A 70,759-nucleotide genomic window follows, 5' to 3' on the forward strand; every position below is an offset into this window, starting at 1 on the left:
ACTGGGCATGTGGGAGCGACGCTCCCTCTCCATTGCGGGTAAGAACCTGGTCATCAGGTGTGAGGTACTCTCGCTGTTGCTGTACGTGGCGCAGGTCTGGCCCATTCCACACTCCTGCGCGATGGCGATCACTCGAGCCATCTTCCGCTTTATCTGGAGGTCGAAAATGGATCGTGTCCGCAGGGACGCGATGTACAAGCCTCTAGATAAAGGGGGAAAAAACGTGCCCAACATCGCCCTCATACTGATGGCCACCTTTGTGTGTGGCTGCATCAAGCGGTGCGTAGACCCTCAGTACGCAAACACCAAGTGTCACTACGTGCTGAGGTTCTACCTGTCCCCGGTGTTGCGAAGGATGGGTCTGGCCACGCTGCCGCGGAACGCTCCAAGTAGTTGGACCGTGCCGTACCACCTGTCCCTGGTGGAAAAATTTATGCAGAAAAACACCTTTGACCACAAGTCCATCAGGCAGTGCTCAGCACGTAACGTCCTAGAGGCCCTGAGGGATAAGGAGAGGGTGGACCCTGTGGGATGGTTCCCCGAGCAGACTGTCAAAGTCATTTGGCAGAATGCCTCATCGCCAGAACTTTCCAACAAGCACCAAGACGTAGCTTGGCTGGTGGTGAGAAAGGCCCTCCCCGTCAGATCCTTCCTACACGCCAGGAGTCTCACCCCCTCTGCACGATGCCCTCGAGGTGGCTGTGGTGGGGAAGAGACCGTTGTTCACCTCCTTGTGGATTGTGCCTTTGCAAAGAAAGTCTGGAGAGAGATGCAGTGGTTGCTGTCGAGGTTCATCCCGAGCAGTTCTGTGACACAGGACTCTGTGCTCTACGGCCTGTTCCCAGGGACACACACCGAGACAAACATCGACTGCAGCTGGAGGATCATCAACTCGGTGAAAGAGGCGCTTTGGTCTGCCCGAAACTTGTTGGTCTTCCAGCACAAAGAGTTGTCCCCGACCGATTGTTGCGGACTGGCACAATCCAAAGTCCAGGACTACGTGCTGAGGGACGCACTAAAGCTTGGGGCAGCTGCCGCAAAGGCGCAATGGGGAAGGGTCGCTGTCTGGGACCTTTCTACCACAGCGCACCGAGAGACTGGGAACTGTTTAGAGCCCCTCGGGCTGTACAGATCAAAATGAAAGGCTGTAAATGATTGTAATATTGTTTGTACTGATGCACCTGGTGATACATTTTGTAAAAGTTTAACCTGGATTGTACCCTTGTAATGTTGTTTTTGAAATGGTTTGGAATGTGATTGAAGATATTTTATGAATAAAGTATATTTTTACAAAAAAAAAAAAAAAAAATCTGTTCTTATTGTTTGTACTGATGCACCTGGTGATACATTTTGTAAAAGTTTAACCTGGATTGTACCCTTGTAATGTTGTTTTTGAAATGGTTTGGAATGTGATTGAAGATATTTTATGAATAAAGTATATTTTTACAAAAAAAAAAAAAATCTGTTCTTATCAGTTTAATATCTGATACGTCCCTTATCTGGGGACCATATATTAAATTGATTTTTGGAGCAGGGAGATGGAATAGGGGCTTGCTCCGTCCACTCCACGCATCGACCCGGTATTGCAGTATCGCTGGGAATGGTGCACCACCCCTTTCCAGGGGATTTTCAATGCTAAAAATAGTTTTCTTACAAACATCTGCTTTCTTTACTTTTCAACATGCACATCTTTCAAAACACAACTTTCTTTCTTTCTCATCGCTTCTCGGCCTTTTGGCTAACATCAAGTGTTGCAGGGGCGACACCATGGTCCTGCCAAGGCAAGGTCGGGATGGAAGGGCGATAACCAATCGCAATCCAAATCTATACCGTGGGTTACCTATCACCGTCCGAGTCACGGTGAACCACAGCGAAGGAGGATCCCCTATGGATCGGGGCTTCTTCACCAGGAGGATCCTGTTGAAGGCGTGCGGCTTCCAAGCTACGGAGATCTTCACCCTGCACGACTCCCGCAAAGGTGGTTATTTCGACGTGACGTTCAAGCAAGTGGCAGACTGCGTCCGGCTCCTGAGGGTGTTCGAGGAGAAGAGAGACCTGCCGGAGATGAAGATCCTGACGGCGGAGCCGCACTTCTCTCTGCCGTTGCAACGGGAACGTGAGGTGATGGTGCATGTGTACAACCCCTTCGTCCCTGTCGCCGACGTGGTCACCTTCCTCACCAGGTACTTCGATAAGGTGGGGAGCGGCACCGAGATTCGAGACGACTTGGGGATCTGGACAGGCAAACGCCTGTTTAAGGTCACGCTAAAGACCGATGGTAAGGGAGCCATTTTCCACCCTCCTTCCAGTTTCGCAATCGGGGGAAACCGGGGCTACCTGGTCTACGCTGGGCAACCCAAGCATTGTCGCTCATGCGGCAAGGCTGGCCATGTGGCGGCCAACTGCAGCGCCTCCCTCTGCAAGATCTGCAAACAGGAAGGGCACCAGACAAAAGACTGCAAACAGGCCAAGTGCTGCAACCTGTGTGGCGAGGCAAGTCACCTCTACAGGACCTGCCCCAAACGCTGCCGTACTTACGCACAGGCAGCCAAAGCCGACCAGGGGGAAGCAGAAGAAAGGTTCCGTGTCACTCCAACCACCAGGGCCCCCAGGGAGCTCAACGGGACAAAGGAGGACACAGAGAGAGACAAGGTGGAGAAAGAGATTGAGGCAACAGAGAGCCAATCAACAGCACTACCCCCTGAACCTTCCAGCCCTCAGGACAGCGAATCAATGGAGGAGGAGGCAGCAGTGAAAAAGCAGCAGGGGGAGTGGCGGACGGTGAAGAACAAGAAAAGTAAGAGGGAGCGAAGAAGAAGCAAAGGCGTTTCCCAGAGAAGCGGCAAGAGGCGTCTCCCATCCGACACGGATGACAAGGGCAGCAGCTCTTCGGATGATGAAGTGCCAGAGCGGCACCGACAGAAGAGGCGGCAAAGCTCCAGGGCGTTGGAGGACGAGACACCCGAGCTCCAGAATATTGGAGACAACAAGGAGCCCAGCGCACCCCAACTTAGCCTGCAACCTGAGGAGGCCAGTGCACCACAGCCCCTGGAATCTGGGAGCAGTGAGGCAATCATCGCACCCCAGCTCCAGGAAGCCGGGAACAGCAACCCCCCAGAGGGGGTGAGTTTTGGAGAAGCTTCTCCAGCAAAGGTCATCTCAAAACCCGCTCACCACGTGAACCTCCAGATGCCACTGGAGCAGAACACGGCCAAGGAGATCTACCTCAGCCCATCCAAAGTGAAGGAATTTGAGCTCACTACGGGTATGAAGGAGCAGACTAAAGGTCTGGGACTCTCAGAGACAGTGGGTTTGGTAGGAGAATAAATGCTTTAATATGGGTTAAAAGATTGTATCCATAAATGTGCGTAGCATTAAATCTACTACGCGATGTGTTGCGACCTTGGACTACCTAGCCAAGGTCAAAGCTGACCTGTTGTTTCTGCAGGAGTGTGCGATACCGCACCTCAGCTCCTACAGGCAATGGTCACGATGGTGGTCCCACGGGCCATCGATCTGGTCGGGCGGAAACGACTCTCGTTCCTCCGGCCTGGGTATTCTGCTGCGGGGAGGCAACTTCACCGTCTCCGAGGTCAAGGAGGTGGTGGGCGGGCGACTCCTGGTAGCAGACGTAATGTACAAGAACGCTCCACTCCGGTTAATTAACGTGTACGGCCCGGCACAAGGGGCTGAGCGGCTGGAGGTTTTTCAGCAGCTCCCACTGCTGCTGGCGACCTCCAGGCCGGTCATTCTGGGCGGGGACTTCAACTGCATCATCGATGCGGCTGGACGATCCGGCAGGGCCGGAAGCAGATTGGACGCTACGTCCAGATCCCTGATGGAAACAGTTAAGGATGCCAAGCTGCACGACGTCTTCAGCAACCCTGCAGACGGAGCGCAGCGTAGATACACCTGGTCGCGGCCAGACGGGTCCATTCGTTCCAGGATAGACTTCCTGTTTGTGTCCCGTGCATTCACAGTCAGATCCACCGAGGTCAAGCCGGTGTTCTTCTCTGACCACTGCCTCCTACTGGCGGACTGCCACTTGGAGGAAGACCTGAGGGTGGGCAGGGGGGCATGGAAGCTAAATGTGCAACTGCTGACCCCAGAGAACATTGAGGAGCTCAAGAGGGATTACAAAGGTTGGAGAACCGTGAAACCCCTCTTTGAGTCCCTGACACACTGGTGGGAAGTGATCAAGGGAAGCATCAAGAAGTTTTTCATCCGCAAAGGCACCCAGAAAGCTAGAAAGGAACAGAGGGAAATGTCCCGACTCCAGGAAAAGATGCAGAATCTGCTCCGGCTGCGGTCGATGGGGGTCGATGTCAAGGAGGAGCTCCAAGAGGTGAAGGGCCAGCAAGCCTCGCACTTTGCCTCGGAGGCCTCCAAGATCATCTTCCGTTCCAGAGTCCGCTCCGTGGAGCAGGATGAGACGTGCTCACGTTTCTTCTTCCAAAAGGTACACAGAGAGCGCTCTGTGATCAGCAGCCTGAAGGAAGAAGACGGCTCAGTAAAGTCATCACGGTCCGACATTCTGAGGATCAGCAAATCCTTTTATGCCGGTCTGTATGACGTGAAGCCCACGGACAGCACGGCCTCCCAGTCCTTCCTGTCCTCTATCACGGAGGTCTTAGACCACAGTACGCGGGAGAGCCTAGACAAACCGCTAACTCCTGACGAACTGACTAAGGCCCTCGAGTCCTTCGAGAAGAGTAAAACCCCCGGAAGCGACGGCCTGCCGGCGGAGTTGTATTCGGCTCTGTGGGACTTGATCGGCCCAGACCTGCTAGAAGTGTACGAGAGTATGCTCCTGGCCGGCAGCATGTCAGAATCCATGAGGAAAGGCATCATCACCCTCATCTACAAGCACAAGGGGGAAAGGGAGGAAATTAGAAATTGGCGACCCATTTCACTGTTGAATGTGGACTATAAGATTCTGTCCAAGGTCATCGCCAACCGGGTCAAATCCGCTCTGGAATTGGTGATTCACCCTGACCAGACCTGCTCTGTGCCAGGCAGGAAGATCTCTGACAGCCTGGCGCTGCTCAGGGATACGATTGCCTATGTACAGGACAGGGGTGTGGATACCTGCCTCATCAGCTTGGATCAGGAGAAGGCCTTTGACAGAATATCGCACACCTACATGGGGGATGTGCTCTCCAAAATGGGCTTTGGGGAGGGAATTCGAAATTGGATCCAACTGCTCTACACTAACATCAGTAGCGCAGTCTCAATCAATGGGTGGGAAACAGATAGCTTTCCGATTAAATCTGGAGTCAGGCAGGGCTGTCCTCTCTCGCCTGTCCTTTTCGTGTGCTGCATAGAACCCTTTGCCGAGTCCATCAGGAAGGATCCGGGCATAAGAGGAGTGACGATCCCAGGCAGTGGAGGCACTCAGGTAAAAGCCTCCCTGTACATGGACGACGTCGCCGTCTTCTGCTCGGATCCGCTGTCGGTGCGCAGACTGATGCACGTCTGCGACCAGTTCGAACTGGCCTCGGGAGCCAAGGTAAATCGTGGGAAGAGCGAGGCCATGTTCTTTGGGAACTGGGCTGACCGATCCTTTGTCCCCTTCACTGTCAGGGCTGACGGCCTGAAGGTGCTGGGGATATGGTTCGGAGGGACCGGGGCATGCGTTAGAAACTGGAAGGAGCGAGTGGCTATGGTGAAAAGGAAACTGGGCATGTGGGAGCGACGCTCCCTCTCCATTGCGGGTAAGAACCTGGTCATCAGGTGTGAGGTACTCTCGCTGTTGCTGTACGTGGCGCAGGTCTGGCCCATTCCACACTCCTGCGCGATGGCGATCACTCGAGCCATCTTCCGCTTTATCTGGAGGTCGAAAATGGATCGTGTCCGCAGGGACGCGATGTACAAGCCTCTAGATAAAGGGGGAAAAAACGTGCCCAACATCGCCCTCATACTGATGGCCACCTTTGTGTGTGGCTGCATCAAGCGGTGCGTAGACCCTCAGTACGCAAACACCAAGTGTCACTACGTGCTGAGGTTCTACCTGTCCCCGGTGTTGCGAAGGATGGGTCTGGCCACGCTGCCGCGGAACGCTCCAAGTAGTTGGACCGTGCCGTACCACCTGTCCCTGGTGGAAAAATTTATGCAGAAAAACACCTTTGACCACAAGTCCATCAGGCAGTGCTCAGCACGTAACGTCCTAGAGGCCCTGAGGGATAAGGAGAGGGTGGACCCTGTGGGATGGTTCCCCGAGCAGACTGTCAAAGTCATTTGGCAGAATGCCTCATCGCCAGAACTTTCCAACAAGCACCAAGACGTAGCTTGGCTGGTGGTGAGAAAGGCCCTCCCCGTCAGATCCTTCCTACACGCCAGGAGTCTCACCCCCTCTGCACGATGCCCTCGAGGTGGCTGTGGTGGGGAAGAGACCGTTGTTCACCTCCTTGTGGATTGTGCCTTTGCAAAGAAAGTCTGGAGAGAGATGCAGTGGTTGCTGTCGAGGTTCATCCCGAGCAGTTCTGTGACACAGGACTCTGTGCTCTACGGCCTGTTCCCAGGGACACACACCGAGACAAACATCGACTGCAGCTGGAGGATCATCAACTCGGTGAAAGAGGCGCTTTGGTCTGCCCGAAACTTGTTGGTCTTCCAGCACAAAGAGTTGTCCCCGACCGATTGTTGCGGACTGGCACAATCCAAAGTCCAGGACTACGTGCTGAGGGACGCACTAAAGCTTGGGGCAGCTGCCGCAAAGGCGCAATGGGGAAGGGTCGCTGTCTGGGACCTTTCTACCACAGCGCACCGAGAGACTGGGAACTGTTTAGAGCCCCTCGGGCTGTACAGATCAAAATGAAAGGCTGTAAATGATTGTAATATTGTTTGTACTGATGCACCTGGTGATACATTTTGTAAAAGTTTAACCTGGATTGTACCCTTGTAATGTTGTTTTTGAAATGGTTTGGAATGTGATTGAAGATATTTTATGAATAAAGTATATTTTTACAAAAAAAAAAAAAAAAAATCTGTTCTTATTGTTTGTACTGATGCACCTGGTGATACATTTTGTAAAAGTTTAACCTGGATTGTACCCTTGTAATGTTGTTTTTGAAATGGTTTGGAATGTGATTGAAGATATTTTATGAATAAAGTATATTTTTACAAAAAAAAAAAAAATCTGTTCTTATCAGTTTAATATCTGATACGTCCCTTATCTGGGGACCATATATTAAATTGATTTTTGGAGCAGGGAGATGGAATAGGGGCTTGCTCCGTCCACTCCACGCATCGACCCGGTATTGCAGTATCGCTGGGAATGGTGCACCACCCCTTTCCAGGGGATTTTCAATGCTAAAAATAGTTTTCTTACAAACATCTGCTTTCTTTACTTTTCAACATGCACATCTTTCAAAACACAACTTTCTTTCTTTCTCACTCACCCGCACCATCTACACACAAAAAACACGCACGCTCACCCAACGCTCACAGACACCACTCTCATCTCACAAACACTCTACCTCACTCATACAAAAACATCTTTCACTTGCAAATACACCTCTCAAACACTCTCTCAGCTGCACCTTTCGCCTCACAACATTTTCAACCAGCTCTCTGCTGCCGCTCCCGCCCGCTGCTGCTGCTGCTGCTGATACAGCAACAGTCAAAACTCACACCTCAAAGCTCACACACTTTACACAGCTACTCGGAAACGTCTACATCCACGTTCACACAATCCTTACACTGCACAAGGAGCCCATTCCGCCCGTCGTGACTGCACCAGCTCTCCCAATGAACATTTCACTTCGTGCCATTCTCCTGCCTTCTCCACGTAACCCAGCACATGCTTTCTTTTCAAATAATCATCTCATTCCCTCTTCAATTGAACCTGCCTCCGCCACGCTATCAGGCGGTGCATTCCAGACCCTGACCACTCGCTGCTCCTATCACTTTTGCTTCTTCTGCTAGTTACTTTAAACCTGTGCCCGCTCCTTCTCGATCCTTTCATCGGTGCAAGCAGTTTCTCCCTATCTACTCTCTCCAGATACCTCATGATTTTCAATACCTCTATCAAGTCTCCTCTCAGACTTCTTTTCCCCAAGGAATACAGTCCCAACTTCTCCAATCTTACTTCATAACTCAACTTCCTCGCCCCTGGAACCAAACTCGTAAACCTCTTCTGCACTCTCTCCAATGCCTTCACTACCCTCCTAAAATGCAAGTCAAAATGCAATCCATCAGAGTCAGCATGGCTTTATGAAGACTAAATCGTGTTTGACTAAATCGCTAGAGTTCTTTGAAGATGTGACAAGCAAAGTGGATAATGGCGATCCTGTAGATGTAGTATGTCTGGACTTCCAGAAGGCATTTGATAAGGTGCCGCACAAAAGATTAATACACAAGATAAGATCACACGCAGCTAAGGGTAATATATTTGCTTGGACAGAGCTTTGGCTAACCAACAGAAAGCAGAGAGTCAGGATAAATGGGTCTTTTGTGGATGGCAAGCTGTAACTAGTGGGGTGCCACAGGGTTCGGTCCTTGGGCCCCAACTATTTACTTGGATTCAGGAGTAGAAGGTACCATAGCTAAATTTGCAGATGACACCAAAATAGGTGGGAAAGTAAGTTGCAGTGAAGAAATGAGAAATTTACAAATGGATATGGACAGGTTAGGTGAATGGGCCAAAATTTGGCAGATGGAGTTTAACGTGGATAAGTGAGGTTATCCAGTTCAGCTCCTACAGGCAATGGTCACGGTGGTGGTCCCACGGGCCATCGATCTGGTCGGGCGGAAACGACTCTCGTTCCTCCGGCCTGGGTATTCTGCTGCGGGGAGGCAACTTCACCGTCTCCGAGGTCAAGGAGGTGGTGGGCGGGCGACTCCTCGTAGCAGACGTAATGTACAAGAACGCTCCACTCCGGTTAATTAACGTGTATGGCCCGTCACAAGGAGCTGAGCGGCTGGAGGTTTTTCAGCAGCTCCCACTGCTGCTGGCGACCTCCAGGCCGGTCATTCTGGGCGGTGACTTCAACTGCATCATCGATGCGGCTGGACGATCCGGCAGGGCCGGCAGCAGATTGGACGCTACGTCCAGATCCCTGATGGAAACAGTTAAGGATGCCAAGCTGCACGACGTCTTCAGCAACCCTGCAGACGGAGCGCAGCGTAGATACACCTGGTCGCGGCCAGACGGGTCCATTCGTTCCAGGATAGACTTCCTCTTTGTGTCCCGTGCATTCACAGTCAGATCCACCGAGGTCAAGCCGGTGTTCTTCTCTGACCACTGCATCCTACTGGCGGACTGCCACTTGGAGAAGGACCTGAGGGTGGGCAGGGGGGCATGGAAGCTATTCGTGCAACTGCTGACCCCAGAGAACATTGAGGAGCTCAAGAGGGCTTATGAAGGTTGGAGAACCATGAAACCCCTCTTTGAGTCCCTGACACACTGGTGGGAAGCGATCAAGGGAAACACCAAGAGGTTTTTCATCCTCAAAAGCATCCAGAAAGCTAGAAAGGAAGAGAGGGAAATGTCCCGACTCCAGAAAAAGATGCAGAATCTGCTCCGGCTGCAGTCGGTGGGGGTCGATGTCAAGGAAGAACTCCAAGAGGTGAAGAGCCAGCAAGCCTCGCACTTTGCCTCCAAGAACATCTTCCGTTCCAGAGTCCGCTCCGTGGAGCAGGATGAGACGTGCTCACGTTTCTTCTTCCAAAAGGAACAGAGAGAGAGCTCTGTGTTCAGCAGCCTGAATGAAGAAGACAGATCAGTAAAGTCAGCGCAGTCCGACATTTTGAGGATCAGCAAATCCTTTTATGCCGGATTTTATGACGTGAAGCCGACGGACAGCACGGCCTCCCAGTCCTCCTTGTCCTCTATCACGGAGGTCTTAGGCGACAGTACACGGGAGAGGCTGGACAAACCGCGAACTCCTGACGAACTGACTTAGGCCCTTGAGTCCTTCGAGAAGAGTAAATCTCCCCAGAAGCGACGGCTTGCCGGCGGAGTTGTATTGGGCTCTGTGGGACTGGATGGGCCCAGACCTGCTAGGGGTGTACGAGAGTATGCTCCTGGCCGGCAGTATGTCAGAATCCATGAGGAAAGGCATCATCACCCTCATGTACAAGCACAAGGAAGAAAGGGAGGAAATTAGAAATTGGCGACCCATTTCACTGTTGAATGTGGACTATAAGATTCTGTCCAAGGTCATCGCCAATCGGGTCAAATCCGCTCTGGAATTGGTGATACACCCTGACCAGACCTGCACTGTGCCGGGCAGGAAGATCTCTGACAGCCTGGCGCTGCTCAGGGATACGATTGCCTATGTGCAGGACAGGGGTGTGGACACCTGCCTCATCAGCCTGGATTAGGAGAAAGCCTTTGACAGAATATCGCACACCTACATGGTGGATGTGCTCTCAAAATGGGGTTTGGGGAGGGAATTCGCAATTGGATCCAGTTGGATCCTACTCTACACTAACATCAGTAGCGCAGTCTCAATCAATGGGTGGGAATCAGATAGCTTTCCAATTAAATCTGGAGTCAGGCAGGGCTGTCCTCTCTCGCCTGTTCTTTGCTGAGTCCATCAGGAAGGATCCGGGCATTAGAGGAGTTACGATCCCAGGCAGTGGAGGCACTCAGATCAAAGCCTCCCTGTACATGGACGATGTCGCCGTCTTCTGTTCTGATCCGCTGTCGGTGTGCAGACTGATCCACATCTGCGACCAGTTCGAACTGGACTCGGGAGCCAAGGTAAATCGTGGGAAGAGCGAGGCCGTGTTCTTTGGGAACTGGGCTGACCGATCCTTTGTCCCCTTCACCGTCAGTGCTGACGGCCTGAAGGTGCTGGGGATATGGTTCAGAGGGACCGGGGTATGCGTTAGAAACTGGAAGGATCCAGTGTCTATGGTGAAAAGGAAACTGGGAATCTGGGAGCGACGCTTCCTCTCCGTTGCGGGTAAGAACCTGGTCATCAGGTGTGAGGCACTCTCGCTGTTGCTGTACATGGCGCAGGTCTGGCCCATTCCAGACTGCTGCGCGATGGCGATCACCCGAGCCATCTTCCGCTTTATCTGGAGGTCGAAAATGGATCGTGTCCGCAGGGACGCGCTGTATAAGCCTCTAGATAAAGGGGGAATAAACGTGCCCAACATCGCCCTCACACTGATGGCCACCTTTGTGTGCGGCTGTATCAAGCTGTGCGTAGACCCTCGGTACGCAAACACCAGGTGTCACTACGTGCTGAGGTTCTACCTGTCCCCGGTTTAGCGAAGGATGGGTGTGGCCACGCTGCCGCGGAACGCTCCAAGTAGTTGGACCGTGCCGTACCACCTGTCCCTGGTGGAAAACTTTATGCAGAAAAACACCTTTGACCCCAAGTCCATCAGGCAGTGGTCGGCACGTAACGTCCTATAGGCCCTGCGGGGAAAGGAGATGGTGGATCCTGTGCGATGTTTCCCCGAGCAGACTGTCAAAGTCGTTTGGCAGAATGCCTCGTCTCCAGAACTTTCCAACAAGCACCAAGACGTAGCTTGGCTGGTGGTGAGAAATGCCCTCCCCGTCAGATCCTTCCTGAAGTCTCACCCTCTCTGCATGTTGACCTCGAGGTGGCTGTCGTGGGGACGAGACCGTTGTTCACCTCTTTGTGGAATGTGCGTTTGCAAAGAAGGTCTGCAGAGAGTTGCCGTGGTTTTTGTCGCGGTTCATCCCAAGCAGTTCTGTGACACAGGTCTCTGTGCTCTACGTGTTGATCCCAGGGACAGGGACGCACATCGAGACAAGCAGGTGGAGGATCATCTACTCGGTGAAAGACGCTCTTTGGTCTGCCCGAAACTTGTTGGTCTTCCAGTGCAATGAGTTGTCCCCAGCAGAGTGTTGCAGACTGGCTGGCACATTCCAAGGCCGAGGACTACGTGCTGAGGGACGCACTAAAGCTTGGGGCAGCCGCCACAAATGCGCAGTGGGGAACGGTCGCTGTCTAAGACCTTTCAGCCATAGTGCACCGAGGGACTGGGAAAGGTATGGACCCCTCGGCCTGAAAGACTCACATTGAATGTATGCAGTGAATATTACATTTATCACAATTGTATTGAAGCACCTCAGAGTGCAACATGATCTATGTAGATAACTTGAATACTATTGCACTGTCTGACTGCCTGTAATGAGCATGTTGAAATGTCTGTAATGTTCATTGATCGTATTGAAGCGTCGCAGGGTGCGACATGATCTATTTGAAAAACTGGAATATGATTGCACTTTTTGCGATGGCCATTTTGAAATGTTTTGTAATGTTCTTTCAGATATTTTATGGATAAGGTATATTTTTCCACAAAAAAACGACAACAGTTACAAAGAAAACCAACAGCAGCAACAACAGCTCTTCTCCACAGTCTGAATTAGAATTTCAGAGTCAGAAAACAGAGCAAAAAAACACGCAGCGTCCTGAAATGACAAACCTGAAATGAAAGTGTACTTAGTGTATCAAGCCTTTAAACTGCATTGCTGAAAACTCCTTCCTGCCTGCTAGTGCAACAAGATGCTGCAAAGTATATTACACAGCGAATCAGGCCTTCAGTCGTCTTGACTTGTGCAGCTCCAGTGACTTCAGGCCTCCAAAAGCAGGCCAGTATTTGAAAGGGCTCCTCTTGACAAGTGTAAGACCCTGATCAAACTAAATATTTTAATTTTCTTAACCAGTGAGATTGAACGAACCGTGATGCATGTCCAAGACAAAATAGAATATAAAGCAATGTAAAGTAAATTAATAACAAATTGAGAAAGTAAATATGGAACACAAAATATTTTAAAACTAGGGCACAGGTTAAAAACATGATCCTAATTTCTGTTGAACTGAATGAGGCGAGTCATTACAGTGCGTGACCGATTTGTTTAAGTGTGCGGGCCCATTAAACTTTTTGCACAGCCGCGCAAATTTAAAGGGGCTTATGTGGCGGTGTGTCTGTGAGGAAACCTCTCCTCATATCTTGTATCCCACTGTGAAATCGTCTTCAGCTCCCAAATTGCACTCAGACAATGTGCTACATTTGCATATTGTGCAGGAGTCGGGGGAGGGGTCATGGGGCTGCCCCTTGTCTCTGTACTTGAAATGGCAGCCAGGCAGCAACTGTAGTGCTTCCTCAAATCCAACCTGAAGAAAAGGCAAGACATGTTGGGTGCTGAGAGGGAGAAGCATTGCCACTTTAGGTTCTACTTGGATTTTACTGAGGTAAAAGGTGATTGAAAAAGTCAAGCCTTTCTCCCCTAGCAGTTACCACTGAGGACAGAAATAATACCGAGCGCTGATCTATCACCGAGCACTGAGGCCGGCCAAGGGGAGGCATCTGAAAGCTGCAGAGAGAGCAAGAAGCCAGGATGGACGACTGAGAATACTGGCTGAGATAGACAGCAAAAACTGTGACACAAGCTCAGGTAAGCGTGGTGTTTTGCAGTTCAAGTTCATCACTTTGTGACAGTATAGGTATTTTTCACTTTCCTAGGATAAGGCTGTTCCCTTTCTAGAAGTTAGAAACAGCCGTGCAGATGTATTTTCTGCGCTCCTTTGCTTGCCTGCTGAATAGGACTGATGGGAGGGGAAAAGGTGATTAAAAGAGAGCCGACATCATTGCAGGCTGGCAGATGGTGTGCTGTGCTGTGCACGCAGGTGGTTTTGTTGTTTGGCTTGTGTGTGACTTCTGGTTGAAGCTGAAAGATTTCTAAAATTTTGAAGGAAATAATCTTCGAGAAGGGGAGAAACATTTTCAACATTTTAACAGGATCTAAGGCTGTTCGCTGTGTCGTACCTGTACTTATCCTTGCTGCCACCTGCCTTCTCACTGCTGATCATCATCTTGTGTTATTATAATGATATAATGCATTGGACTTATTTACTGTGACTTCATAACATGACACATTTCCCTTCTGGTGATGTCATGCTGACATCCCGTAAAGGAAATAGACCAACAGTCAGCCCAAAAGAAGGCCCAATGCCAAGCAAAGGAAGCCCATAAACGAGGATGCTAGACAGCTCGTACAAAAGAAAGCAGGGCATCAGGAAACAACTCAACAGCAGCTGACGTAGTACTCTCCAGGTTCAGTGCAGGAGAAGCACTGGAATCAGTAAAAAGTAATGCCCCTACATGTCTGAACATACAACTTAGGAGCAGGAGTAGGCCACTGGGCCCCAAGAGCCTGCTCCACTACTCAGAAGATCATGGCTGATCCGATTGTAACCTCAACCCCACATTCCTGCCTACCAGCGATAACCTTCCAACCCCGCCTTGTTAATCTATCCAGCTCTGTCTTGAAAATATTCAAAGACTCTGTTTCCACCACCTTTCGAGGAAGAGAGTTCCAAGGACTCTCTACACTCTGGGAGAAACGCTGCTGACTTTGCCTTCCCTGTAGATGTGGAAGGACTTTAGCTGCATACCTGGTCAGCTGGCAAGCTCCACAGACCGATCGGCGCAGGCTTGGAGGGCCGAAGGGCCTGTTCCTGTGCTGTACTTTTTTTTCTTCTTTGTTCTTTGACTGCTCAAGCTGAAAGCAAAGACAAAAATACAGCAGGCCTCGATCGAAGAACTCCTCTGCGCTGTGAGCTAGTTGCTCACACGGAAACTCAGCTACAAAGACTCATGGATTGTCTCTCATGCCTGTCACGTGTTCTCCCTTGTGACTGAGTGTTTCTCGAAATTTTCCATTACCTGCCAGTTACACGACACATCTAGCGCAACCGTAGACAGCGACCTTTCTCCATTACGCCTTTGCCCCAAACTTTAGTGCGTCCCTCAGCACGTAGTCCTGGACCTTGGAATGTGCCAACTCTTTGCAATGGAAGACCAACAAGTTTCGGACAGCCAAAGAGTGTCTTTCACCGAGTGGATCCTCCGGCGGTAGTTGATGTTTGTCTTGGCGTGTGTCCCTGGGAACAGCCCCTGGAGCACAGAGTCCATACCTGTGTCACGGAACTGCTCGGGATGCACCTCGACAAGAACCACGGCCACTCTCTTCAGAGTTCTGGTGATGAGGCATTCTGCCAAATGACCCTGACGGTCTGTTCGGCGAACCGTCCGCCGGAATCCACCATCTCCTTTTCCCGCAGGGCCTCTAGGGTGATACGTGCTAACCACTGCCTGATGGACTTGCGGACAAAGGTGTTTCTCTGCATAAGTTTTTCCACACGGGGCAGGTGATACGGCACTTGGAGCGTTCCGCGGCAGAGTGGCCAGACCCATCCTTCGCAACACCAGGGACAGGTAGAACCTCAGCACGTAGTGACGCTTGGTGTTTGGGTCTACACACAGCTTGATAATGCCATACACAAAGGTGGCCATCAGGATGAGGGTGATGTTGGGCATGTTTTTTCCCTCTTCATCCAGAGTTTTTTTACATCATGTCCCTGCAAACAGGATCCACTTTTGACCTCCAGATAAAGCGGAAGATGGCTGGCGTGATCGCCACAGCGCAGGAGTGAGGAATGGGCCAGACCCGCGCCACGTACAGCAACACCGAGAGTGCCTCACACCTGATGAGCAGGTTCTTACCCGCAACGGAGAGGGAGCTTTGCTCCCACATGCCCAGTTCTTTTCTCACCATAGCTACTCGCTCCTTCCGGTTTCTAACGCATGCCCTGGTCCCTCCGAACCATATCCCCAGTAGCTTCAGGCAGTCTGACCTGCTGGTGAAAGGGACAAAGCTTAGTTCAGTTCCCAGAGGACACGGCCTCGCTCTTGCCACGATTTACCCTTGGCACCTGAGGCCGGTTCGAAGTGGTCGCAGGTGTCGATCAGTCTGCGCACCGATGTGTGAAAAGTGGGGAGTTGACCGTACTACCGCATCACCACACTGTCCCAGGTCCAATAGCATGGCGGAATGTATATACTGTAAAGTCCTTACTTATGAAATGTCAGCAAAGTAAACAAGGCTTGTGACGGCCTGTCACAATGCTACACCTTAGAGCGACAGCGCTCAGTGCAACCACTCCTTCACCAGCAGAATTACAGTGCGAACAACCCTTCCCAGTCATCATTTGTCGATGCATCCAGGAGTAAGTGATGCATTCGCTGAAGGTGAAGGTGAAGGACGCACATGAGCAAAGAATCACCCAACTTAAACATTGGACAAAAGGTATGACTACAACACCCAACCGATGGAACATGAAATCCGGCCGAAATCAGCAGCATGTCCAGAACCATGATCATATCAAATACGAGCACCCATTGTGAAGAAACCGATGGCGAATCAGGGAAGTACCAGAACAAGAAACACCAAGTAACCCCATCGCAAGCAGAACGCGATCTAAGACACGATCCCAGCGCAACACTCCTACAGACAACCAGAATTGTGAGAACGTACAGCAATCTCAAACCAACTTCACAGTATCAACGAAGCACCATTCCGTTCCAGAGACTCATAAGGTGATCACTTTGTACAATTGTAGGTTCAAAGACAGAAGAGCAATTTGTGGTAATGTAAATAGTTCTTATTATTTAATGGTACAGCCTGGAGTTGTTGTGGTATACCTTTAAGGAGCGTATCTAAAATTGCTGTGCAGCACCAGGCAGGGTGTGACGTATATGCTCATGTATAATTCTCGGGCCGATGATAGGAGCTGTCCTAGAGACCCAGATATTGTTGTATATATTTCATCTCTTCAAATCAAAGAATTGAGTTCGCAATCCTCTTTGTGTCGTCGGTGTGTTTGTGTCAGGTGGAAAACACAACATGGAGGACCCCCATTTAAGGTGAATGGCAAAAGAACCAAGGCGACATGAGGAGAAACCTTCTTGCGCAGCGAGTGGTTAGAATCTGCAATGCACTGCCTGAGAGTGTGCTGGGGGCACTTTCAAGAGTGGCTTTCAAAAGAGAATCGGATAATTAATTATCTGAAGAGAAAATATTTGCAGGGCTACGGGGAAAAGGCAGGTGAGTGGCACTAGGGGAGTTGCTCTTGCAGAGAGCTAGCACAGACACGACAGGCCGAATGGCCTCCTTTTGTGCTCTAACCAATCTAGGATTCGATGTTCTCCCTCCACTTGGACCCCTCCCTCTGGATTTTTGCCTTCTCTTGATCTTTTCATTGAGAACTGTCGGCGTGACATTAGCCGTCTCAATTTCTCTGCTCCTCTCACCCATTCTAATCTGTCTCTCTCTGAACTCACTGCACTCCGTTCTCTCAGGTCCAACCCCAACATTGTCATCAAACCCGCTGACAAGGGTGGTACTGTTGTTGTCTGGCGCATTGACCTCTACCTCGCGGAGGCTGAGCGTCAACTCGCAGACGTTTCCTCCTACCTCTCCCTGGACCATGACCCCACCACAGAACATCAAGCCATTGTTTCCAGGACTGTCACTGACCTCATCTCCTCAGGAGATCTTCCTCCCACAGCTTCCAACTTGATAGTCGCCCAACCTCGGACGGCCCGCTTCTACCTCCTACCCAAAATCCACAAACAGAACTGTCCTGGCAGACCGATCGTGTCAGCCTGTTCCTGCCCCACGGAACTCATTTCTCGTTATCTTGACTCCCTTCTCTCTCCCCTTGTCCAGTCCCTTCCCACCTACATCCGTGATTCCTCTGACACCTTACGTCACATCAACAATTTCCAGTTCCCTGGCCCCAACCGCTTCCTCTTCACCATGGATGTCCAATCCCTCTACACCTCCATCCCCCACCAGGATGGTCTGAGGGCCCTTAGCTTCTTCCTTGAACAGAGGCCCCAACAATCCCCATCCACCACTACTCTCCTCCGTCTGGCTGAACTTGTTCTCACACTGAACAATTTCTCCTTTAACTCCTCTCACTTCCTCCAAATAAAAGGCGTGGCTATGGGTACCCGCATGGGCCCCAGCTATGCCTGTCTCTTTATGGGGTATGTGGAACATTCCTTGTTCCAGTCCTACTCCGGCCCCGTCCCACAACTCTTTCTCCGGTACATCGATGATTACTTCGGTGCTGCTTCATGCTCTCGTCGGGACCTGGAAAAATGTATTAATTTTGCTTCCAATCTCCACCCCTCCATCATCTTCACATGGTCCATCTCTGACACTTCTCTTCCCTTCCTTGACCTCTCTGTCTCAATTTCTGATGATAGACTGTCCACCAATATCCATTACAAGCCTACCGACTCCCACAGCTACCTCGACTACAGCTCCTCACACCCCGCTTCCTGTAAAGACTCCATCCCATTCTCTCAGTTCCTTCGCCTCCGTCGCATCTGTTCTGATGACGCTACCTTCAAAAACAGCTCCTCTGACATGTCCTCCTTCTTCCTTAACCGAGGTTTTCCATCCACGGTCGTTGACAGGGCCCTCAACCGTGTCCGGCCCATATCCCGCGCATCCTCCCTCACGCCTTCTCCTCCTTCCCAGAAACATGATAGGGTCCCCCTTGTCCTCACTTATCACCCCACCAGCCTCCGCATTCAAAGGATCATCCTCCGCCATTTCCGCCAACTCCAGCATGATGCCACCACCAAACACATCTTCCCTTCACTCCCCTTGACGGCATTCCGTAGGGATCGTTCCCTCCGGGACACCCTGGTCCACTCCTCCATCACCCCCTACTCCTCAACCCCCACTTATGGCACCTCCCCATGCCCACGCAGAAGATGCAACACCTGCCCCTTCACTTCCTCTCTCCTCACCGTCCAAGGGCCCAAACACTCCTTTCAAGTGAAGCAGCATTTCACTTGCATTTCCCCTAACTTAGTCTACTGCATTCGTTGCTCCCAATGCGGTCTCCTCTACATTGGAGAGACCAAACGCAAACTGGGCGACCGTTCTGCGGAACACCTGCGGTCTGTCCGCAAGAAAGACCCAAACCTCCCTGTCGCTTGCCATTTTAACACTCCACCCTGTTCTCTTGCCAACATGTCTGTCCTTGGCTTGCTGCATTGTTCCAGTGAAGCCCAACGCAAACTGGAGGAGCAGCACCTCATCTTCCGACTAGGCACTTTACAGCCCTCTGGGCTGAATATTGAATTCAACAACTTTAGATCTTAAACTCCCCCTCCCCCCATCCCCACCCCGTTTCTTTTCCCCCCCCACCCGTTTTTTTTCAATAATTTATATAGATTCTTCTTTCCCCACCTATTTCCATTATTTTTAAATCTAAAACTAAAACCTTTAGTCTTTCCACCCCACCCCCACTAGAGCTGTACTTTAAATATCCTGTTTTCCATTCTTAATTAGCACTTTTCTCAGACAAAGACCACCACCTTCAACACCTCTTTGACCCTTTTGTCTCTGACATCTTTTGATTATCTGCTCACACCACACCCTCAATGTGTCTCTTCCCCCCCCACCTTAAACCAATTTATATTTCTCCCTTGTTGAAACTATGCTGCAGTTCTGCCGAAGGGCCATGAGGGCTCGAAACGTTGACTGATTTCTTCTCCACCGATGCTGCCAGACTTGCTGAGTTTTTCCAGGTAATTCTGTTTTTATTTTGTTTAGGATTCGATGTGTGCAGCTCTGCACAGTTGGTTGCTGCATTGTCACTCACTCGCTGCAAGACACGCAACTGCTTTCAAAAGCTTCTCCCACAGCAGCCTCTGACAGTGACGTCCATGTGGATAGGCACAACCCTCTCCCACCTGATTGGTGGAATACTGGCGATCTACATAACTCTGATGCAGTCTCACTGAAAAAGACAGAACAAAGGCAACTTCTGTAAATTAACCTTCTGTTCCAATTGGAAATCCCAGGAGAAATATGCCAACAGTAAAAGCATCAGTACTTATATATATATAAGCCTTTGAACGCTGTCAGTCTGCTTTAAAGGAGGGAAGGCATATGGCACTCGGGTAAGTCCAGGGTATTTGTGGCATCGCTTCTCGGCCTCTTGGCTAAGATCAAGTGTAGTATCTGTTCTTATCAGTTTAATATCTGATACGTCCCTTATCTGGGGACCATATATTAAATTGATTTTTGGAGCAGGGAGATGGAGTAGGGGCTTGCTCCGTCCACTCCACGCATCAACCTGGTATTGCAGTATCTCTGGGAATGGTGCACCACCCCTTTCCAGGGGATTTTCAATGCTAAAAATAGATTTCTTACAAACATCTGCTTTCTTTACTTTTCAACATGCACATCTTTCAAAACACAACTTTCTTTCTTTCTCATCGCTTCTCGGCCTTTTGGCTAAGAAGGAATTTGAGCTCACTACGGGTATGAAGGAGCAGACTAAAGGTCTGGGACTCTCAGAGACAGTGGGTTTGGTAGGAGAATAAATGCTTTAATATGGGTTTAAAGATTGTATCCATAAATGTGCGTAGCATTAAATCTACTACGCGATGTGTTGCGACCTTGGACTACCTAGCCAAGGTCAAAGCTGACCTGTTGTTTCTGCAGGAGTGTGCGATACCGCACCTCAGCTCCTACAGGCAATGGTCACGATGGTGGTCCCACGGGCCATCGATCTGGTCGGGCGGAAACGACTCTCGTTCCTCCGGCCTGGGTATTCTGCTGCGGGGAGGCAACTTCACCGTCTCCGAGGTCAAGGAGGTGGTGGGCGGGCGACTCCTGGTAGCAGACGTAATGTACAAGAACGCTCCACTCCGGCACAAGGGGCTGAACGGCTGGAGGTTTTTCAGCAGCTCCCACTGCTGCTGGCGACCTCCAGGCCGGTCATTCTGGGCGGGGACTTCAACTGCATCATCGATGCGGCTGGACGATCCGGCAGGGCCGGAAGCAGATTGGACGCTACGTCCAGATCCCTGATGGAAACAGTTAAGGATGCCAAGCTGCACGACGTCTTCAGCAACCCTGCAGACGGAGCGCAGCGTAGATACACCTGGTCGCGGCCAGACGGGTCCATTCGTTCCAGGATAGACTTCCTGTTTGTGTCCCGTGCATTCACAGTCAGATCCACCGAGGTCAAGCCGGTGTTCTTCTCTGACCACTGCCTCCTACTGGCGGACTGCCACTTGGAGGAAGACCTGAGGGTGGGCAGGGGGGCATGGAAGCTAAATGTGCAACTGCTGACCCCAGAGAACATTGAGGAGCTCAAGAGGGATTACAAAGGTTGGAGAACCGTGAAACCCCTCTTTGAGTCCCTGACACACTGGTGGGAAGTGATCAAGGGAAGCATCAAGAGGTTTTTCATCCTCAAAGGCACCCAGAAAGCTAGAAAGGAACAGAGGGAAATGTCCCGACTCCAGGAAAAGATGCAGAATCTGCTCCGGCTGCAGTCGATGGGGGTCGATGTCAAGGAGGAGCTCCAAGAGGTGAAGGGCCAGCAAGCCTCGCACTTTGCCTCGGAGGCCTCCAAGATCATCTTCCGTTCCAGAGTCTGCTCCGTGGAGCAGGATGAGACGTGCTCACGTTTCTTCTTCCAAAAGGTACACAGAGAGCGCTCTGTGATCAGCAGCCTGAAGGAAGAAGACGGCTCAGTAAAGTCATCACGGTCCGACATTCTGAGGATCAGCAAATCCTTTTATGCCGGACTGTATGACGTGAAGCCCACGGACAGCACGGCCTCCCAGTCCTTCCTGTCCTCTATCACGGAGGTCCTAGACCACAGTACGCGGGAGAGCCTAGACAAACCGCTAACCCCTGACGAACTGACTAAGGCCCTCGAGTCCTTCGAGAAGAGTAAAACCCCCGGAAGCGACGGCCTGCCGGCGGAGTTGTATTCGGCTCTGTGGGACTTGATCGGCCCAGACCTGCTAGAAGTGTACGAGAGTATGCTCCTGGCCGGCAGCATGTCAGAATCCATGAGGAAAGGCATCATCACCCTCATCTACAAGCACAAGGGGGAAAGGGAGGAAATTAGAAATTGGCGACCCATTTCACTGTTGAATATGGACTATAAGATTCTGTCCAAGGTCATCGCCAACCGGGTCAAATCCGCTCTGGAATTGGTGATTCACCCTGACCAGACCTGCTCTGTGCCAGGCAGGAAGATCTCTGACAGCCTGGCGCTGCTCAGGGATACGATTGCCTATGTACAGGACAGGGGTGTGGATACCTGCCTCATCAGCTTGGATCAGGAGAAGGCCTTTGACAGAATATCGCACACCTACATGGGGGATGCGCTCTCCAAAATGGGGTTTGGGGAGGGAATTCGAAATTGGATCCAACTGCTCTACACTAACATCAGTAGCGCAGTCTCAATCAATGGGTGGGAAACAGATAGCTTTCCGATTAAATCTGGAGTCAGGCAGGGCTGCCCTCTCTCGCCTGTCCTTTTTGTGTGCTGCATAGAACCCTTTGCCGAGTCCATCAGGAAGGATCCGGGCATAAGAGGAGTGACGATCCCAGGCAGTGGAGGCACTCAGGTAAAAGCCTCCCTGTACATGGACGACGTCGCCGTCTTCTGCTCAGATCCGCTGTCGGTGCGCAGACTGATGCACGTCTGCGACCAGTTCGAACTGGCCTCGGGAGCCAAGGTAAATCGTGGGAAGAGCGAGGCCATGTTCTTTGGGAAGTGGGCTGACCGATCCTTTGTCCCCTTCACTGTCAGGGCTGACGGCCTGAAGGTGCTGGGGATATGGTTCGGAGGGACCGGGGCATGCGTTAGAAACTGGAAGGAGCGAGTGGCTATGGTGAAAAGGAAACTGGGCATGTGGGAGCGACGCTCCCTCTCCATTGCGGGTAAGAACCTGGTCATCAGGTGTGAGGTACTCTCGCTGTTGCTGTACGTGGCGCAGGTCTGGCCCATTCCACACTCCTGCGCGATGGCGATCACTCGAGCCATCTTCCGCTTTATCTGGAGGTCGAAAATGGATCGTGTCTGCAGGGACGCGATGTACAAGCCTCTAGATAAAGGGGGAAAAAACGTGCCCAACATCGCCCTCATACTGATGGCCACCTTTGTGTGCGGCTGCATCAAGCGGTGCGTAGACCCTCAGTACGCAAACACCAAGTGTCACTACGTGCTGAGGTTCTACCTGTCCCCGGTGTTGCGAAGGATGGGTCTGGCCACGCTGCCGCGGAACGCTCCAAGTAGTTGGACCGTGCCGTACCACCTGTCCCTGGTGGAAAAATTTATGCAGAAAAACACCTTTGACCACAAGTCCATCAGGCAGTGGTCAGCACGTAACGTCCTAGAGGCCCTGAGGGATAAGGAGAGGGTGGACCCTGTGGGATGGTTCCCCGAGCAGACTGTCAAAGTCATTTGGCAGAATGCCTCATCGCCAGAACTTTCCAACAAGCACCAAGACGTAGCTTGGCTGGTGGTGAGAAAGGCCCTCCCCGTCAGATCCTTCCTACACGCCAGGAGTCTCACCCCCTCTGCACGATGCCCTCGAGGTGGCTGTGGTGGGGAAGAGACCGTTGTTCACCTCCTTGTGGATTGTGCCTTTGCAAAGAAAGTCTGGAGAGAGATGCAGTGGTTGCTGTCGAGGTTCATCCCGAGCAGTTCTGTGACACAGGACTCTGTGCTCTACGGGCTGTTCCCAGGGACACACACCGAGACAAACATCAACTGCAGCTGGAGGATCATCAACTCGGTGAAAGACGCGCTTTGGTCTGCCCGAAACTTGTTGGTCTTCCAGCACAAAGATTTGTCCCCGACCGATTGTTGCGGCCTGGCACAATCCAAAGTCCAAGAATACGTGCTGAGGGACGCACTAAAGCTTGGGGCAGCTGCCGCAAAGGCGCAATGGGGAAGGGTCGCTGTCTAAGACCTTTCTACCACAGCGCACCGAGAGACTGGGAACTGTTTAGAGCCCCTCGGGCTGTACAGATCAAAATGAAAGGCTGTAAATGACTGTAATATTGTTTGTACTGATGCACCTGGTGATACATTTTGTAAAAGTTTAACCTGGATTGTACCCTTGTAATGTTGTTTTTGAAATGGTTTTGAATGTGATTGAAGATTTTTATGAATAAAGTATATTTTTACAAAAAAAAAAAAAAATCTGTTCTTATCAGTTTAATATCTGATACGTCCCTTATCTGGGGACCATATATTAAATTGATTTTTGGAGCAGGGAGATGGAGTAGGGGCTTGCTCCGTCCACTCCACGCATCAACCCGGTATTGCAGTATCTCTGGGAATGGTGCACCACCCCTTTCCAGGGGATTTTCAATGCTAAAAATAGATTTCTTACAAACATCTGCTTTCTTTACTTTTCAACATGCACATCTTTCAAAACACAACTTTCTTTCTTTCTCATCGCTTCTCGGCCTTTTGGCTAAGAAGGAATTTGAGCTCACTACGGGTATGAAGGAGCAGACTAAAGGTCTGGGACTCTCAGAGACAGTGGGTTTGGTAGGAGAATAAATGCTTTAATATGGGTTTAAAGATTGTATCCATAAATGTGCGTAGCATTAAATCTACTACGCGATGTGTTGCGACCTTGGACTACCTAGCCAAGGTCAAAGCTGACCTGTTGTTTCTGCAGGAGTGTGCGATACCGCACCTCAGCTCCTACAGGCAATGGTCACGATGGTGGTCCCACGGGCCATCGATCTGGTCGGGCGGAAACGACTCTCGTTCCTCCGGCCTGGGTATTCTGCTGCGGGGAGGCAACTTCACCGTCTCCGAGGTCAAGGAGGTGGTGGGCGGGCGACTCCTGGTAGCAGACGTAATGTACAAGAACGCTCCACTCCGGTTAATTAACGTGTACGGCCCGGCACAAGGGGCTGAACGGCTGGAGGTTTTTCAGCAGCTCCCACTGCTGCTGGCGACCTCCAGGCCGGTCATTCTGGGCGGGGACTTCAACTGCATCATCGATGCGGCTGGACGATCCGGCAGGGCCGGAAGCAGATTGGACGCTACGTCCAGATCCCTGATGGAAACAGTTAAGGATGCCAAGCTGCACGACGTCTTCAGCAACCCTGCAGACGGAGCGCAGCGTAGATACACCTGGTCGCGGCCAGACGGGTCCATTCGTTCCAGGATAGACTTCCTGTTTGTGTCCCGTGCATTCACAGTCAGATCCACCGAGGTCAAGCCGGTGTTCTTCTCTGACCACTGCCTCCTACTGGCGGACTGCCACTTGGAGGAAGACCTGAGGGTGGGCAGGGGGGCATGGAAGCTAAATGTGCAACTGCTGACCCCAGAGAACATTGAGGAGCTCAAGAGGGATTACAAAGGTTGGAGAACCGTGAAACCCCTCTTTGAGTCCCTGACACACTGGTGGGAAGTGATCAAGGGAAGCATCAAGAGGTTTTTCATCCTCAAAGGCACCCAGAAAGCTAGAAAGGAACAGAGGGAAATGTCCCGACTCCAGGAAAAGATGCAGAATCTGCTCCGGCTGCGGTCGATGGGGGTCGATGTCAAGGAGGAGCTCCAAGAGGTGAAGGGCCAGCAAGCCTCGCACTTTGCCTCGGAGGCCTCCAAGATCATCTTCCGTTCCAGAGTCCGCTCCGTGGAGCAGGATGAGACGTGCTCACGTTTCTTCTTCCAAAAGGTACACAGAGAGCGCTCTGTGATCAGCAGCCTGAAGGAAGAAGACGGCTCAGTAAAGTCATCACGGTCCGACATTCTGAGGATCAGCAAATCCTTTTATGCCGGACTGTATGACGTGAAGCCCACGGACAGCACGGCCTCCCAGTCCTTCCTGTCCTCTATCACGGAGGTCCTAGACCACAGTACGCGGGAGAGCCTAGACAAACCGCTAACCCCTGACGAACTGACTAAGGCCCTCGAGTCCTTCGAGAAGAGTAAAACCCCCGGAAGCGACGGCCTGCCGGCGGAGTTGTATTCGGCTCTGTGGGACTTGATCGGCCCAGACCTGCTAGAAGTGTACGAGAGTATGCTCCTGGCCGGCAGCATGTCAGAATCCATGAGGAAAGGCATCATCACCCTCATCTACAAGCACAAGGGGGAAAGGGAGGAAATTAGAAATTGGCGACCCATTTCACTGTTGAATATGGACTATAAGATTCTGTCCAAGGTCATCGCCAACCGGGTCAAATCCGCTCTGGAATTGGTGATTCACCCTGACCAGACCTGCTCTGTGCCAGGCAGGAAGATCTCTGACAGCCTGGCGCTGCTCAGGGATACGATTGCCTATGTACAGGACAGGGGTGTGGATACCTGCCTCATCAGCTTGGATCAGGAGAAGGCCTTTGACAGAATATCGCACACCTACATGGGGGATGCGCTCTCCAAAATGGGGTTTGGGGAGGGAATTCGAAATTGGATCCAACTGCTCTACACTAACATCAGTAGCGCAGTCTCAATCAATGGGTGGGAAACAGATAGCTTTCCGATTAAATCTGGAGTCAGGCAGGGCTGCCCTCTCTCGCCTGTCCTTTTTGTGTGCTGCATAGAACCCTTTGCCGAGTCCATCAGGAAGGATCCGGGCATAAGAGGAGTGACGATCCCAGGCAGTGGAGGCACTCAGGTAAAAGCCTCCCTGTACATGGACGACGTCGCCGTCTTCTGCTCGGATCCGCTGTCGGTGCGCAGACTGATGCACGTCTGCGACCAGTTCGAACTGGCCTCGGGAGCCAAGGTAAATCGTGGGAAGAGCGAGGCCATGTTCTTTGGGAAGTGGGCTGACCGATCCTTTGTCCCCTTCACTGTCAGGGCTGACGGCCTGAAGGTGCTGGGGATATGGTTCGGAGGGACCGGGGCATGCGTTAGAAACTGGAAGGAGCGAGTGGCTATGGTGAAAAGGAAACTGGGCATGTGGGAGCGACGCTCCCTCTCCATTGCGGGTAAGAACCTGGTCATCAGGTGTGAGGTACTCTCGCTGTTGCTGTACGTGGCGCAGGTCTGGCCCATTCCACACTCCTGCGCGATGGCGATCACTCGAGCCATCTTCCGCTTTATCTGGAGGTCGAAAATGGATCGTGTCTGCAGGGACGCGATGTACAAGCCTCTAGATAAAGGGGGAAAAAACGTGCCCAACATCGCCCTCATACTGATGGCCACCTTTGTGTGCGGCTGCATCAAGCGGTGCGTAGACCCTCAGTACGCAAACACCAAGTGTCACTACGTGCTGAGGTTCTACCTGTCCCCGGTGTTGCGAAGGATGGGTCTGGCCACGCTGCCGCGGAACGCTCCAAGTAGTTGGACCGTGCCGTACCACCTGTCCCTGGTGGAAAAATTTATGCAGAAAAACACCTTTGACCACAAGTCCATCAGGCAGTGGTCAGCACGTAACGTCCTAGAGGCCCTGAGGGATAAGGAGAGGGTGGACCCTGTGGGATGGTTCCCCGAGCAGACTGTCAAAGTCATTTGGCAGAATGCCTCATCGCCAGAACTTTCCAACAAGCACCAAGACGTAGCTTGGCTGGTGGTGAGAAAGGCCCTCCCCGTCAGATCCTTCCTACACGCCAGGAGTCTCACCCCCTCTGCACGATGCCCTCGAGGTGGCTGTGGTGGGGAAGAGACCGTTGTTCACCTCCTTGTGGATTGTGCCTTTGCAAAGAAAGTCTGGAGAGAGATGCAGTGGTTGCTGTCGAGGTTCATCCCGAGCAGTTCTGTGACACAGGACTCTGTGCTCTACGGGCTGTTCCCAGGGACACACACCGAGACAAACATCAACTGCAGCTGGAGGATCATCAACTCGGTGAAAGACGCGCTTTGGTCTGCCCGAAACTTGTTGGTCTTCCAGCACAAAGATTTGTCCCCGACCGATTGTTGCGGCCTGGCACAATCCAAAGTCCAAGAATACGTGCTGAGGGACGCACTAAAGCTTGGGGCAGCTGCCGCAAAGGCGCAATGGGGAAGGGTCGCTGTCTAAGACCTTTCTACCACAGCGCACCGAGAGACTGGGAACTGTTTAGAGCCCCTCGGGCTGTACAGATCAAAATGAAAGGCTGTAAATGACTGTAATATTGTTTGTACTGATGCACCTGGTGATACATTTTGTAAAAGTTTAACCTGGATTGTACCCTTGTAATGTTGTTTTTGAAATGGTTTTGAATGTGATTGAAGATTTTTATGAATAAAGTATATTTTTACAAAAAAAAAAAAAAAATCTGTTCTTATCAGTTTAATATCTGATACGTCCCTTATCTGGGGACCATATATTAAATTGATTTTTGGAGCAGGGAGATGGAGTAGGGGCTTGCTCCGTCCACTCCACGCATCAACCCGGTATTGCAGTATCTCTGGGAATGGTGCACCACCCCTTTCCAGGGGATTTTCAATGCTAAAAATAGATTTCTTACAAACATCTGCTTTCTTTACTTTTCAACATGCACATCTTTCAAAACACAACTTTCTTTCTTTCTCATCGCTTCTCGGCCTTTTGGCTAAGAAGGAATTTGAGCTCACTACGGGTATGAAGGAGCAGACTAAAGGTCTGGGACTCTCAGAGACAGTGGGTTTGGTAGGAGAATAAATGCTTTAATATGGGTTTAAAGATTGTATCCATAAATGTGCGTAGCATTAAATCTACTACGCGATGTGTTGCGACCTTGGACTACCTAGCCAAGGTCAAAGCTGACCTGTTGTTTCTGCAGGAGTGTGCGATACCGCACCTCAGCTCCTACAGGCAATGGTCACGATGGTGGTCCCACGGGCCATCGATCTGGTCGGGCGGAAACGACTCTCGTTCCTCCGGCCTGGGTATTCTGCTGCGGGGAGGCAACTTCACCGTCTCCGAGGTCAAGGAGGTGGTGGGCGGGCGACTCCTGGTAGCAGACGTAATGTACAAGAACGCTCCACTCCGGTTAATTAACGTGTACGGCCCGGCACAAGGGGCTGAACGGCTGGAGGTTTTTCAGCAGCTCCCACTGCTGCTGGCGACCTCCAGGCCGGTCATTCTGGGCGGGGACTTCAACTGCATCATCGATGCGGCTGGACGATCCGGCAGGGCCGGAAGCAGATTGGACGCTACGTCCAGATCCCTGATGGAAACAGTTAAGGATGCCAAGCTGCACGACGTCTTCAGCAACCCTGCAGACGGAGCGCAGCGTAGATACACCTGGTCGCGGCCAGACGGGTCCATTCGTTCCAGGATAGACTTCCTGTTTGTGTCCCGTGCATTCACAGTCAGATCCACCGAGGTCAAGCCGGTGTTCTTCTCTGACCACTGCCTCCTACTGGCGGACTGCCACTTGGAGGAAGACCTGAGGGTGGGCAGGGGGGCATGGAAGCTAAATGTGCAACTGCTGACCCCAGAGAACATTGAGGAGCTCAAGAGGGATTACAAAGGTTGGAGAACCGTGAAACCCCTCTTTGAGTCCCTGACACACTGGTGGGAAGTGATCAAGGGAAGCATCAAGAGGTTTTTCATCCTCAAAGGCACCCAGAAAGCTAGAAAGGAACAGAGGGAAATGTCCCGACTCCAGGAAAAGATGCAGAATCTGCTCCGGCTGCGGTCGATGGGGGTCGATGTCAAGGAGGAGCTCCAAGAGGTGAAGGGCCAGCAAGCCTCGCACTTTGCCTCGGAGGCCTCCAAGATCATCTTCCGTTCCAGAGTCCGCTCCGTGGAGCAGGATGAGACGTGCTCACGTTTCTTCTTCCAAAAGGTACACAGAGAGCGCTCTGTGATCAGCAGCCTGAAGGAAGAAGACGGCTCAGTAAAGTCATCACGGTCCGACATTCTGAGGATCAGCAAATCCTTTTATGCCGGACTGTATGACGTGAAGCCCACGGACAGCACGGCCTCCCAGTCCTTCCTGTCCTCTATCACGGAGGTCCTAGACCACAGTACGCGGGAGAGCCTAGACAAACCGCTAACTCCTGATGAACTGACTAAGGCCCTCGAGTCCTTCGAGAAGAGTAAAACCCCCGGAAGCGACGGCCTGCCGGCGGAGTTGTATTCGGCTCTGTGGGACTTGATCGGCCCAGACCTGCTAGAAGTGTACGAGAGTATGCTCCTGGCCGGCAGCATGTCAGAATCCATGAGGAAAGGCATCATCACCCTCATCTACAAGCACAAGGGGGAAAGGGAGGAAATTAGAAATTGGCGACCCATTTCACTGTTGAATATGGACTATAAGATTCTGTCCAAGGTCATCGCCAACCGGGTCAAATCCGCTCTGGAATTGGTGATTCACCCTGACCAGACCTGCTCTGTGCCAGGCAGGAAGATCTCTGACAGCCTGGCGCTGCTCAGGGATACGATTGCCTATGTACAGGACAGGGGTGTGGATACCTGCCTCATCAGCTTGGATCAGGAGAAGGCCTTTGACAGAATATCGCACACCTACATGGGGGATGTGCTCTCCAAAATGGGCTTTGGGGAGGGAATTCGAAATTGGATCCAACTGCTCTACACTAACATCAGTAGCGCAGTCTCAATCAATGGGTGGGAAACAGATAGCTTTCCAATTAAATCTGGAGTCAGGCAGGGCTGCCCTCTCTCGCCTGTCCTTTTTGTGTGCTGCATAGAACCCTTTGCCGAGTCCATCAGGAAGGATCCGGGCATAAGAGGAGTGACGATCCCAGGCAGTGGAGGCACTCAGGTAAAAGCCTCCCTGTACATGGACGACGTCGCCGTCTTCTGCTCGGATCCGCTGTCGGTGCGCAGACTGATGCACGTCTGCGACCAGTTCGAACTGGCCTCGGGAGCCAAGGTAAATCGTGGGAAGAGCGAGGCCATGTTCTTTGGGAAGTGGGCTGACCGATCCTTTGTCCCCTTCACTGTCAGGGCTGACGGCCTGAAGGTGCTGGGGATATGGTTCGGAGGGACCGGGGCATGCGTTAGAAACTGGAAGGAGCGAGTGGCTATGGTGAAAAGGAAACTGGGCATGTGGGAGCGACGCTCCCTCTCCATTGCGGGTAAGAACCTGGTCATCAGGTGTGAGGTACTCTCGCTGTTGCTGTACGTGGCGCAGGTCTGGCCCATTCCACACTCCTGCGCGATGGCGATCACTCGAGCCATCTTCCGCTTTATCTGGAGGTCGAAAATGGATCGTGTCTGCAGGGACGCGATGTACAAGCCTCTAGATAAAGGGGGAAAAAACGTGCCCAACATCGCCCTCATACTGATGGCCACCTTTGTGTGCGGCTGCATCAAGCGGTGCGTAGACCCTCAGTACGCAAACACCAAGTGTCACTACGTGCTGAGGTTCTACCTGTCCCCGGTGTTGCGAAGGATGGGTCTGGCCACGCTGCCGCGGAACGCTCCAAGTAGTTGGACCGTGCCGTACCACCTGTCCCTGGTGGAAAAATTTATGCAGAAAAACACCTTTGACCACAAGTCCATCAGGCAGTGGTCAGCACGTAACGTCCTAGAGGCCCTGAGGGATAAGGAGAGGGTGGACCCTGTGGGATGGTTCCCCGAGCAGACTGTCAAAGTCATTTGGCAGAATGCCTCATCGCCAGAACTTTCCAACAAGCACCAAGACGTAGCTTGGCTGGTGGTGAGAAAGGCCCTCCCCGTCAGATCCTTCCTACACGCCAGGAGTCTCACCCCCTCTGCACGATGCCCTCGAGGTGGCTGTGGTGGGGAAGAGACCGTTGTTCACCTCCTTGTGGATTGCGCCTTTGCAAAGAAAGTCTGGAGAGAGATGCAGTGGTTGCTGTCGAGGTTCATCCCGAGCAGTTCTGTGACAAAGGACTCTGTGCTCTACGGGCTGTTCCCAGGGACACACACCGAGACAAACATCAACTGCAGCTGGAGGATCATCAACTCGGTGAAAGACGCGCTTTGGTCTGCCCGAAACTTGTTGGTCTTCCAGCACAAAGATTTGTCCCCGACCGATTGTTGCGGACTGGCACAATCCAAAGTCCAGGACTACGTGCTGAGGGACGCACTAAAGCTTGGGGCAGCTGCCGCAAAGGCGCAATGGGGAAGGGTCGCTGTCTAAGACCTTTCTACCACAGCGCACCGAGAGACTGGGAACTGTTTAGAGCCCCTCGGGCTGTACAGATCAAAATGAAAGGCTGTAAATGACTGTAATATTGTTTGTACTGATGCACCTGGTGATACATTTTGTAAAAGTTTAACCTGGATTGTACCCTTGTAATGTTGTTTTTGAAATGGTTTTGAATGTGATTGAAGATTTTTATGAATAAAGTATATTTTTACAAAAAAAAAAAAAAAAAAAAAATCTGTTCTTATCAGTTTAATATCTGATACGTCCCTTATCGGGGGACCATATATTAAATTGATTTTTGGAGCAGGGAGATGGAATAGGGGCTTGCTCCGACCACTCCATGCATCGACCCGGTATTGCAGTATCTCTGGGAATGGTGCACCACCCCTTTCCAGGGGATTTTCAATGCTAAAAATAGATTTCTTACAAACATCTGCTTTCTTTACTTTTCAACATGCACATCTTTCAAAACACAACTTTCTTTCTTTCTCATCGCTTCTCGGCCTCTTGGCTAAGATCAAGTGTTGCAGGAGCGACACCATGGTCCTGCCATGGCAAGGTCGGGATGGAAGGGCGAAAACCAATCGCAATCCGAATTCATACCGTGGGTTACCTATCACCGTCCGAGTCACGGTGAACCACAGCGACGAAGGAGGATCACCTATGGATCGGGGCTTCTTCACCAGGAGGATCCTGTTGAAGGCGTGCGGCTTCCAAGCTACGGAGATCTTCACCCTGCACGACTCCCGCAAAGGTGGTTATTTTGACGTGACGTTCAAGCAAGTGGCAGACTGCGTCCGGCTCCTGAGGGTGTTCGAGGAGAAGAGAGACCTGCCGGAGATGAAGATCCTGACGGCGGAGCCGCACTTTTCTCTGCCGTTGCAACGGGAACGTGAGGTGATGGTGCATGTGTACAACCCCTTCGTCCCTGTCGCCGACGTGGTCACCTTCCTCACCAGGTACTTCGATAAGGTGGGGAGCGGCACTGAGATTCGAGACGACTTGGGGATCTGGACAGGCAAACGCCTGTTTAAGGTCACGCTAAAGACCGATGGTAAGGGAGCCATTTTCCACCCTCCTTCCAGTTTCGCTATCGGGGGAAACCGTGGCTACCTGGTCTACGCTGGGCAACCCAAGCATTGTCGCTCATGCGGCAAGGCTGGTCATGTGGCGGCCAACTGCAGCGCCTCCCTCTGCAAGATCTGCAAACAGGAAGGGCACCAGACAAAAGACTGCAAACAGGCCAAGTGCTGCAACCTGTGTGGCGAGGCAAGTCACCTCTACAGGACCTGCCCCAAACGCTGCCGTACTTACGCACAGGCAGCCAAAGCCGACCACGGGGAAGCAGAAGAAATGTTCCGTGTCACTCCAACCACCAAGGCCCCCAGGGAGCTCAACGGGACAAAGGAGGACACAGAGAGAGACAAGGTGGAGAAAGAGATTGAGGCAACAGAGAGCCAATCAACAGCACTACCCCCTGAACCTTCCAGTCCTCAGGACAGCGAATCAATGGAGGAGGAGGCAGCAGTGGAAAAGCAGCAGGGGGAGTGGCGGACGGTGAAGAACAAGAAAAGTAAGAGGGAGCGAAGAAGAAGCAAAGGCGTTTCCCAGAGAAGCGGCAAGAGGCGTCTCCCATCCGACACGGATGACAAGGGCAGCAGCTCTTCGGATGAGGAAGTGCCAGAGCGGCACCGACAGAAGAGGCGGCAAAGCTCCAGGGCGTTGGAGGACGAGACACCCGAGCTCCAGAAAATTGGAGACAACAAGGAGACCAGCGCACCCCAACTTGGCCTGCAACCTGAGGAGGCCAGTGCACCACAGCCCCTGGAATCTGGGAGCAGTGAGGCAATCATCGCACCCCAGCTCCAGGAAGCCGGGAACAGCAACCCCCCAGAGGGGGTGAGTTTTGGAGAAGCTTCTCCAGCAAAGGTCATCTCAAAATCCGCTCACTACGTGAACCTCCAGATGCCACCGGAGCAGAACACGGCCAAGGAGATCTACCTCAGCCCATCCAAAGTGAAGGAATTTGAGCTCACTACGGGTATGAAGGAGCAGACTAAAGGTCTGGGACTCTCAGAGACAGTGGGTTTGGTAGGAGAATAAATGCTTTAATATGGGTTTAAAGATTGTATCCATAAATGTGCGTAGCATTAAATCTACTACGCGATGTGTTGCGACCTTGGACTACCTAGCCAAGGTCAAAGCTGACCTGTTGTTTCTGCAGGAGTGTGCGATACCGCACCTCAGCTCCTACAGGCAATGGTCACGATGGTGGTCCCACGGGCCATCGATCTGGTCGGGCGGAAACGACTCTCGTTCCTCCGGCCTGGGTATTCTGCTGCGGGGAGGCAACTTCACCGTCTCCGAGGTCAAGGAGGTGGTGGGCGGGCGACTCCTGGTAGCAGACGTAATGTACAAGAACGCTCCACTCCGGTTAATTAACGTGTACGGCCCGGCACAAGGGGCTGAGCGGCTGGAGGTTTTTCAGCATCTCCCACTGCTGCTGGCGACCTCCAGGCCGGTCATTCTGGGCGGGGACTTCAACTGCATCATCGATGCGGCTGGACGATCCGGCAGGGCCGGAAGCAGATTGGACGCTACGTCCAGATCCCTGATGGAAACAGTTAAGGATGCCAAGCTGCACGACGTCTTCAGCAACCCTGCAGACGGAGCGCAGCGTAGATACACCTGGTCGCGGCCAGACGGGTCCATTCGTTCCAGGATAGACTTCCTGTTTGTGTCCCGTGCATTCACAGTCAGATCCACCGAGGTCAAGCCGGTGTTCTTCTCTGACCACTGCCTCCTACTGGCGGACTGCCACTTGGAGGAAGACCTGAGGGTGGGCAGGGGGGCATGGAAGCTAAATGTGCAACTGCTGACCCCAGAGAACATTGAGGAGCTCAAGAGGGATTACAAAGGTTGGAGAACCGTGAAACCCCTCTTTGAGTCCCTGACACACTGGTGGGAAGTGATCAAGGGAAGCATCAAGAGGTTTTTCATCCGCAAAGGCACCCAGAAAGCTAGAAAGGAACAGAGGGAAATGTCCCGACTCCAGGAAAAGATGCAGAATCTGCTCCGGCTGCAGTCGATGGGGGTCGATGTCAAGGAGGAGCTCCAAGAGGTGAAGGGCCAGCAAGCCTCGCACTTTGCCTCGGAGGCCTCCAAGATCATCTTCCGTTCCAGAGTCCGCTCCGTGGAGCAGGATGAGACGTGCTCACGTTTCTTCTTCCAAAAGGTACACAGAGAGCGCTCTGTGATCAGCAGCCTGAAGGAAGAAGACGGCTCAGTAAAGTCATCACGGTCCGACATTCTGAGGATCAGCAAATCCTTTTATGCCGGTCTGTATGACGTGAAGCCCACGGACAGCACGGCCTCCCAGTCCTTCCTGTCCTCTATCACGGAGGTCTTAGACCACAGTACGCGGGAGAGCCTAGACAAACCGCTAACTCCTGACGAACTGACTAAGGCCCTCGAGTCCTTCGAGAAGAGTAAAACCCCCGGAAGCGACGGCCTGCCGGCGGAGTTGTATTCGGCTCTGTGGGACTTGATCGGCCCAGACCTGCTAGAAGTGTACGAGAGTATGCTCCTGGCCGGCAGCATGTCAGAATCCATGAGGAAAGGCATCATCACCCTCATCTACAAGCACAAGGGGGAAAGGGAGGAAATTAGAAATTGGCGACCCATTTCACTGTTGAATGTGGACTATAAGATTCTGTCCAAGGTCATCGCCAACCGGGTCAAATCCGCTCTGGAATTGGTGATTCACCCTGACCAGACCTGCTCTGTGCCAGGCAGGAAGATCTCTGACAGCCTGGCGCTGCTCAGGGATACGATTGCCTATGTACAGGACAGGGGCGTGGATACCTGCCTCATCAGCTTGGATCAGGAGAAGGCCTTTGACAGAATATCGCACACTTACATGGGGGATGTGCTCTCCAAAATGGGCTTTGGGGAGGGAATTCGAAATTGGATCCAACTGCTCTACACTAACATCAGTAGCGCAGTCTCAATCAATGGGTGGGAAACAGATAGCTTTCCGATCAAATCTGGAGTCAGGCAGGGCTGTCCTCTCTCGCCTGTCCTTTTCGTGTGCTGCATAGAACCCTTTGCCGAGTCCATCAGGAAGGATCCGGGCATAAGAGGAGTGACGATCCCAGGCAGTGGAGGCACTCAGGTAAAAGCCTCCCTGTACATGGACGACGTCGCCGTCTTCTGCTCGGATCCGCTGTCGGTGCGCAGACTGATGCACGTCTGCGACCAGTTCGAACTGGCCTCGGGAGCCAAGGTAAATCGTGGGAAGAGCGAGGCCATGTTCTTTGGGAAGTGGGCTGACCGATCCTTTGTCCCCTTCACTGTCAGGGCTGACGGCCTGAAGGTGCTGGGGATATGGTTCGGAGGGACCGGGGCATGCGTTAGAAACTGGAAGGAGCGAGTGGCTATGGTGAAAAGGAAACTGGGCATGTGGGAGCGACGCTCCCTCTCCATTGCGGGTAAGAACCTGGTCATCAGGTGTGAGGTACTCTCGCTGTTGCTGTACGTGGCGCAGGTCTGGCCCATTCCACACTCCTGCGCGATGGCGATCACTCGAGCCATCTTCCGCTTTATCTGGAGGTCGAAAATGGATCGTGTCTGCAGGGACGCGATGTACAAGCCTCTAGATAAAGGGGGAAAAAACGTGCCCAACATCGCCCTCATACTGATGGCCACCTTTGTGTGTGGCTGCATCAAGCGGTGCGTAGACCCTCAGTACGCAAACACCAAGTGTCACTACGTGCTGAGGTTCTACCTGTCCCCGGTGTTGCGAAGGATGGGTCTGGCCACGCTGCCGCGGAACGCTCCAAGTAGTTGGACCGTGCCGTACCACCTGTCCCTGGTGGAAAAATTTATGCAGAAAAACACCTTTGACCACAAGTCCATCAGGCAGTGGTCAGCACGTAACGTCCTAGAGGCCCTGAGGGATAAGGAGAGGGTGGACCCTGTGGGATGGTTCCCCGAGCAGACTGTCAAAGTCATTTGGCAGAATGCCTCATCGCCAGAACTTTCCAACAAGCACCAAGACGTAGCTTGGCTGGTGGTGAGAAAGGCCCTCCCCGTCAGATCCTTCCTACACGCCAGGAGTCTCACCCCCTCTGCACGATGCCCTCGAGGTGGCTGTGGTGGGGAAGAGACCGTTGTTCACCTCCTTGTGGATTGTGCCTTTGCAAAGAAAGTCTGGAGAGAGATGCAGTGGTTGCTGTCGAGGTTCATCCCGAGCAGTTCTGTGACACAGGACTCTGTGCTCTACGGGCTGTTCCCAGGGACACACACCGAGACAAACATCGACTGCAGCTGGAGGATCATCAACTCGGTGAAAGACGCGCTTTGGTCTGCCCGAAACTTGTTGGTCTTCCAGCACAAAGAGTTGTCCCCGACCGATTGTTGCGGACTGGCACAATCCAAAGTCCAGGACTACGTGCTGAGGGACGCACTAAAGCTTGGGGCAGCTGCCGCAAAGGCGCAATGGGGAAGGGTCGCTGTCTAAGACCTTTCTACCACAGCGCACCGAGAGACTGGGAACTGTTTAGAGCCCCTCGGGCTGTACAGATCAAAATGAAAGGCTGTAAATGACTGTAATATTGTTTGTACTGATGCACCTGGTGATACATTTTGTATAAGTTTAACCTGGATTGTACCCTTGTAATGTTGTTTTTGAAATGGTTTTGAATGTGATTGAAGATTTTTATGAATAAAGTATATTTTTACAAAAAAATAAAAAAAAAAATCTGTTCTTATCAGTTTAATATCTGATACGTCCCTTATCGGGGGACCATATATTAAATTGATTTTTGGAGCAGGGAGATGGAATAGGGGCTTGCTCCGCCCACTCCATGCATCGACCCGGTATTGCAGTATCTCTGGGAATGGTGCACCACCCCTTTCCAGGGGATTTTCAATGCTAAAAATAGATTTCTTACAAACATCTGCTTTCTTTACTTTTCAACATGCACATCTTTCAAAACACAACTTTCTTTCTTTCTCATCGCTTCTCGGCCTTTTGGCTAAGATCAAGTGTAGTGTTGCAGGGGCGACACCATGGTCCTGCCAAGGCAAGGTCGGGATGGAAGGGCGATAACCAATCGCAATCCGAATCCATACCGTGGGTTACCTATCACCGTCCGAGTCACGGTGAACCACAGCGACGAAGGAGGATCACCTATGGATCGGGGCTTCTTCACCAGGAGGATCCTGTTGAAGGCGTGCGGCTTCCATGCTACGGAGATCTTCACCCTGCACGACTCCCGCAAAGGCGGTTATTTTGACGTGACGTTCAAGCGAGTGGCAGACTGCGTCCGGCTCCTGAGGGCGTTCGAGGAGAAGAGAGACCTGCCGGAGATGAAGATCCTGACGGCGGAGCCGCACTTTTCTCTGCCGTTGCAACGGGAACGTGAGGTGATGGTGCATGTGTACAACCCCTTCGTCCCTGTCGCCGACGTGGTCACCTTCCTCACCAGGTACTTCGATAAGGTGGGGAGCGGCACCGAGATTCGAGACGACTTGGGGATCTGGACAGGCAAACGCCTGTTTAAGGTCACGCTAAAGACCGATGGTAAGGGAGCCATTTTCCACCCTCCTTCCAGTTTCGCAATCGGGGGAAACCGTGGCTACCTGGTCTACGCTGGGCAACCCAAGCATTGTCGCTCATGCGGCAAGGCTGGCCATGTGGCGGCCAAGTGCAGCGCCTCCCTCTGCAAGATCTGCAAACAGGAAGGGCACCAGACAAAAGACTGCAAACAGGCCAAGTGCTGCAACCTGTGTGGCGAGGCAAGTCACCTCTACAGGACCTGCCCCAAACGCTGCCGTACTTACGCACAGGCAGCCAAAGCCGACCAGGGGGAAGCAGAAGAAAGGTTCCGTGTCACTCCAACCACCAAGGCCCCCAGGGAGCTCAACGGGACAAAGGAGGACACAGAGAGAGACAAGGTGGAGAAAGAGATTGAGGCAACAGAGAGCCAATCAACAGCACTACCCCCTGAACCTTCCAGTCCTCAGGACAGCGAATCAATGGAGGAGGAGGCAGCAGTGGAAAAGCAGCAGGGGGAGTGGCGGACGGTGAAGAACAAGAAAAGTAAGAGGGAGCGAAGAAGAAGCAAAGGCGTTTCCCAGAGAAGCGGCAAGAGGCGTCTCCCATCCGACACGGATGACAAGGGCAGCAGCTCTTCGGATGAGGAAGTGCCAGAGCGGCACCGACAGAAGAGGCGGCAAAGCTCCAGGGCGTTGGAGGACGAGACACCCGAGCTCCAGAAAATTGGAGACAACAAGGAGCCCAGCGCACCCCAACTTTGCCTGCAACCTGAGGAGGCCAGTGCACCACAGCCCCTGGAATCTGGGAGCAGTGAGGCAATCATCGCACCCCAGCTCCAGGAAGCCGGGAACAGCAACACCCCAGAGGGGGTGAGTTTTGGAGAAGCTTCTCCAGCAAAGGTCATCTCAAAACCCGCTCACTACGTGAACCTCCAGATGCCACTGGAGCAGAACACGGCCAAGGAGATCTACCTCAGCCCATCCAAAGTGAAGGAATTTGAGCTCACTACGGGTATGAAGGAGCAGACTAAAGGTCTGGGACTCTCAGAGACAGTGGGTTTGGTAGGAGAATAAATGCTTTAATATGGGTTTAAAGATTGTATCCATAAATGTGCGTAGCATTAAATCTACTACGCGATGTGTTGCGACCTTGGACTACCTAGCCAAGGTCAAAGCTGACCTGTTGTTTCTGCAGGAGTGTGCGATACCGCACCTCAGCTCCTACAGGCAATGGTCACGATGGTGGTCCCACGGGCCATCGATCTGGTCGGGCGGAAACGACTCTCGTTCCTCCGGCCTGGGTATTCTGCTGCGGGGAGGCAACTTCACCGTCTCCGAGGTCAAGGAGGTGGTGGGCGGGCGACTCCTGGTAGCAGACGTAATGTACAAGAACGCTCCACTCCGGTTAATTAACGTGTACGGCCCGGCACAAGGGGCTGAGCGGCTGGAGGTTTTTCAGCAGCTCCCACTGCTGCTGGCGACCTCCAGGCCGGTCATTCTGGGCGGGGACTTCAACTGCATCATCGATGCGGCTGGACGATCCGGCAGGGCCGGAAGCAGATTGGACGCTACGTCCAGATCCCTGATGGAAACAGTTAAGGATGCCAAGCTGCACGACGTCTTCAGCAACCCTGCAGACGGAGCGCAGCGTAGATACACCTGGTCGCGGCCAGACGGGTCCATTCGTTCCAGGATAGACTTCCTCTTTGTGTCCCGTGCATTCACAGTCAGATCCACCGAGGTCAAGCCGGTGTTCTTCTCTGACCACTGCCTCCTACTGGCGGACTGCCACTTGGAGGAAGACCTGAGGGTGGGCAGGGGGGCATGGAAGCTAAATGTGCAACTGCTGACCCCAGAGAACATTGAGGAGCTCAAGAGGGATTACAAAGGTTGGAGAACCGTGAAACCCCTCTTTGAGTCCCTGACACACTGGTGGGAAGTGATCAAGGGAAGCATCAAGAGGTTTTTCATCCTCAAAGGCGCCCAGAAAGCTAGAAAGGAACAGAGGGAAATGTCCCGACTCCAGGAAAAGATGCAGAATCTGCTCCGGCTGCAGTCGATGGGGGTCGATGTCAAGGAGGAGCTCCAAGAGGTGAAGGGCCAGCAAGCCTCGCACTTTGCCTCGGAGGCCTCCAAGATCATCTTCCGTTCCAGAGTCCGCTCCGTGGAGCAGGATGAGACGTGCTCACGTTTCTTCTTCCAAAAGGTACACAGAGAGCGCTCTGTGATCAGCAGCCTGAAGGAAGAAGACGGCTCAGTAAAGTCATCACGGTCCGACATTCTGAGGATCAGCAAATCCTTTTATGCCGGACTGTATGACGTGAAGCCCACGGACAGCACGGCCTCCCAGTCCTTCCTGTCCTCTATCACGGAGGTCCTAGACCACAGTACGCGGGAGAGCCTAGACAAACCGCTAACTCCTGACGAACTGACTAAGGCCCTCGAGTCCTTCGAGAAGAGTAAAACCCCCGGAAGCGACGGCCTGCCGGCGGAGTTGTATTCGGCTCTGTGGGACTTGATCGGCCCAGACCTGCTAGAAGTGTACGAGAGTATGCTCCTGGCCGGCAGCATGTCAGAATCCATGAGGAAAGGCATCATCACCCTCATCTACAAGCACAAGGGGGAAAGGGAGGAAATTAGAAATTGGCGACCCATTTCACTGTTGAATGTGGACTATAAGATTCTGTCCAAGGTCATCGCCAACCGGGTCAAATCCGCTCTGGAATTGGTGATTCACCCTGACCAGACCTGCTCTGTGCCAGGCAGGAAGATCTCTGACAGCCTGGCGCTGCTCAGGGATACGATTGCCTATGTACAGGACAGGGGTGTGGATACCTGCCTCATCAGCTTGGATCAGGAGAAGGCCTTTGACAGAATATCGCACACCTACATGGGGGATGTGCTCTCCAAAATGGGCTTTGGGGAGGGAATTCGAAATTGGATCCAACTGCTCTACACTAACATCAGTAGCGCAGTCTCAATCAATGGGTGGGAAACAGATAGCTTTCCGATTAAATCTGGAGTCAGGCAGGGCTGCCCTCTCTCGCCTGTCCTTTTTGTGTGCTGCATAGAACCCTTTGCCGAGTCCATCAGGAAGGATCCGGGCATAAGAGGAGTGACGATCCCAGGCAGTGGAGGCACTCAGGTAAAAGCCTCCCTGTACATGGACGACGTCGCCGTCTTCTGCTCGGATCCGCTGTCGGTGCGCAGACTGATGCACGTCTGCGACCAGTTCGAACTGGCCTCGGGAGCCAAGGTAAATCGTGGGAAGAGCGAGGCCATGTTCTTTGGGAAGTGGGCTGACCGATCCTTTGTCCCCTTCACTGTCAGGGCTGACGGCCTGAAGGTGCTGGGGATATGGTTCGGAGGGACCGGGGCATGCGTTAGAAACTGGAAGGAGCGAGTGGCTATGGTGAAAAGGAAACTGGGCATGTGGGAGCGACGCTCCCTCTCCATTGCGGGTAAGAACCTGGTCATCAGGTGTGAGGTACTCTCGCTGTTGCTGTACGTGGCGCAGGTCTGGCCCATTCCACACTCCTGCGCGATGGCGATCACTCGAGCCATCTTCCGCTTTATCTGGAGGTCGAAAATGGATCGTGTCTGCAGGGACGCGATGTACAAGCCTCTAGATAAAGGGGGAAAAAACGTGCCCAACATCGCCCTCATACTGATGGCCACCTTTGTGTGCGGCTGCATCAAGCGGTGCGTAGACCCTCAGTACGCAAACACCAAGTGTCACTACGTGCTGAGGTTCTACCTGTCCCCGGTGTTGCGAAGGATGGGTCTGGCCACGCTGCCGCGGAACGCTCCAAGTAGTTGGACCGTGCCGTACCACCTGTCCCTGGTGGAAAAATTTATGCAGAAAAACACCTTTGACCACAAGTCCATCAGGCAGTGGTCAGCACGTAACGTCCTAGAGGCCCTGAGGGATAAGGAGAGGGTGGACCCTGTGGGATGGTTCCCCGAGCAGACTGTCAAAGTCATTTGGCAGAATGCCTCATCGCCAGAACTTTCCAACAAGCACCAAGACGTAGCTTGGCTGGTGGTGAGAAAGGCCCTCCCCGTCAGATCCTTCCTACACGCCAGGAGTCTCACCCCCTCTGCACGATGCCCTCGAGGTGGCTGTGGTGGGGAAGAGACCGTTGTTCACCTCCTTGTGGATTGTGCCTTTGCAAAGAAAGTCTGGAGAGAGATGCAGTGGTTGCTGTCGAGGTTCATCCCGAGCAGTTCTGTGACACAGGACTCTGTGCTCTACGGGCTGTTCCCAGGGACACACACCGAGACAAACATCAACTGCAGCTGGAGGATCATCAACTCGGTGAAAGACGCGCTTTGGTCTGCCCGAAACTTGTTGGTCTTCCAGCACAAAGATTTGTCCCCGACCGATTGTTGCGGACTGGCACAATCCAAAGTCCAGGACTACGTGCTGAGGGACGCACTAAAGCTTGGGGCAGCTGCCGCAAAGGCGCAATGGGGAAGGGTCGCTGTCTAAGACCTTTCTACCACAGCGCACCGAGAGACTGGGAACTGTTTAGAGCCCCTCGGGCTGTACAGATCAAAATGAAAGGCTGTAAATGACTGTAATATTGTTTGTACTGATGCACCTGGTGATACATTTTGTAAAAGTTTAACCTGGATTGTACCCTTGTAATGTTGTTTTTGAAATGGTTTTGAATGTGATTGAAGATTTTTATGAATAAAGTATATTTTTACAAAAAAAAAAAAAAAAAAAATCTGTGAGGTCCTAGACCACAGTACGCGGGAGAGCCTAGACAAACCGCTAACTCCTGACGAACTGACTAAGGCCCTCGAGTCCTTCGAGAAGAGTAAAACCCCTGGAAGCGACGGCCTGCCGGCGGAGTTGTATTCGGCTCTGTGGGACTTGATCGGCCCAGACCTGCTAGAAGTGTACGAGAGTATGCTCCTGGCCGGCAGCATGTCAGAATCCATGAGGAAAGGCATCATCACCCTCATCTACAAGCACAAGGGGGAAAGGGAGGAAATTAGAAATTGGCGACCCATTTCACTGTTGAATGTGGACTATAAGATTCTGTCCAAGGTCATCGCCAACCGGGTCAAATCCGCTCTGGAATTGGTGATTCACCCTGACCAGACCTGCTCTGTGCCAGGCAGGAAGATCTCTGACAGCCTGGCGCTGCTCAGGGATACGATTGCCTATGTACAGGACAGGGGTGTGGATACCTGCCTCATCAGCTTGGATCAGGAGAAGGCCTTTGACAGAATATCGCACACCTACATGGGGGATGTGCTCTCCAAAATGGGCTTTGGGGAGGGAATTCGAAATTGGATCCAACTGCTCTACACTAACATCAGTAGCGCAGTCTCAATCAATGGGTGGGAAACAGATAGCTTTCCCATTAAATCTGGAGTCAGGCAGGGCTGTCCTCTCTCGCCTGTCCTTTTCGTGTGCTGCATAGAACCCTTTGCCGAGTCCATCAGGAAGGATCCGGGCATAAGAGGAGTGACGATCCCAGGCAGTGGAGGCACTCAGGTAAAAGCCTCCCTGTACATGGACGACGTCGCCGTCTTCTGCTCGGATCCGCTGTCGGTGCGCAGACTGATGCACGTCTGCGACCAGTTCGAACTGGCCTCGGGAGCCAAGGTAAATCGTGGGAAGAGCGAGGCCATGTTCTTTGGGAAGTGGGCTGACCGATCCTTTGTCCCCTTCACTGTCAGGGCTGACGGCCTGAAGGTGCTGGGGATATGGTTCGGAGGGACCGGGGCATGCGTTAGAAACTGGAAGGAGCGAGTGGCTATGGTGAAAAGGAAACTGGGCATGTGGGAGCGACGCTCCCTCTCCATTGCGGGTAAGAACCTGGTCATCAGGTGTGAGGTACTCTCGCTGTTGCTGTACGTGGCGCAGGTCTGGCCCATTCCACACTCCTGCGCGATGGCGATCACTCGAGCCATCTTCCGCTTTATCTGGAGGTCGAAAATGGATCGTGTCTGCAGGGACGCGATGTACAAGCCTCTAGATAAAGGGGGAAAAAACGTGCCCAACATCGCCCTCATACTGATGGCCACCTTTGTGTGTGGCTGCATCAAGCGGTGCGTAGACCCTCAGTACGCAAACACCAAGTGCCACTACGTGCTGAGGTTCTACCTGTCCCCGGTGTTGCGAAGGATGGGTCTGGCCACGCTGCCGCGGAACGCTCCAAGTAGTTGGACCGTGCCGTACCACCTGTCCCTGGTGGAAAAATTTATGCGGAAAAACACCTTTGACCACAAGTCCATCAGGCAGTGGTCAGCACGTAACGTCCTAGAGGCCCTAAGGGATAAGGAGAGGGTGGACCCTGTGGGATGGTTCCCCGAGCAGACTGTCAAAGTCATTTGGCAGAATGCCTCATCGCCAGAACTTTCCAACAAGCACCAAGACGTAGCTTGGCTGGTGGTGAGAAAGGCCCTCCCCGTCAGATCCTTCCTACACGCCAGGAGTCTCACCCCCTCTGCACGATGCCCTCGAGGTGGCTGTGGTGGGGAAGAGACCGTTGTTCACCTCCTTGTGGATTGTGCCTTTGCAAAGAAAGTCTGGAGAGAGATGCAGTGGTTGCTGTCGAGGTTCATCCCGAGCAGTTCTGTGACACAGGACTCTGTGCTCTACGGGCTGTTCCCAGGGACACACACCGAGACAAACATCAACTGCAGCTGGAGGATCATCAACTCGGTGAAAGAGGCGCTTTGGTCTGCCCGAAACTTGTTGGTCTTCCAGCACAAAGAGTTGTCCCCGACTGATTGTTGCGGACTGGCACAATCCAAAGTCCAGGACTACGTGCTGAGGGACGCACTAAAGCTTGGGGCAGCTGCCGCAAAGGCGCAATGGGGAAGGGTCGCTGTCTAAGACCTTTCTACCACAGCGCACCGAGAGACTGGGAACTGTTTAGAGCCCCTCGGGCTGTACAGATCAAAATGAAAGGCTGTAAATGATTGTAATATTGTTTGTACTGATGCACCTGGTGATACATTTTGTAAAAGTTTAACCTGGATTGTACCCTTGTAATGTTGTTTTTGAAATGGTTTTGAATGTGATTGAAGATTTTTATGAATAAAGTATATTTTTACAAAAAAAAAAAAAAAAAATCTGTTCTTATCAGTTTAATATCTGATACGTCCCTTATCTGGGGACCATATATTAAATTGATTTTTGGAGCAGGGAGATGGAGTAGGGGCTTGCTCCGTCCACTCCACGCATCAACCCGGTATTGCAGTATCTCTGGGAATGGTGCACCACCCCTTTCCAGGGGATTTTCAATGCTAAAAATAGATTTCTTACAAACATCTGCTTTCTTTACTTTTCAACATGCACATCTTTCAAAACACAACTTTCTTTCTTTCTCATCGCTTCTCGGCCTTTTGGCTAAGAAGGAATTTGAGCTCACTACGGGTATGAAGGAGCAGACTAAAGGTCTGGGACTCTCAGAGACAGTGGGTTTGGTAGGAGAATAAATGCTTTAATATGGGTTTAAAGATTGTATCCATAAATGTGCGTAGCATTAAATCTACTACGCGATGTGTTGCGACCTTGGACTACCTAGCCAAGGTCAAAGCTGACCTGTTGTTTCTGCAGGAGTGTGCGATACCGCACCTCAGCTCCTACAGGCAATGGTCACGATGGTGGTCCCACGGGCCATCGATCTGGTCGGGCGGAAACGACTCTCGTTCCTCCGGCCTGGGTATTCTGCTGCGGGGAGGCAATTTCACCGTCTCCGAGGTCAAGGAGGTGGTGGGCGGGCGACTCCTGGTAGCAGACGTAATGTACAAGAACGCTCCACTCCGGTTAATTAACGTGTACGGCCCGGCACAAGGGGCTGAGCGGCTGGAGGTTTTTCAGCAGCTCCCACTGCTGCTGGCGACCTCCAGGCCGGTCATTCTGGGCGGGGACTTCAACTGCATCATCGATGCGGCTGGACGATCCGGCAGGGCCGGAAGCAGATTGGACGCTACGTCCAGATCCCTGATGGAAACAGTTAAGGATGCCAAGCTGCACGACGTCTTCAGCAACCCTGCAGACGGAGCGCAGCGTAGATACACCTGGTCGCGGCCAGACGGGTCCATTCGTTCCAGGATAGACTTCCTGTTTGTGTCCCGTGCATTCACAGTCAGATCCACCGAGGTCAAGCCGGTGTTCTTCTCTGACCACTGCCTCCTACTGGCGGACTGCCACTTGGAGGAAGACCTGAGGGTGGGCAGGGGGGCATGGAAGCTAAATGTGCAACTGCTGACCCCAGAGAACATTGAGGAGCTCAAGAGGGATTACAAAGGTTGGAGAACCGTGAAACCCCTCTTTGAGTCCCTGACACACTGGTGGGAAGTGATCAAGGGAAGCATCAAGAGGTTTTTCATCCTCAAAGGCACCCAGAAAGCTAGAAAGGAACAGAGGGAAATGTCCCGACTCCAGGAAAAGATGCAGAATCTGCTCCGGCTGCAGTCGATGGGGGTCGATGTCAAGGAGGAGCTCCAAGAGGTGAAGGGCCAGCAAGCCTCACACTTTGCCTCGGAGGCCTCCAAGATCATCTTCCGTTCCAGAGTCCGCTCCGTGGAGCAGGATGAGACGTGCTCACGTTTCTTCTTCCAAAAGGTACACAGAGAGCGCTCTGTGATCAGCAGCCTGAAGGAAGAAGACGGCTCAGTAAAGTCATCACGGTCCGACATTCTGAGGATCAGCAAATCCTTTTATGCCGGACTGTATGACGTGAAGCCCACGGACAGCACGGCCTCCCAGTCCTTCCTGTCCTCTATCACGGAGGTCCTAGACCACAGTACGCGGGAGAGCCTAGACAAACCGCTAACTCCTGACGAACTGACTAAGGCCCTCGAGTCCTTCGAGAAGAGTAAAACCCCCGGAAGCGACGGCCTGCCGGCGGAGTTGTATTCGGCTCTGTGGGACTTGATCGGCCCAGACCTGCTAGAAGTGTACGAGAGTATGCTCCTGGCCGGCAGCATGTCAGAATCCATGAGGAAAGGCATCATCACCCTCATCTACAAGCACAAGGGGGAAAGGGAGGAAATTAGAAATTGGCGACCCATTTCACTGTTGAATATGGACTATAAGATTCTGTCCAAGGTCATCGCCAACCGGGTCAAATCCGCTCTGGAATTGGTGATTCACCCTGACCAGACCTGCTCTGTGCCAGGCAGGAAGATCTCTGACAGCCTGGCGCTGCTCAGGGATACGATTGCCTATGTACAGGACAGGGGTGTGGATACCTGCCTCATCAGCTTGGATCAGGAGAAGGCCTTTGACAGAATATCGCACACCTACATGGGGGATGTGCTCTCCAAAATGGGCTTTGGGGAGGGAATTCGAAATTGGATCCAACTGCTCTACACTAACATCAGTAGCGCAGTCTCAATCAATGGGTGGGAAACAGATAGCTTTCCAATTAAATCTGGAGTCAGGCAGGGCTGCCCTCTCTCGCCTGTCCTTTTCGTGTGCTGCATAGAACCCTTTGCCGAGTCCATCAGGAAGGATCCGGGCATAAGAGGAGTGACGATCCCAGGCAGTGGAGGCACTCAGGTAAAAGCCTCCCTGTACATGGACGACGTCGCCGTCTTCTGCTCGGATCCGCTGTCGGTGCGCAGACTGATGCACGTCTGCGACCAGTTCGAACTGGCCTCGGGAGCCAAGGTAAATCGTGGGAAGAGCGAGGCCATGTTCTTTGGGAACTGGGCTGACCGATCCTTTGTCCCCTTCACTGTCAGGGCTGACGGCCTGAAGGTGCTGGGGATATGGTTCGGAGGGACCGGGGCATGCGTTAGAAACTGGAAGGAGCGAGTGGCTATGGTGAAAAGGAAACTGGGCATGTGGGAGCGACGCTCCCTCTCCATTGCGGGTAAGAACCTGGTCATCAGGTGTGAGGTACTCTCGCTGTTGCTGTACGTGGCGCAGGTCTGGCCCATTCCACACTCCTGCGCGATGGCGATCACTCGAGCCATCTTCCGCTTTATCTGGAGGTCGAAAATGGATCGTGTCTGCAGGGACGCGATGTACAAGCCTCTAGATAAAGGGGGAAAAAACGTGCCCAACATCGCCCTCATACTGATGGCCACCTTTGTGTGTGGCTGCATCAAGCGGTGCGTAGACCCTCAGTACGCAAACACCAAGTGTCACTACGTGCTGAGGTTCTACCTGTCCCCGGTGTTGCGAAGGATGGGTCTGGCCACGCTGCCGCGGAACGCTCCAAGTAGTTGGACCGTGCCGTACCACCTGTCCCTGGTGGAAAAATTTATGCAGAAAAACACCTTTGACCACAAGTCCATCAGGCAGTGGTCAGCACGTAACGTCCTAGAGGCCCTGAGGGATAAGGAGAGGGTGGACCCTGTGGGATGGTTCCCCGAGCAGACTGTCAAAGTCATTTGGCAGAATGCCTCATCGCCAGAACTTTCCAACAAGCACCAAGACGTAGCTTGGCTGGTGGTGAGAAAGGCCCTCCCCGTCAGATCCTTCCTACACGCCAGGAGTCTCACCCCCTCTGCACGATGCCCTCGAGGTGGCTGTGGTGGGGAAGAGACCGTTGTTCACCTCCTTGTGGATTGTGCCTTTGCAAAGAAAGTCTGGAGAGAGATGCAGTGGTTGCTGTCGAGGTTCATCCCGAGCAGTTCTGTGACACAGGACTCTGTGCTCTACGGGCTGTTCCCAGGGACACACACCGAGACAAACATCGACTGCAGCTGGAGGATCATCAACTCGGTGAAAGACGCGCTTTGGTCTGCCCGAAACTTGTTGGTCTTCCAGCACAAAGAGTTGTCCCCGACCGATTGTTGCGGACTGGCACAATCCAAAGTCCAGGACTACGTGCTGAGGGACGCACTAAAGCTTGGGGCAGCTGCCGCAAAGGCGCAATGGGGAAGGGTCGCTGTCTAAGACCTTTCTACCACAGCGCACCGAGAGACTGGGAACTGTTTAGAGCCCCTCGGGCTGTACAGATCAAAATGAAAGGCTGTAAATGATTGTAATATTGTTTGTACTGATGCACCTGGTGATACATTTTGTAAAAGTTTAACCTGGATTGTACCCTTGTAATGTTGTTTTTGAAATGGTTTTGAATGTGATTGAAGATTTTTTATGAATAAAGTATATTTTTACAAAAAAAAAAAAAAAAAATCTGTTCTTATCAGTTTAATATCTGATATGTCCCTTATCGGGGGACCATATATTAAATTGATTTTTGGAGCAGGGAGATGGAATAGGGGCTTGCTCCGACCACTCCATGCATCGACCCGGTATTGCAGTATCTCTGGGAATGGTGCACCACCCCTTTCCAGGGGATTTTCAATGCTAAAAATAGATTTCTTACAAACATCTGCTTTCTTTACTTTTCAACATGCACATCTTTCAAAACACAACTTTCTTTCTTTCTCATCGCTTCTCGGCCTCTTGGCTAAGATCAAGTGTTGCAGGAGCGACACCATGGTCCTGCCATGGCAAGGTCGGGATGGAAGGGCGAAAACCAATCGCAATCCGAATTCATACCGTGGGTTACCTATCACCGTCCGAGTCACGGTGAACCACAGCGACGAAGGAGGATCACCTATGGATCGGGGCTTCTTCACCAGGAGGATCCTGTTGAAGGCGTGCGGCTTCCAAGCTACGGAGATCTTCACCCTGCACGACTCCCGCAAAGGTGGTTATTTCGACGTCACGTTCAAGCAAGTGGCAGACTGCGTCCGGCTCCTGAGGGTGTTCGAGGAGAAGAGAGACCTGCCGGAGATGAAGATCCTGACGGCGGAGCCGCACTTTTCTCTGCCGTTGCAACGGGAACGTGAGGTGATGGTGCATGTGTACAACCCCTTCGTCCCTGTCGCCGACGTGGTCACCTTCCTCACCAGGTACTTCGATAAGGTGGGGAGCGGCACCGAGATTCGAGACGACTTGGGGATCTGGACAGGCAAACGCCTGTTTAAGGTCACGCTAAAGACCGATGGTAAGGGAGCCATTTTCCACCCTCCTTCCAGTTTCGCAATCGGGGGAAACCGTGGCTACCTGGTCTACGCTGGGCAACCCAAGCATTGCCGCTCATGCGGCAAGGCTGGTCATGTGGCGGCCAACTGCAGCGCCTCCCTCTGCAAGATCTGCAAACAGGAAGGGCACCAGACAAAAGACTGCAAACAGGCCAAGTGCTGCAACCTGTGTGGCGAGGCAAGTCACCTCTACAGGACCTGCCCCAAACGCTGCCGTACTTACGCACAGGCAGCCAAAGCCGACCACGGGGAAGCAGAAGAAATGTTCCGTGTCACTCCAACCACCAAGGCCCCCAGGGAGCTCAACGGGACAAAGGAGGACACAGAGAGAGACAAGGTGGAGAAAGAGATTGAGGCAACAGAGAGCCAATCAACAGCACCACCCCCTGAACCTTCCAGTCCTCAGGACAGCGAATCAATGGAGGAGGAGGCAGCAGTGGAAAAGCAGCAGGGGGAGTGGCGGACGGTGAAGAACAAGAAAAGTAAGAGGGAGCGAAGAAGAAGCAAAGGCGTTTCCCAGAGAAGCGGCAAGAGGCGTCTCCCATCCGACACGGATGACAAGGGCAGCAGCTCTTCGGATGAGGAAGTGCCAGAGCGGCACCGACAGAAGAGGCGGCAAAGCTCCAGGGCGTTGGAGGACGAGACACCCGAGCTCCAGAAAATTGGAGACAACAAGGAGACCAACGCACCCCAACTTTGCCTGCAACCTGAGGAGGCCAGTGCACCACAGCCCCTGGAATCTGGGAGCAGTGAGGCAATCATCGCACCCCAGCTCCAGGAAGCCGGGAACAGCAACCCCCCAGAGGGGGTGAGTTTTGGAGAAGCTTCTCCAGCAAAGGTCATCTCAAAATCCGCTCACTACGTGAACCTCCAGATGCCACTGGAGCAGAACACGGCCAAGGAGATCTACCTCAGCCCATCCAAAGTGAAGGAATTTGAGCTCACTACGGGTATGAAGGAGCAGACTAAAGGTCTGGGACTCTCAGAGACAGTGGGTTTGGTAGGAGAATAAATGCTTTAATATGGGTTTAAAGATTGTATCCATAAATGTGCGTAGCATTAAATCTACTACGCGATGTGTTGCGACCTTGGACTACCTAGCCAAGGTCAAAGCTGACCTGTTGTTTCTGCAGGAGTGTGCGATACCGCACCTCAGCTCCTACAGGCAATGGTCACGATGGTGGTCCCACGGGCCATCGATCTGGTCGGGCGGAAACGACTCTCGTTCCTCCGGCCTGGGTATTCTGCTGCGGGGAGGCAACTTCACCGTCTCCGAGGTCAAGGAGGTGGTGGGCGGGCGACTCCTGGTAGCAGACGTAATGTACAAGAACGCTCCACTCCGGTTAATTAACGTGTACGGCCCGGCACAAGGGGCTGAGCGGCTGGAGGTTTTTCAGCAGCTCCCACTGCTGCTGGCGACCTCCAGGCCGGTCATTCTGGGCGGGGACTTCAACTGCATCATCGATGCGGCTGGACGATCCGGCAGGGCCGGAAGCAGATTGGACGCTACGTCCAGATCCCTGATGGAAACAGTTAAGGATGCCAAGCTGCACGACGTCTTCAGCAACCCTGCAGACGGAGCGCAGCGTAGATACACCTGGTCGCGGCCAGACGGGTCCATTCGTTCCAGGATAGACTTCCTGTTTGTGTCCCGTGCATTCACAGTCAGATCCACCGAGGTCAAGCCGGTGTTCTTCTCTGACCACTGCCTCCTACTGGCGGACTGCCACTTGGAGGAAGACCTGAGGGTGGGCAGGGGGGCATGGAAGCTAAATGTGCAACTGCTGACCCCAGAGAACATTGAGGAGCTCAAGAGGGATTACAAAGGTTGGAGAACCGTGAAACCCCTCTTTGAGTCCCTGACACACTGGTGGGAAGTGATCAAGGGAAGCATCAAGAGGTTTTTCATCCTCAAAGGCACCCAGAAAGCTAGAAAGGAACAGAGGGAAATGTCCCGACTCCAGGAAAAGATGCAGAATCTGCTCCGGCTGCGGTCGATGGGGGTCGATGTCAAGGAGGAGCTCCAAGAGGTGAAGGGCCAGCAAGCCTCGCACTTTGCCTCGGAGGCCTCCAAGATCATCTTCCGTTCCAGAGTCCGCTCCGTGGAGCAGGATGAGACGTGCTCACGTTTCTTCTTCCAAAAGGTACACAGAGAGCGCTCTGTGATCAGCAGCCTGAAGGAAGAAGACGGCTCAGTAAAGTCATCACGGTCCGACATTCTGAGGATCAGCAAATCCTTTTATGCCGGACTGTATGACGTGAAGCCCACGGACAGCACGGCCTCCCAGTCCTTCCTGTCCTCTATCACGGAGGTCCTAGACCACAGTACGCGGGAGAGCCTAGACAAACCGCTAACTCCTGACGAACTGACTAAGGCCCTCGAGTCCTTCGAGAAGAGTAAAACCCCCGGAAGCGACGGCCTGCCGGCGGAGTTGTATTCGGCTCTGTGGGACTTGATCGGCCCAGACCTGCTAGAAGTGTACGAGAGTATGCTCCTGGCCGGCAGCATGTCAGAATCCATGAGGAAAGGCATCATCACCCTCATCTACAAGCACAAGGGGGAAAGGGAGGAAATTAGAAATTGGCGACCCATTTCACTGTTGAATATGGACTATAAGATTCTGTCCAAGGTCATCGCCAACCGGGTCAAATCCGCTCTGGAATTGGTGATTCACCCTGACCAGACCTGCTCTGTGCCAGGCAGGAAGATCTCTGACAGCCTGGCGCTGCTCAGGGATACGATTGCCTATGTACAGGACAGGGGTGTGGATACCTGCCTCATCAGCTTGGATCAGGAGAAGGCCTTTGACAGAATATCGCACACTTACATGGGGGATGTGCTCTCCAAAATGGGCTTTGGGGAGGGAATTCGAAATTGGATCCAACTGCTCTACACTAACATCAGTAGCGCAGTCTCAATCAATGGGTGGGAAACAGATAGCTTTCCGATCAAATCTGGAGTCAGGCAGGGCTGTCCTCTCTCGCCTGTCCTTTTCGTGTGCTGCATAGAACCCTTTGCCGAGTCCATCAGGAAGGATCCGGGCATAAGAGGAGTGACGATCCCAGGCAGTGGAGGCACTCAGGTAAAAGCCTCCCTGTACATGGACGACGTCGCCGTCTTCTGCTCGGATCCGCTGTCGGTGCGCAGACTGATGCACGTCTGCGACCAGTTCGAACTGGCCTCGGGAGCCAAGGTAAATCGTGGGAAGAGCGAGGCCATGTTCTTTGGGAACTGGGCTGACCGATCCTTTGTCCCCTTCACTGTCAGGGCTGACGGCCTGAAGGTGCTGGGGATATGGTTCGGAGGGACCGGGGCATGCGTTAGAAACTGGAAGGAGCGAGTGGCTATGGTGAAAAGGAAACTGGGCATGTGGGAGCGACGCTCCCTCTCCATTGCGGGTAAGAACCTGGTCATCAGGTGTGAGGTACTCTCGCTGTTGCTGTACGTGGCGCAGGTCTGGCCCATTCCACACTCCTGCGCGATGGCGATCACTCGAGCCATCTTCCGCTTTATCTGGAGGTCGAAAATGGATCGTGTCTGCAGGGACGCGATGTACAAGCCTCTAGATAAAGGGGGAAAAAACGTGCCCAACATCGCCCTCATACTGATGGCCACCTTTGTGTGTGGCTGCATCAAGCGGTGCGTAGACCCTCAGTACGCAAACACCAAGTGTCACTACGTGCTGAGGTTCTACCTGTCCCCGGTGTTGCGAAGGATGGGTCTGGCCACGCTGCCGCGGAACGCTCCAAGTAGTTGGACCGTGCCGTACCACCTGTCCCTGGTGGAAAAATTTATGCAGAAAAACACCTTTGACCACAAGTCCATCAGGCAGTGGTCAGCACGTAACGTCCTAGAGGCCCTGAGGGATAAGGAGAGGGTGGACCCTGTGGGATGGTTCCCCGAGCAGACTGTCAAAGTCATTTGGCAGAATGCCTCATCGCCAGAACTTTCCAACAAGCACCAAGACGTAGCTTGGCTGGTGGTGAGAAAGGCCCTCCCCGTCAGATCCTTCCTACACGCCAGGAGTCTCACCCCCTCTGCACGATGCCCTCGAGGTGGCTGTGGTGGGGAAGAGACCGTTGTTCACCTCCTTGTGGATTGTGCCTTTGCAAAGAAAGTCTGGAGAGAGATGCAGTGGTTGCTGTCGAGGTTCATCCCGAGCAGTTCTGTGACACAGGACTCTGTGCTCTACGGGCTGTTCCCAGGGACACACACCGAGACAAACATCGACTGCAGCTGGAGGATCATCAACTCGGTGAAAGACGCGCTTTGGTCTGCCCGAAACTTGTTGGTCTTCCAGCACAAAGAGTTGTCCCCGACCGATTGTTGCGGACTGGCACAATCCAAAGTCCAGGACTACGTGCTGAGGGACGCACTAAAGCTTGGGGCAGCTGCCGCAAAGGCGCAATGGGGAAGGGTCGCTGTCTAAGACCTTTCTACCACAGCGCACCGAGAGACTGGGAACTGTTTAGAGCCCCTCGGGCTGTACAGATCAAAATGAAAGGCTGTAAATGACTGTAATATTGTTTGTACTGATGCACCTGGTGATACATTTTGTATAAGTTTAACCTGGATTGTACCCTTGTAATGTTGTTTTTGAAATGGTTTTGAATGTGATTGAAGATTTTTATGAATAAAGTATATTTTTACAAAAAAATAAAAAAAAAAATCTGTTCTTATCAGTTTAATATCTGATACGTCCCTTATCGGGGGACCATATATTAAATTGATTTTTGGAGCAGGGAGATGGAATAGGGGCTTGCTCCGCCCACTCCATGCATCGACCCGGTATTGCAGTATCTCTGGGAATGGTGCACCACCCCTTTCCAGGGGATTTTCAATGCTAAAAATAGATTTCTTACAAACATCTGCTTTCTTTACTTTTCAACATGCACATCTTTCAAAACACAACTTTCTTTCTTTCTCATCGCTTCTCGGCCTTTTGGCTAAGATCAAGTGTAGTGTTGCAGGGGCGACACCATGGTCCTGCCAAGGCAAGGTCGGGATGGAAGGGCGATAACCAATCGCAATCCGAATCCATACCGTGGGTTACCTATCACCGTCCGAGTCACGGTGAACCACAGCGACGAAGGAGGATCACCTATGGATCGGGGCTTCTTCACCAGGAGGATCCTGTTGAAGGCGTGCGGCTTCCATGCTACGGAGATCTTCACCCTGCACGACTCCCGCAAAGGCGGTTATTTTGACGTGACGTTCAAGCGAGTGGCAGACTGCGTCCGGCTCCTGAGGGCGTTCGAGGAGAAGAGAGACCTGCCGGAGATGAAGATCCTGACGGCGGAGCCGCACTTTTCTCTGCCGTTGCAACGGGAACGTGAGGTGATGGTGCATGTGTACAACCCCTTCGTCCCTGTCGCCGACGTGGTCACCTTCCTCACCAGGTACTTCGATAAGGTGGGGAGCGGCACCGAGATTCGAGACGACTTGGGGATCTGGACAGGCAAACGCCTGTTTAAGGTCACGCTAAAGACCGATGGTAAGGGAGCCATTTTCCACCCTCCTTCCAGTTTCGCAATCGGGGGAAACCGTGGCTACCTGGTCTACGCTGGGCAACCCAAGCATTGTCGCTCATGCGGCAAGGCTGGCCATGTGGCGGCCAAGTGCAGCGCCTCCCTCTGCAAGATCTGCAAACAGGAAGGGCACCAGACAAAAGACTGCAAACAGGCCAAGTGCTGCAACCTGTGTGGCGAGGCAAGTCACCTCTACAGGACCTGCCCCAAACGCTGCCGTACTTACGCACAGGCAGCCAAAGCCGACCAGGGGGAAGCAGAAGAAAGGTTCCGTGTCACTCCAACCACCAAGGCCCCCAGGGAGCTCAACGGGACAAAGGAGGACACAGAGAGAGACAAGGTGGAGAAAGAGATTGAGGCAACAGAGAGCCAATCAACAGCACTACCCCCTGAACCTTCCAGTCCTCAGGACAGCGAATCAATGGAGGAGGAGGCAGCAGTGGAAAAGCAGCAGGGGGAGTGGCGGACGGTGAAGAACAAGAAAAGTAAGAGGGAGCGAAGAAGAAGCAAAGGCGTTTCCCAGAGAAGCGGCAAGAGGCGTCTCCCATCCGACACGGATGACAAGGGCAGCAGCTCTTCGGATGAGGAAGTGCCAGAGCGGCACCGACAGAAGAGGCGGCAAAGCTCCAGGGCGTTGGAGGACGAGACACCCGAGCTCCAGAAAATTGGAGACAACAAGGAGCCCAGCGCACCCCAACTTTGCCTGCAACCTGAGGAGGCCAGTGCACCACAGCCCCTGGAATCTGGGAGCAGTGAGGCAATCATCGCACCCCAGCTCCAGGAAGCCGGGAACAGCAACCCCCCAGAGGGGGTGAGTTTTGGAGAAGCTTCTCCAGCAAAGGTCATCTCAAAACCCGCTCACTACGTGAACCTCCAGATGCCACTGGAGCAGAACACGGCCAAGGAGATCTACCTCAGCCCATCCAAAGTGAAGGAATTTGAGCTCACTACGGGTATGAAGGAGCAGACTAAAGGTCTGGGACTCTCAGAGACAGTGGGTTTGGTAGGAGAATAAATGCTTTAATATGGGTTTAAAGATTGTATCCATAAATGTGCGTAGCATTAAATCTACTACGCGATGTGTTGCGACCTTGGACTACCTAGCCAAGGTCAAAGCTGACCTGTTGTTTCTGCAGGAGTGTGCGATACCGCACCTCAGCTCCTACAGGCAATGGTCACGATGGTGGTCCCACGGGCCATCGATCTGGTCGGGCGGAAACGACTCTCGTTCCTCCGGCCTGGGTATTCTGCTGCGGGGAGGCAACTTCACCGTCTCCGAGGTCAAGGAGGTGGTGGGCGGGCGACTCCTGGTAGCAGACGTAATGTACAAGAACGCTCCACTCCGGTTAATTAACGTGTACGGCCCGGCACAAGGGGCTGAGCGGCTGGAGGTTTTTCAGCAGCTCCCACTGCTGCTGGCGACCTCCAGGCCGGTCATTCTGGGCGGGGACTTCAACTGCATCATCGATGCGGCTGGACGATCCGGCAGGGCCGGAAGCAGATTGGACGCTACGTCCAGATCCCTGATGGAAACAGTTAAGGATGCCAAGCTGCACGACGTCTTCAGCAACCCTGCAGACGGAGCGCAGCGTAGATACACCTGGTCGCGGCCAGACGGGTCCATTCGTTCCAGGATAGACTTCCTGTTTGTGTCCCGTGCATTCACAGTCAGATCCACCGAGGTCAAGCCGGTGTTCTTCTCTGACCACTGCCTCCTACTGGCGGACTGCCACTTGGAGGAAGACCTGAGGGTGGGCAGGGGGGCATGGAAGCTAAATGTGCAACTGCTGACCCCAGAGAACATTGAGGAGCTCAAGAGGGATTACAAAGGTTGGAGAACCGTGAAACCCCTCTTTGAGTCCCTGACACACTGGTGGGAAGTGATCAAGGGAAGCATCAAGAGGTTTTTCATCCGCAACGGCACCCAGAAAGCTAGAAAGGAACAGAGGGAAATGTCCCGACTCCAGGAAAAGATGCAGAATCTGCTCCGGCTGCGGTCGATGGGGGTCGATGTCAAGGAGGAGCTCCAAGAGGTGAAGGGCCAGCAAGCCTCGCACTTTGCCTCGGAGGCCTCCAAGATCATCTTCCGTTCCAGAGTCCGCTCCGTGGAGCAGGATGAGACGTGCTCACGTTTCTTCTTCCAAAAGGTACACAGAGAGCGCTCTGTGATCAGAAGCCTGAAGGAAGAAGACGGCTCAGTAAAGTCATCACGGTCCGACATTCTGAGGATCAGCAAATCCTTTTATGCCGGTCTGTATGACGTGAAGCCCACGGACAGCACGGCCTCCCAGTCCTTCCTGTCCTCTATCACGGAGGTCTTAGACCACAGTACGCGGGAGAGACTAGACAAACCGCTAACTCCTGACGAACTGACTAAGGCCCTCGAGTCCTTCGAGAAGAGTAAAACCCCCGGAAGCGACGGCCTGCCGGCGGAGTTGTATTCGGCTCTGTGGGACTTGATCGGCCCAGACCTGCTAGGAGTGTACGAGAGTATGCTCCTGGCCGGCAGCATGTCAGAATCCATGAGGAAAGGCATCATCACCCTCATCTACAAGCACAAGGGGGAAAGGGAGGAAATTAGAAATTGGCGACCCATTTCACTGTTGAATGTGGACTATAAGATTCTGTCCAAGGTCATCGCCAACCGGGTCAAATCCGCTCTGGAATTGGTGATTCACCCTGACCAGACCTGCTCTGTGCCAGGCAGGAAGATCTCTGACAGCCTGGCGCTGCTCAGGGATACGATTGCCTATGTACAGGACAGGGGTGTGGATACCTGCCTCATCAGCTTGGATCAGGAGAAGGCCTTTGACAGAATATCGCACACCTACATGGGGGATGTGCTCTCCAAAATGGGCTTTGGGGAGGGAATTCGAAATTGGATCCAACTGCTCTACACTAACATCAGTAGCGCAGTCTCAATCAATGGGTGGGAAACAGATAGCTTTCCGATTAAATCTGGAGTCAGGCAGGGCTGTCCTCTCTCGCCTGTCCTTTTCGTGTGCTGCATAGAACCCTTTGCCGAGTCCATCAGGAAGGATCCGGGCATAAGAGGAGTGACGATCCCAGGCAGTGGAGGCACTCAGGTAAATGCCTCCCTGTACATGGACGACGTCGCCGTCTTCTGCTCGGATCCGCTGTCGGTGCGCATACTGATGCACGTCTGCGACCAGTTCGAACTGGCCTCGGGAGCCAAGGTAAATCGTGGGAAGAGCGAGGCCACGTTCTTTGGGAACTGGGCTGACCGATCCTTTGTCCCCTTCACTGTCAGGGCTGACGGCCTGAAGGTGCTGGGGATATGGTTCGGAGGGACCGGGGCATGCGTTAGAAACTGGAAGGAGCGAGTGGCTATGGTGAAAAGGAAACTGGGCATGTGGGAGCGACGCTCCCTCTCCATTGCGGGTAAGAACCTGGTCATCAGGTGTGAGGTACTCTCGCTGTTGCTGTACGTGGCGCAGGTCTGGCCCATTCCACACTCCTGCGCGATGGCGATCACTCGAGCCATCTTCCGCTTTATCTGGAGGTCGAAAATGGATCGTGTCTGCAGGGACGCGATGTACAAGCCTCTAGATAAAGGGGGAAAAAACGTGCCCAACATCGCCCTCATACTGATGGCCACCTTTGTGTGTGGCTGCATCAAGCGGTGCGTAGACCCTCAGTACGCAAACACCAAGTGTCACTACGTGCTGAGGTTCTACCTGTCCCCGGTGTTGCGAAGGATGGGTCTGGCCACGCTGCCGCGGAACGCTCCAAGTAGTTGGACCGTGCCGTACCACCTGTCCCTGGTGGAAAAATTTATGCAGAAAAACACCTTTGACCACAAGTCCATCAGGCAGTGGTCAGCACGTAACGTCCTAGAGGCCCTGAGGGATAAGGAGAGGGTGGACCCTGTGGGATGGTTCCCCGAGCAGACTGTCAAAGTCATTTGGCAGAATGCCTCATCGCCAGAACTTTCCAACAAGCACCAAGACGTAGCTTGGCTGGTGGTGAGAAAGGCCCTCCCCGTCAGATCCTTCCTACACGCCAGGAGTCTCACCCCCTCTGCACGTTGCCCTCGAGGTGGCTGTGGTGGGGAAGAGACCGTTGTTCACCTCCTTGTGGATTGTGCCTTTGCAAAGAAAGTCTGGAGAGAGATGCAGTGGTTGCTGTCGAGGTTCATCCCGAGCAGTTCTGTGACACAGGACTCTGTGCTCTACGGGCTGTTCCCAGGGACACACGCCGAGACAAACATCGACTGCAGCTGGAGGATCATCAACTCGGTGAAAGAGGCGCTTTGGTCTGCCCGAAACTTGTTGGTCTTCCAGCACAAAGAGTTGTCCCCGACCGATTGTTGCGGACTGGCACAATCCAAAGTCCAGGACTACGTGCTGAGGGACGCACTAAAGCTTGGGGCAGCTGCCGCAAAGGCGCAATGGGGAAGGGTCGCTGTCTAAGACCTTTCTACTACAGCGCACCGAGAGACTGGGAACTGTTTAGAGCCCCTCGGGCTGTACAGATCAAAATGAAAGGCTGTAAATGATTGTAATATTGTTTGTACTGATGCACCTGGTGATACATTTTGTAAAAGTTTAACCTGGATTGTACCCTTGTAATGTTGTTTTTGAAATGGTTTGGAATGTGATTGAAGATATTTTATGAATAAAGTATATTTTTACAAAAAAAAAAAAAAAAATCTGTTCTTATTGTTTGTACTGATGCACCTGGTGATACATTTTGTAAAAGTTTAACCTGGATCGTACCCTTGTAATGTTGTTTTTGAAATGGTTTGGAATGTGATTGAAGATATTTTATGAATAAAGTATATTTTTGCAAAAAAAAAAAAAAAAAAATCTGTTCTTATCAGTTTAATATCTGATACGTCCCTTATCTGGGGACCATATATTAAATTGATTTTTGGAGCAGGGAGATGGAATAGGGGCTTGCTCCGTCCACTCCACGCATCGACCCGGTATTGCAGTATCTCTGGGAATGGTGCACCACCCCTTTCCAGGGGATTTTCAATGCTAAAAATAGTTTTCTTACAAACATCTGCTTTCTTTACTTTTCAACATGCACATCTTTCAAAACACAACTTTCTTTCTTTCTCACTCACCCGCACCATCTACACACAAAAAACACGCACGCTCACCCAACGCTCACAGACACCACTCTCATCTCACAAACACTCTACCTCACTCATACAAAAACATCTTTCACTTGCAAATACACCTCTCAAACACTCTCTCAGCTGCACCTTTCGCCTCACAACATTTTCAACCAGCTCTCTGCTGCCGCTCCCGCCCGCTGCTGCTGCTGCTGCTGATACAGCAACAGTCAAAACTCACACCTCAAAGCTCACACACTTTACACAGCTACTCGGAAACGTCTACATCCACGTTCACACAATCCTTACACTGCACAAGGAGCCCATTCCGCCCGTCGTGACTGCACCAGCTCTCCCAATGAACATTTCACTTCGTGCCATTCTCCTGCCTTCTCCACGTAACCCAGCACATGCTTTCTTTTCAAATAATCATCTCATTCCCTCTTCAATTGAACCTGCCTCCGCCACGCTATCAGGCGGTGCATTCTAGACCCTGACCACTCGCTGCTCCTATCACTTTTGCTTCTTCTGCTAGTTACTTTAAACCTGTGCCCGCTCCTTCTCGATCCTTTCATCGGTGCAAGCAGTTTCTCCCTATCTACTCTCTCCAGATACCTCATGATTTTCAATACCTCTATCAAGTCTCCTCTCAGACTTCTTTCCCCAAGGAATACAGTCCCAACTTCTCCAATCTTACTTCATAACTCAACTTCCTCGCCCCTGGAACCAAACTCGTAAACCTCTTCTGCACTCTCTCCAATGCCTTCACTACCCTCCTAAAATGCAAGTCAAAATGCAATCCATCAGAGTCAGCATGGCTTTATGAAGACTAAATCGTGTTTGACTAAATTGCTAGAGTTCTTTGAAGATGTGACAAGCAAAGTGGATAATGGCGATCCTGTAGATGTAGTATGTCTGGACTTCCAGAAGGCATTTGATAAGGTGCCGCACAAAAGATTAATACACAAGATAAGATCACACGCAGCTAAGGGTAATATATTTGCTTGGATAGAGCTTTGGCTAACCAACAGAAAGCAGAGAGTCAGGATAAATGGGTCTTTTGTGGATGGCAAGCTGTAACTAGTGGGGTGCCACAGGGTTCGGTCCTTGGGCCCCAACTATTTACTTGGATTCAGGAGTAGAAGGTACCATAGCTAAATTTGCAGATGACACCAAAATAGGTGGGAAAGTAAGTTGCAGTGAAGAAATGAGAAATTTACAAATGGATATGGACAGGTTAGGTGAATGGGCCAAAATTTGGCAGATGGAGTTTAACGTGGATAAGTGAGGTTATCCAGTTCAGCTCCTACAGGCAATGGTCACGGTGGTGGTCCCAAGGGCCATCGATCTGGTCGGGCGGAAATGACTCTCATTCCTCCGGCCTGGGTATTCTGCTGCGGGGAGGCAACTTCACCGTCTCCGAGGTCAAGGAGGTGGTGGGCGGGCGACTCCTCGTAGCAGACGTAATGTACAAGAACGCTCCACTCCGGTTAATTAACGTGTATGGCCCGGCACAAGGAGCTGAGCGGCTGGAGGTTTTTCAGCAGCTCCCACTGCTGCTGGCGACCTCCAGGCCGGTCATTCTGGGCGGTGACTTCAACTGCATCATCGATGCGGCTGGACGATCCAGCAGGTCCGGCAGCAGATTGGACGCTACGTCCAGATCCCTGATGGAAACAGTTAAGGATGCCAAGCTGCACGACGTCTTCAGCAACCCTGCAGACGGAGCGCAGCGTAGATACACCTGGTCGCGGCCAGACGGGTCCATTCGTTCCAGGATAGACTTCCTCTTTGTGTCCTGTGCATTCACAGTCAGATCCACCGAGGTCAAGCCGGTGTTCTTCTCTGACCACTGCCTCCTACTGGCGGACTGCCACTTGGAGAAGGACCTGAGGGTGGGCAGGGGGGCATGGAAGCTATTCGTGCAACTGCTGACCCCAGAGAACATTGAGGAGCTCAAGAGGGCTTATGAAGGTTGGAGAACCATGAAACCCCTCTTTGAGTCCCTGACACACTGGTGGGAAGCGATCAAGGGAAACACCAAGAGGTTTTTCATCCTCAAAAGCACCCAGAAAGCTAGAAAGGAAGAGAGGGAAATGTCCCGACTCCAGAAAAACATGCAGAATCTGCTCCGGCTGCAGTCGGTGGGGGTCGATGTCAAGGAAGAACTCCAAGAGGTGAAGAGCCAGCAAGCCTCGCACTTTGCCTCGGAGGCCTCCAAGATCATCTTCCGTTCCAGAGTCCGCTCCGTGGAGCAGGATGAGACGTGCTCACGTTTCTTCTTCCAAAACGTACACAGAGAGAGCTCTGTGATCAGCAGCCTGAATGAAGAAGACGGCTCAGTAAAGTCAGCGCAGTCCGACATTTTGAGGATCAGCAAATCCTTTTATGCCGGATTTTATGACGTGAAGCCGACGGACAGCACGGCCTCCCAGTCCTCCTTGTCCTCTATCACGGAGGTCTTAGGCGACAGTACACGGGAGAGGCTGGACAAACCGCGAACTCCTGACGAACTGACTTAGGCCCTTGAGTCCTTCGAGAAGAGTAAATCTCCCCAGAAGCGACGGCTTGCCGGTGGAGTTATATTCGGCTCTGTGGGACTTGATCGGCCCAGACCTGCTAGGAGTGTACGAGAGTATGCTCCTGGCCGGCAGTATGTCAGAATCCATGAGGAAAGGCATCATCACCCTCATGTACAAGCACAAGGAAGAAAGGGAGGAAATTAGAAATTGGCGACCCATTTCACTGTTGAATGTGGACTATAAGATTCTGTCCAAGGTCATCGCCAAGCGGGTCAAATCCGCTCTGGAATTGGTGATACACCCTGACCAGACCTGCACTGTGCCGGGCAGGAAGATCTCTGACAGCCTGGCGCTGCTCAGTGATACGATTGCCTATGTACAGGACAGGGGTGTGGATACCTGCCTCATCAGCCTGGATTAGGAGAAAGCCTTTGACAGAATATCGCACACCTACATGGTGGATGTGCTCTCAAAATGGGGTTTGGGGAGGGAATTCGCAATTGGATCCAGTTGGATCCTACTCTACACTAACATCAGTAGCGCAGTCTCAATCAATGGGTGGGAATCAGATAGCTTTCCAATTAAATCTGGAGTCAGGCAGGGCTGTCCTCTCTCGCCTGTTCTTTGCCGAGTCCATCAGGAAGGATCCGGGCATTAGAGGAGTTACGATCCCAGGCAGTGGAGGCACTCAGATCAAAGCCTCCCTGTACATGGACGATGTCGCCGTCTTCTGTTCTGATCCGCTGTCGGTGTGCAGACTGATCCACATCTGCGACCAGTTCGAACTGGACTCGGGAGCCAAGGTAAATCGTGGGAAGAGCGAGGCCATGTTCTTTGGGAACTGGGCTGACCGATCCTTTGTCCCCTTCACCGTCAGTGCTGACGGCCTGAAGGTGCTGGGGATATGGTTCAGAGGGACCGGGGTATGCGTTAGAAACTGGAAGGATCCAGTGTCTATGGTGAAAAGGAAACTGGGAATCTGGGAGCGACGCTTCCTCTCCGTTGCGGGTAAGAACCTGGTCATCAGGTGTGAGGCACTCTCGCTGTTGCTGTACATGGCGCAGGTCTGGCCCATTCCAGACTGCTGCGCGACGGCGATCACCCGAGCCATCTTCCGCTTTATCTGGAGGTCGAAAATGGATCGTGTCCGCAGGGACGCGCTGTATAAGCCTCTAGATAAAGGGGGAATAAACGTGCCCAACATCGCCCTCATACTGATGGCCACCTTTGTGTGCGGCTGCATCAAGCGGTGCGTAGACCCTCAGTACGCAAACACCAAGTGTCACTACGTGCTGAGGTTCTACCTGTCCCCGGTGTTGCGAAGGATGGGTCTGGCCACGCTGCCGCGGAACGCTCCAAGTAGTTGGACCGTGCCGTACCACCTGTCCCTGGTGGAAAAATTTATGCAGAAAAACACCTTTGACCACAAGTCCATCAGGCAGTGGTCAGCACGTAACGTCCTAGAGGCCCTGAGGGATAAGGAGAGGGTGGACCCTGTGGGATGGTTCCCCGAGCAGACTGTCAAAGTCATTTGGCAGAATGCCTCATCGCCAGAACTTTCCAACAAGCACCAAGACGTAGCTTGGCTGGTGGTGAGAAAGGCCCTCCCCGTCAGATCCTTCCTACACGCCAGGAAGCTCACCCCCTCTGCACGTTGCCCTCGAGGTGGCTGTGGTGGGGAAGAGACCGTTGTCCACCTCCTTGTGGATTGTGCCTTTGCAAAGAAAGTCTGGAGAGAGATGCAGTGGTTTCTGTCGAGGTTCATCCCGAGCAGTTCTGTGACACAGGACTCTATGCTCTACGGGCTGTTCCCAGGGACACACACCGAGACAAACATCAACTGCAGCTGGAGGATCATCAACTCGGTGAAAGACGCTCTTTGGTCTGCCCGAAACTTGTTGGTCTTCCAGCACAAAGAGTTGTCCCCGACCGAGTGTTGCGGACTGGCACATTCCAACGCCGAGGACTACGTGCTGAGGGACGCACTAAAGCTTGGGGCAGCTGCCGCAAAGGCGCAATGGGGAAGGGTCGCTGTCTAAGACCCTTCTGCCACAGTGTACCGAGGGACTGGGAACTGTTTAGAGCCCCTCGGGCTGTACAGCTCACAATAAATGTACGCCCTTTGTTTTGATCATTTCCGATTTCATGATCTATCTCTAAATCACAAAATCTTGATACTGCTTTGTGATGTCACAGAATTTTTTACAGTGTGGAAGGAGGCCATTCGGCCTATCAAGTCTGCACTGGGTCTCTGAAAGAGCCTTCCACCTAGTCCTACTCCCCTGCCTCATCCCCGTAACCTTGCACATTCTGTCTTTTCAGGTAACGATCCAATTCCCTTCTGAATACCTCGATCGAATCTGCCTCCAGCACCCTCTCAGGAATTTTGTTCCAGACTCCAACCACCCTCTGGGTGAATTAATCTTTCCTCACATCACATTTACTCCTTTTGCCAATTATTTTGAATCTGTGCCCTCTAGTCCTTGATGTTCACTTGAGTGGAAACAGTTTCTCACGATTTACCTTGTCCATATCTCTCAGGATCTTGAATACCTCCACCAACTCTCCTCACAGCCTTCTTTTCTCCAAGGAAAACAGTCCCATCCTCTCCAATCTATCCTCATAGCTACAGTTCTTCATCCCGGGAATCATTCTTGTGAATCTCCTCTGTACCCTCTCCAATGTCTTCACATCCTTCCTCAAGTATGGCGCCCAGAACTGGACGCAGTATTCCAGATGAGGCCTAATTAGTGTCTTATACGAGTTCAACATGACCTCCTTACTCTTGTACTCAATGCCCCTATTAATAAAGCCTAAGATACTATCTGCTTTATTAACTGCTCTCAACACGTCCTGCCATCTTCAATGGCCTATGTACGTCTGAGTTCCCTCTGTTTGTGCACCTCTTTTAGAGGCTCTTCCTTTATTTTATGCTGTCTCACCATATTCTTCCTGCCAAAATGGATCACCTCACACTTCTGTACATTGAACTTCATCTGCCACTTGTCTGCTCAATCCACCAACACGTTGAAAGAACCGAGGAATACTCTGGTACAAAAGTTCAACACTCGGAGTCCAGATGCAATATTCAAGTGGTTCCTTTATTACGCATGCGGGGAGCAAACACTGGGCAATCCAGGCACTTCTCCACCGAGGTTCAAATGAGCACAGTTTATATATCTTTTATTATCAGTAACTTAATGGTATTAATTAGACAAAGGCCACAGCACAATGACCCCCTGGTTGACTGAGACCTGATCCCTTTGTTGGACGTACATTATTCACGCGTGTCCGATACTAACTGGGAGCCGGGGTTCCCTTGTATCCTGAGCGGGTGTGATGGTTTCCTCTGTGGGTAATTTCTAATATACAACCCTCCGTTCGGTTGTACCCACATTTGTCCAGCACCACCCCCGTTCCAACTGGTTGGGAGCAAATTGTGAGGCTACCTTTCCTCCTGCACCCACTCAGTGATACCCCGTGTATGCCCTCATTCTTGCGTATGGCATGCATATCTATGGGGTAGTACCGGAGGGAGTCATTGTCTCGGATTAACCCAATGTTCTACACTTGATACTGAGGGTGTGGGCCCGTGTCTGCTGTGACTGAGGGGATTGCCCATACCTATCACGTTCATTTGGTTTGAGGTGCACTTCTGAATCACCGCATACACCCTGGTCACTCCTTTCAATGTACATGCGTCGATGACGCCTGGGTTCTTGGCCATCCCCCACTACCGGGCACTGTTGATCCAGCCCAGTACCTCCCCCCTTTGGATCTGGCCCAGATTGTGTCTTAATTGCCCGATCATCCACTGGCCGTAAGCTGGCTTTTTTGGGTGCTGCCCTCTTGTCGTTCCTCCCTTTCTGTTAATTGGCTGGTGGTTTTAGCATGGGTCTCTATAACGTGTACGCTTTCCAATACAGATGCCACACTCTTGCCCCCTAGGGCCGCTGCCGTTTCACCACCCCTCGCTACTCTCATGAGCAAGCTGCCTCATGATCCCTTTAAGATTCGTGACCTCGGAGTTGATTCCTTGAATGTCGAGAGAGTTTACCAGGGAAGTCCCTGTGTTCACCCCTGTCAGTACATTGTTAACTAACTCTCTCTCCTGGCGGTGGAAAGCAGGATGTCCCCTGAATCTAGTGGCACCCGTGGCGTCGGCCGGCTGATTAATCACAGCCTTACTCAGTAATTTGTACAGTTTTCGTAGGGGCGCTTGGTTACTGCAATACTCAGGCAGTTGCATACCTGCCAGGTTCACAATTACCTGTACAATTTCATGTTTAACATTATCATACAAGAGTTCACCGTCCATATACAGTACCAGTTCATTCTGTGGCCCAGGGGTCATGTCTGGGCAAGATAGTCTCTTGTCGTGTCCTGTGATAGCGGGGTGGTGTCGGTCCGGGGGTCCGCCGTTGCAGTCAACTCTCCGTGTTTGGCCCTCAAGATCCAATGCCAGGTATCTGTCATTCCCAAGTCCTCCTCCCCGGGACAGTGACCCCAGTTGTTGTTGTCCTGGGGTGTGAAGGTAAATTGCGAAAAATCTCTCACACACTGTATCTGGGCCTGTGCCCCCTTCGCACATGTCCAGGGTCCGTCCGAACCATCGCTGATCTGGAAGCATAGTGGGCCCTCATTTTTCCATCGGAGTTCCGTTCCCGAATGCGAGCTCTGCCCGAGGCTCTCACCATCGCTCATTCCAATGGATAGTTGCGTAAGCCCGGTGCCACACTTGAAGAGCATTGACCTTTCCGTTGTGACATTCACACCTCCTTTCACGCAATATCCGTCGCTGACATTCTTGTAGTATAAGCCCATACCGGCCACTGCTTCACGGTTTACATTCTGTATGCCGGTGGCTGCGATAGCCAGGGCCCTGGTAATGATCATGGACACCCAGCTTTTTTCCATCTTGGCGTGGAGGTTACCCGGTTATTGTTATTTCTGTAATGAAGCACACTGCTGGTGATCACCAGGGTTTAGGTTGGATATAAGAGGCAGCTTTCTCCTTTACGTCCCTCCTTGTGCACAGCCCACGGTGACCCTCCCCGTAGTTGAGGATTCCCCCTTTTGTCTTTCAGATGGCCAGTCCTCCAGATCGGGAATGAATCCTAAACCACTTGGCCTACACAGTACGGACTGCTCGTTGCCCGTTTTCCCCCCGCTGCCTGGTAATTTAGTCTCTCTTACTTACATCATACCTTTTCAGTTGCGACCAGTGTTTCCACCTAGCTTTTCCCTTCATACCGACGCAGGCACGTGAATAATTCCGTACGGTCCAGTCCATTTTGGGGCAAAACCTGGTTGGCTAGGGGTGATTTGAACAAACACCATGTCTCCGACCTCAGCCGGTGGTGACGGGAGTCCCCCTTTTGTCCTCTCTTCTAAATCCCTGATAGCCTGTTGGTCCTTCACTTCCTGTTGTAATTCCTTTAGCTGTCCATCCAATTGCTTAATATCGTTTTTAATTTTATCTCTGATGGGTCCCATATCCTCACTTCCGGTGGCTCTGCCCTCTGGCAAGCGCATAGCCCTCCCGGTCAGCAACTCATAAGGGGTTAAACCAGTTGTCCTGTTGGGGGTAGCCCTCAGTCGCATCAATATGCAGGGGAGCACATCCACCCATCCCCCACCAGTTGTTGTGTTTGCCATTGCAATAGCATTTTTTAACGTGCGGTTCATACATTCTTCCATTCCTGAGCTTTGTGGACGGTCAGGTACGTGAAATTTCTGTTTTACTCCGAGCAGCTCACACGTCCTTTTCATAATACTGTCCGTAAAATGCGCTCCTTGATCCGAATCTATCTGTAAAGGGATTCCCCATCTTGGTACTACTTCAAAAGCGAGGATCTTTGTGGCCGTGGTGGCGCTGCAGTCCCTGGTGGGGAAAGCTCTAGTGAACCTCCAGTGCACCTACACCCCCATAGTTACAATATGCCTCAAACTTCCAATTGCCATATTCATGGGCACTCTCGCCCTTTTCTTGTTTTACTCCAGTCACTGTATTCCAATTAACTGGGGCTTGCCCTAAGACTTGTGCCATTTCTGCTCTAAAGGCTCGGAAATCAGCTTGCTGCTGTCCCTGGTCTGCAGCGATATCATTACACCAGGTTCCGTCCTGATACGCTTGCTGCAGCCGTCCCCAAAACGCCTCAGGTAGTTTTATCCGGACTAACCCGCGAACGTCCCTGTTATGGAGATCGTGGCATTGCCGTATTTCCCTCAATTTTTGCCAAAACGACTCATTTCCATGTCTAGGTTTTAGTTGGGGTAATTTGTTTCCAATAGCTTCATGGTTGCGCTAGGTGACAGGGACACATACGTGGTTCTCAGTTGCGCCGGGAAGCCCCCGTTATAGCTCTCTGTCCGTGTATTGGCGCCTGGGCCGGCTGCCCATTTTGTGCCGGTACGGCCGCTTGAGCGCAGCGTAGATACACCTGGTCGCGGCCAGACGGGTCCATCCGTTTCAGGATAGACTTCCTGTTTGTGTCCCGCGCGTTCGCAGTCAGATCCACCGACGTCAAGCCGGTGTTCTCCGACCACTGCCTCCTACTGGTTGACTGTCACTTGGAGGAAGATCAGAGGGTGGGCAGGGGGGCATGGAAGCTAAACGTGCAACTGCTGACCCCAGAGCACAGCGAGGAGCTCAAGAGGTCTTACAAAGGCTGGAGAACCGTGAAACCCCTCTTTGAGTCCCTGACACAGTTGTGGGAAGCGATCAAGGGAAACATCAAGACGTTTTTCATCCTCAAAGGCACCCAGAAAGCTAGAAAGGAACAGAGTGAAAGGTCCCGACTCCAGAAAAACCTGCAGAATCTGCTCCTGCTGCAGTCGATGGGGGTCGATGTCAAGGAGGAACTCCAAGAGGTGAAGGGCCAGCAAGCCTCGCTCTTTGCCTCGGAGGCTTCCAAGATCATCTTCCGTTCCAGAGTCCGCTCCGTGGAGCAGGATGAGACGTGCTCACATTTCTTCTTCCAAAAGTAACAGAGAGAGCTCTGTGATCAGCAGCCTGAAGGAAGAAGACGGCTCACTAAAGTCATCGCAGTCCGACATTTTGAGGATCAGCAAATCCTTTTATGCCCGATTGTATGACGTGAAGCCCACAGACAGCACGGCCTCCCAGTCCTTCCTGTCCTCCATCACGGAGGTCTTAGACGACAGTACATGGGAGAGCCTGGACAAACCGCTAACTCCTGACGAACAGACTAAGGCCCTTGAGTCCTTCGAGAAGAGTAAAACTCCCGGAAGCGACGGCTTGCCAGCGGAGTTGTATTCGGCTCTGTGGGACTGGATGGGCCCGGACCTGCTAGAAGTGTACGAGAGTATGCTCCTGGCCGGCAGCATGTCAGAATCCATGAGGAAAGGCATCATCACCCTCATCTACAAGCACAAGGGGGGAAGGGAGGAAATTAGAAATTGGCGACCCATTTCGCTGTTGAATGTGGACTA

General features: G+C 52.4%; 5 non-coding genes and 6 pseudogenes across 5 annotated transcripts; all 11 read left to right on the forward strand.

The window, feature by feature from the left end:
• The first annotated feature begins 1,437 nt into the window (after positions 1-1,437).
• On the forward strand, positions 1,438-1,614 carry LOC144669103 (U2 spliceosomal RNA; annotated as a pseudogene).
• A 5,499-nt stretch (positions 1,615-7,113) lies between these two features.
• On the forward strand, positions 7,114-7,290 carry LOC144669105 (U2 spliceosomal RNA; annotated as a pseudogene).
• A 12,490-nt stretch (positions 7,291-19,780) lies between these two features.
• LOC144669233 (U2 spliceosomal RNA) lies at positions 19,781-19,971 on the forward strand. The gene has a single exon (XR_013573648.1). It is a non-coding gene; the product is annotated as a U2 spliceosomal RNA (small nuclear RNA).
• Positions 19,972-23,791: 3,820 nt separating this feature from the next.
• LOC144669106 (U2 spliceosomal RNA) lies at positions 23,792-23,969 on the forward strand (annotated as a pseudogene).
• Positions 23,970-27,811: 3,842 nt separating this feature from the next.
• Positions 27,812-27,990, forward strand: LOC144669107 (U2 spliceosomal RNA; annotated as a pseudogene).
• Positions 27,991-31,832: 3,842 nt separating this feature from the next.
• On the forward strand, positions 31,833-32,017 carry LOC144669136 (U2 spliceosomal RNA). Its single transcript, XR_013573610.1, has one exon. It is a non-coding gene; the product is annotated as a U2 spliceosomal RNA (small nuclear RNA).
• A 5,345-nt stretch (positions 32,018-37,362) lies between these two features.
• LOC144669246 (U2 spliceosomal RNA) lies at positions 37,363-37,544 on the forward strand. Its single transcript, XR_013573650.1, has one exon. It is a non-coding gene; the product is annotated as a U2 spliceosomal RNA (small nuclear RNA).
• A 7,717-nt stretch (positions 37,545-45,261) lies between these two features.
• On the forward strand, positions 45,262-45,442 carry LOC144669110 (U2 spliceosomal RNA; annotated as a pseudogene).
• Positions 45,443-49,285: 3,843 nt separating this feature from the next.
• LOC144669128 (U2 spliceosomal RNA) lies at positions 49,286-49,466 on the forward strand (annotated as a pseudogene).
• A 5,345-nt stretch (positions 49,467-54,811) lies between these two features.
• Positions 54,812-54,993, forward strand: LOC144669247 (U2 spliceosomal RNA). The gene has a single exon (XR_013573651.1). It is a non-coding gene; the product is annotated as a U2 spliceosomal RNA (small nuclear RNA).
• Positions 54,994-60,499: 5,506 nt separating this feature from the next.
• LOC144669114 (U2 spliceosomal RNA) lies at positions 60,500-60,681 on the forward strand. The gene has a single exon (XR_013573600.1). It is a non-coding gene; the product is annotated as a U2 spliceosomal RNA (small nuclear RNA).
• The last annotated feature ends 10,078 nt before the right edge of the window (positions 60,682-70,759 follow it).

Source organism: Cetorhinus maximus, chromosome 28 (genome assembly GCF_964194155.1).
Source record: "Cetorhinus maximus chromosome 28, sCetMax3.hap1.1, whole genome shotgun sequence".
In the NCBI taxonomy this organism is placed as follows: Eukaryota; Metazoa; Chordata; class Chondrichthyes; order Lamniformes; family Cetorhinidae; genus Cetorhinus; species Cetorhinus maximus.